The sequence below is a fragment of the Corapipo altera genome, unplaced genomic scaffold (assembly GCF_003945725.1).
Source record: "Corapipo altera isolate COAL_440 unplaced genomic scaffold, ASM394572v1 48b, whole genome shotgun sequence".
NCBI lineage: Eukaryota > Metazoa > Chordata > Aves > Passeriformes > Pipridae > Corapipo > Corapipo altera.
Window position 1 is genome coordinate 9,170,293 of NW_020884884.1, and position 72,089 is coordinate 9,242,381.

Sequence of the window (72,089 nt, forward strand, 5' to 3'; positions counted from 1 at the left end):
TGAACAAAAGACTGAACAATAGAGTCCTGAGAGGTGGCCAGATAACTCTGGAAATTAGTGCAGGGCTGCTGGGTGAGCTCTGGGCTATGGGTTCAACCTGTCTTCATGGAAATCAAATCAGAACTTTCATTATCAACTTCAGCAGAAGCAAGAGACATTCCTGTGTTTGGTAAAACCAAAACTAGGGACTGAGTTGTTAGGGAAAGAATATAGAGACGACAATACAGAAAATATTATTATGTCTTTGTTTGAATTCACCTCAAATATTGCATGCATTTCTTGCATTTCATACCAAAAAAAGGATATAGTTTATAAAAAAAAAAGCTAGAAAGAGGGTAAAAAGTTTGATGAGAAGTATGAAATGGTTTCTGTTTAAGGAGAAATTGAAAAGACCCTTACTTTGTATTGAAGACTGTAAAAGGATAGAGGGCATAAAGAAGGTGAAAAGTGTAGACATAGTCATTATTTCTAACATCATAGGGACATGGAGACACTCAGGGAAAATAATTGCCAAGTAAAGGACCAAGTGAAGGAAGCCCTTTATTTTTCACAAAACACAAAACTAAACTGAGGAACTCACTGATGCAGGATATGGTAGATGGCAAAACTCTAAAAAAAGTCTGAAAAGGATGATATGCCCTCATGGAAATAGGTCCACTGGTATGTTTTAAAAACTATGATTTGGATGCAACACTGAGCTAACAAATTCCCTCATCCAGAGCTAGGTAGATAAACAAGGGAGAAGGGTAATATGTACCTGCTGTAATTCCTACCCTCTGAAGTATTCATTGGAGTTCCTGTCACAGGACTTAACTAGACGCAGTTGGCTGTGGTGGGACTGAGTGCAGCTGAAGTACTACAGTGTTGTGTGATATGTCAGCAGTCTCTCAGCACTGGACAAGTGTCTCCTTATCAAACTGCTGCTCCATCCAGCATGTCTGTTCCTGTCAATTCTACATGAAAAATGAGGACTTCAGAAAGCAGAAAGCGTGACTGACCCCAGGCTTGCATCTATGTACTCTTCCAATGGTCTGGGAGCACTCTGACGTGGCAGAGAGATGCTCCCTATGATGTTTGCTCTGTGTCCAAAAAGAGAGTTTCAAGCAGCAAGTTTACCAGTCCATTACTTCTTCCCAGTCACTATGTTCCTTGCGGACTAGATGTTCAAGTGCACAGTGCCAGCACTTACCTAATGGATTCTGAATTGTCATTTTAGTTTTCAGAAATCATGTAATATTATAAGAACTATTTGCCTTTTGGTTTTGTTTTACCTGTAGGAACAAAACCAGACAGTAAAGCCAGCCATGGCTCCCCTCAGACCACTCCTGAAATGCCTAAAGATAAGCACGTCCGACTAACTCAGCTGTGCTGGAACTCCTGGCCAAAGAGATTTATTTGTTATAGCGTGTGATTGTCAAGTTACTTATTCCAGTGGTTCCACTGCTGCAGTGCAGAAAAACTGGGTGGTCCTTGAGACCGTCACGAGTGCTCTGCACCTGGGGCTGCAGAAAGTATTAAGAAGTAAAGCATACACAGGGCTGGCTTGATGGACTGTGACCAGTTGGTCCAAAGTTGTGGGAACCACTGAATGAGCTGTAATCCTTAAGGGGCCAGAGTCCATTCTCATGTATTCAGAAAGAGACCCATAATTATAACAGCTGAAACCAGATCAGGCACCAGAGCTGGACAAGGGACAAAACATTAAGTTGTTTTATTTCATTCTGACCTCTTTTTATGGCAATAACTGCTAAAAGGAAAACAAATGTTCGTAGGGATCTGCTTTGTTCTGCCTTTACATGTGGAGCACACAAGGGGCCTTTTCATGCAGAAAAATGCATAAATCACTCCCCTAGTTTTACTTATGGGAATGCAGCATTTTCATATTAGAGAATACAGCCAGTAATGAGATGCACAGACATCCGACAAAGAAGAGTAAGGATTTCAGAAAAAATAAAGGAGATATGATTTAGATATTAGCCAAAATGAAGCAGGAAACTCATGAGGAAATGTGATTACAGGAATTATGCAGAGAAAGCATTTCATGTATGTATACAGGGCCAGATTCTCAGCAGCTATAGCCTATTCACTTTCAGAGAAAAAAACTACAAAAAGTCAGTTCTGTGATTATCTTGGCACCATTCAATTCCTCCTTTTTTTGTGTGCAGCTTTACTCATCATAAAAATTTTTTATTGTTTTTTTACGGGGTCAGTTTCAGTTGGATTAGTGAACCATCAGGCACCCTGGGTGATGCAAAAACACTAATGCTGATGCAGAAACGTAGGTGGAGCACCTGGAAACAGTGAGAGAGAAGATGGAAGCAGACCACTGCTAAGTCAATAATATAAGGGTCTTCCAGTATTCAGCAGCTGGATATATAGTGCAGTTCGAGCAAGAAAACAACCACGGGAAAGGATCAAAACAAATGATCTTAAGGTACAATCAAAGTAGTATGACAATGTCACATCATATCTGCATCATTCCAATTAAGAGAACTAGATGTTTGCTTCCAATCAGACATCACCTATGTCAGACATTGTAGGACATTGTAGCAAATGACAGCAGAGCAAATCTTCATGTGTATGATTTTTATTCCAAATACTTTGAAAGCAGTTTTGTTATAACTGGTCAAAACATAAAACTTACATTAATAGAGTAAGCTGTGCTTGTTTCAAAGAGGGATTAGAGTTTTTTCAGAATCAGTAAAAAAATCAGTATGTTAGAAAGAACAATATTTGTAATAAGCTTTCAGTTTGTTAGAACAAATACTATAAAATGTGATTATATAGTAAGAAAGTATATATAATGTGATGTCATGTAAAAAATGGCTTTAAAACTAGCTCATGTTTCACTAAACAATTGTTGGAAATACTAGTCTTGCTGGAAATTGTTCCAGCTTCACTAATCAATGAGAAAACTAAAAAATGCTAATTTCTGGTAGACTGCACCCAGTATGACTCTTTCAGAGCACTCTCTTGTCCATAGTCTGTAACCTTTAGGTACTTCTTGTAAATCTTTTAGGAAGGAATTATAGTTTTATTTAGTATTTATAGCTGACCTGAATGCTTCAGTCTAGATCCATGATAAAGTTGCTTAAAAACTACTGTGCAACAAAACTGACATCACGACATCTTAGCAGAGGATTTGTAAATAAGCATGTTACAAAATAATCTTGCATCTTTTGTTAACAGGATGTTGTTTTCCCTCACTAAGGCTCATGCAGCATATAGAGTATAGAAATAAAAGAGAAGTATTCTCAGAAAAGGATGGCAGATTCATCATGCAGTGAACTGCTTATGAGTGTCAAATTTTCTCATGGACATTTTCATCACAGAAGCGGTTTGGGAAAACTCATCAGGAGCATTTGTGTGTGCCCTTTCTCCAAAGGGCTAAGACTCTACGTCCTGCCTGTTCCACATCTTTTTACCAGTTGATAGCACGTCTGAGTTGCAATATGTTATGTGCTCATATCTACACAGTTAAGACTCATGAAATAACTACATCAGACAGTTTATGGTATGCCTCTGCCAAAGACCTGAAGTGGTACTTTGGTGATTTCCTTTAAGCAGACTGTAACCCTTGTTTCCTCAAGTAGAACAATCTACTTACTGTGTCTACCCTGTAAACATTTTGACTGGTCCTTCAGTGCTCTAGCTCTCCCATATGCAGTGAAACCTCCCAAATGAAAAAGTCTGTGTAAATAGTGTGCGCAGATATTGTTTGGGAAAGACTACAAAGGGAGCTATCCAGATTTCTTTGGAAGGCTCTGATACCAACATGACAAGGGAGCAGAGCAGAGTACACACTTCCTGGTAGTTAATTTTGTTGTTCTGCGAAAGAGGCCAGAGTATGAAAACATAGATGACATCACTGCCCATGCCACTGTACCTCTAAGTGAGCTGCATAGCTACAGGGGCTACGTGTGTGCTTTATGTGTCAGCTGTGCAGCCCCACAAATATCTTGAAGATCATATTGCTCCCAAGACATAAATTCCTATCTGTATAGTTGCTCTATGGACAGAGGTGCTTTTAAATTCTTTCTGCCCCCTAGATACGTACCAGAGGGGTCTCTTTGGGGAATGCTATCTTTGTCTGTCCAGTGTCTATCACTTAACATTTTCCAAAGGCCTTGGAGGTGACCGGACCAATCTCCCTTGAGTCTGCAGGATAAACCGTGCTGCAAACTGGGCCATGTTTAACTATTCCTTAGGGAAGAACAGGCTGGTACTTTCAAGGGAAAGGACTCAAGTTTTACATGAGTTACTCATCAACCTTACCTGTTCCTGAGAATAAACTGTGTAAATGGGATACTTATCTAATTGAAAGTCCCATCTGGACACCACTCAGAAGGCTGTGTAAGGACACTCAGGGTGGTTGTTGTGTTAAACAAGGAAAGTGAGGAAGAAACTCACGGTCTGACCTTAATATTTCTGGAAGAGGGCCATATCTGACTGCAAAGAATTGAATAGAAAATCTTGTGGCCTGAGTGAGCCCTAAAATAAAACAATTCCACATGCACAGAGGAGAAAAGCCTTGCTATATAAAGGATGATTTGCATTCAGATTCAATTACTACTCCAACCAGTATGTGGCATCCCACCTCATAATGGCAGTCCTGAAGATTTAAAATAAGTTTACCATCAAATAATACACTAAAGCTTTCAAGCAAACCTGTATTTGATTCAAATTACTCATGCTGTGGTAGTTTGAACATGTATCCTTCTGTATATGGGCTTGATCAAAACTGGCAGGCAAAACACAAAGAGCAGTGTCAATTAAACTCTATGGGTGAAGAGGAATGTACGAAACATAAACTAGAAGTAGCAGTATTCAGGGATTCTTGCCATCTATTGTTTGATGTGGTGGTTGATGTGTAGTTCAGATGGATGCTTCATTCATGAAGTGATCCTGTAATCAGATTTGCACAGGAAATGCATCATTTTCAGTCCTCATGTGTCTGCTCTCCCTCAGGATAAAGCACTCTGGGAAAGTAAGGTTTAAATAATGATGGGTGTCACTTGCTGAAGCCAAACCTTGCTATTTGTAGCCTTCTCCATCCCTAGGAAAGGAAAATCACTGCAAGTGCCACAGGCAGATACCTCGGTGAGGCAAACACTGTGATTTTAATGCAATCTACAGGAATGTTTACTCACCATACCCATAGCTTGGTTTGGCTAAAAGCTGTAACTCAGGTTTTTTCTTACAGTTACCTGGTGGGATGGGAGAAAGTTGACATCTGGACACTTTCACATGTGTTTTCAAATAATCTTTGAGCATGTAAGCAGGGAGCTTCTGATATGTTGGGTTTGGAACCAAGTGTGTAGTACTACACTTGTAATAGAGGTAAATCACTGTTCTCCAACAGATATTGTGGGACTGTGACTCCCTAGGGACACTCATTTGGGCATTTCATGCAATAAAAAATAACAGTCATGTGTTTTTCTGAATAGCAGAGTAAGCGCAGCAGAATTTTAAACATGGAAAATGTCTGTGCACAAATACACATTTGTATGTTTATATATATATATATATGCATACACATGTCTTCCTACTATGAAAACAACTGACTGCTCTAATAAACTGCTTTCATTCTGAGATCATAATCACTCTTGCATGCATATGTGCACACACACAAAGGGATAGAGACAACTGGATTTCTAAATAGAAATGTACACATTCTGGCTGTTTTTGGCTTTGCTTTTCTCTCCAAGCCTTCCAGGCAAATGGCAGCAAGGTTCTGATTCTTTCCAAGCAATCCTCCTGAGGCTTGTTTGCCTGAGTTCAGGCCTCTCACAGGGAGCATACTAAGCTGAGCTACCTAAAAATCTACCCTGCATCCTTTCTGGCATCCATGCTGGGTATGTGAACAAGATTATGTTACCTTCTTGAGGTAGACTTAAGAGTTATGTCCTGTATTTAAGGCATATCAATAGTGCATGTGAGTTGTGCACACTCCTGCAAGCAAAAGGATTGCATTGTGACATGAAAAGTGATAGGAAGCACCAGCCTCAGGTTTCCTCAGCCCCACTGAGCAGTTTAACAAGGCTTCATGATGCATGTCTCCTCTGCTGCCATGCCCGTAGGACATGCTGTGTGTCTTTATTCCTTGTGCATATTATATCACCTCATCTGTAATTATAAATATATGTTTAGTGTCACTTCAAAGCCTCCCCTTGACAGGTGTGTTCCCTTTTCAGGGATTTTGAATCTCTGACATTCTTTCTTCAGAAACTCTGGAGCAGGGTGTGATAGCCTCCTGCTGACCTGTGTTCAAAGGGACTGTCAGAGAAAGCCCACTGCAATGCAGAGAGAAAATTGACTTTTGTGTCACCCATTGAACATGTATTGGCTTCTAAAACAAGAGGTCGTTTTCTATGCTTGGTTGTTTTCAACCTTGAAGGTATGTAATGATGGGTATGGAGAGTTGATTTGTAAGACATAAAAAGATTAGCAGTAGTTTAGACTTTCCATCTGGTATGTTTGATGAACAAAAAAAACCTTCTCTTGGCTACACTTGCTCATTGCATATATTTTATACAGTCCAACCATGGAAGCTGGAACTTGGCTAACCCATTTATTCTTTTTGTGGCATTTTCCTGCAAACTGGTCACTTTTTTTTAGAAGTATCCATCTGTCAGTTTATTATACTATTATATTACAGTACCATCTAGAGGTCCCAAATGGGACTGGGGCTTTGCATGGTATGTGTATCATGCAGTTGTCATCTGGGAGAAAAAGCATACAACCTGATTAGATAAGAGAAAAAGATAATTACTATCCCTATCTCATAAATTACATAACTGACCCTATTGTATAAATTTTGCATACAGTAAGATGCATGTAGTCAGCCAAGGAATACAGACCTGCCAGGTCTGTCATTTTGAATAGTAGTTGTATTTTTAAAGACAATGCACTGCCCTACATAGATTCCACCAGGAATCTACTGGATTTCTGGCTGTCTGACAGCCATCAAGAACTCCCAGACAAAAAGGCTGTTGTGCAGATCAGCATCTCTCAGACACATCCAGTTACTTCCTTTGGACTGTCCAAGAGGTATAGAAATAAGAGACAGAGCTGGGATGTGAACAAGGTCTGCTGAGTGTTAATCACAAGGCTCTCCTGCTGCCTTACTGTTCATTGGTCATAGTCACCTGAAAATGAGAAAAACATTGACAGGCAAACTTTCATCTTCTTTTTAAGGGGTTCATATTTCTGAAGGACTTTTCATCACATAGGATTTATGAAGATATTTCTGAGAGGGTGAGTTTTCAGACCTTTAGCCTCTGACCTAAAGAAAGTCTTTTTATAGACTTCCTATGAAAATCCCACAGTGTAATGCCACTGATGACGGCAGTATTACAAACCTGAATTCATGGCAAATTTGGTCCATGAGTTAGAATTATTATATAGAGTTGGAATCCGTAAGCAATTTGAAATATCTTTACTCAGACAGGCTGAGCATTATTCTCCCAGAAGGCAGCAGGGCAGTAGTTGATCCCAATGAATGTAAATAAATACAATAAATTTGTACAAATTAACATATCCAAATCACCTAATTTAGGTACAGCAACACTTAACTACAAGCCCCTTTAGTTCCAGGAAGAAGACCGGGTGCATCTAAATGAGTCAGATAGGCCAAATGTACAGTTAATAAACAGAGGTAGGAGTTTCTGAATGGCAATCCAGAAAGCTGGTGTGTTGTGTGGGAACTGTGAAGAGTCAAATTACAAAACATGCTAGATGCATGGCAGTAGAATATCTGAAAATTCTTCTGGCTTCAGATGCTTTCATTCACCTGGGAATTAGAATGCTTTGCTAAGATTATGGGTGAAGAGGGATGTCATCACCAAAAAAAAAAAAAAAAGAAATCGTTAAATCCTTACACTGGGGCATGTGCATAGAAAGCAAAACATCCCTAGGATATTACCAAATTGAAGAGTCGTGACTCTACACCCCAGAATCTACCCCTAGTCTATCAGGCATTCATACCAATGCCACATTCCTCCCTCTGGCTTCTGAGAAGTTAGCTTGCTGCATGGCTGGGAATGCAAAGTCACAAGGCCAGAAGGATGGCAAAATCAGGACAGCTCCGCACTAAAGGCAGAATGCTCAGCTGGGAGGGCAGAATCCCAGCCTGACCTTAAATCCTGCCTGTCCCTTTCTTTCTTGCCCTTTTTTCTGCTCTGTTAGCATATACAGAGCCCGACAGGTGCTTTGATGCACAGCATGCAGGTGCCCTGAGGCTCTGGTGGTGCTTAAAACCAGGCAACCTGGATCTTCTTCTGGGACTTAAGTGCATCCCTGAGCTAGATAGTCAAGGTCAAGTACAAAGAATCTATATTTACATTTTTTTAAGTAGTCAGAGTGACAGAAGTAAGATAAATCCCACTGCAGTGGGATTTATCTGTCCTGCCTTGGTTTTTCTGAATCTCTTTTCAGCACCATGTGACTTCTCATAGTGGTGTCATCTGGTTCCTTCTTTTTGGATTTAAGTTGCCATCGAGTTAAAAAACTCTACCTATTTCCTAGTCAAACACTTCACTAATTAATGCATGATGCAATATAGGGATCATCACTAAAGAGACATCCTCCCAGCTATAATGAAGACACAAAACTGTTGGCCACATGGTTGAGTACTGAAAGGGACATAGCAAATATTTACTTCAGTCTGTAACTCTGTTCAAGCTTTGACAGTATGGAGGACAAAACATGTCTTGGAGACGTTATTTATACGTGAAAATATGGTCTGTGTTTTGCCTTTGTGGCTAGAGAAGTCCAAGACTTTGTGGTCTACCATCCTGACTCTGCATCAGCTGAGACTGCAACAGTTTTTAATTTTCACATTGTGACACTTTGTCTTACCTGGTCTTATCTGAATCTAGCAAGAGTGTGAATGTTCAGCTTTTCTAGTAACAGATGCTTGCATACTCAAATTTCCTGAACCATGTCTTGACCAAGGGAAAGTATTTTCTGGAGTTATTTTTGTAAATGAGGGTGTTTGGTAACCTGGAGTCTACTAAATAGTTTACGTTTAATCTCATTTCTGTGTATCTACCAATAATGTGTACAAGACCTCTTACGCATTTTTGATCAGCTGTCATTCATCTGTTAAGCATGCTAAGACAAACTTTGAGCACGAAAAGGAAATCTGTTTCTTCTGCTATTGCACATCAGGGTGTTTGGGGCCATCTGCTAAGAGAGACTGTATTGGTATATATTTAATGAATCTTATGTGGCTACATGACCACTCTTTCCTCTGGACTGGGGTAAGTTCAGAGTGCACAGGGTGAGGAAGGCAGGGAATACCAGCTTGAGACACAAGAAAGGACAACAAATCCTCCATGTTGGACCCAACTCCGATCTCATAAGATCTGTGCAAAACTTGTGTGACCTTTGTTGTTAAAAGGTTGTTTTTCTAAAGAGGGCTGAGGAGAAGGACCGCTTAGGTGAAATCTCATAGGACTCTGACAATTTGAGCTTTAGAAAAGAAACTATGAAACAAAAAAATCAGATGCTATGATTAAACATTTATAGGAAATGAGACTGATCTCGAGCAAAGTAATCCCTTACAGTTCCTATGGCTCAGCACCACAGATATTGTATTTTGATGTATCTATCTTTAATGAATGAAGGGTGGTGATAGACACTCATGACCTTTGTGACTGTGGACCTAAGGTCCTAAAGACCTCTGGATAGCTGGGCTGCAGGGCAGTCAGCTCTATTCAAATTGCCTGTAAGAACAAATCATGGTAGCTGGCTTTGTGCCATTGTACCTGTCCCAGAGGAGGCTAAATACTGTGTTGTATGACTGACCTACATATCATTATAGAAGAGAAATGTTCCCTGCTGCAGTTTCTGCCAAGTGCTATAGAGCTCTGATTGGACAGATGAATGATGGCAAATGCGCTCCTAATAAAGCCAATGCCATTAAGTTAGAAAATGAGGCTGCTGTCATGTATGAGTGGTGGCAGAAGCATTTCTATCTTAACAAGGTCTGACAAGACCTCCTCAACATGCTCAAATGAAATCAATGTCAACACCTAATCAGTTAAGCAGGTAATGGATTATTTAAAAAAATTTAAACTGTAGCTGCATTAGCTCATTTAGAAAGAAGGAACACATGACTCCTACAGATAATGTAACATATTTTAACAGTTGTCACATTTACCAGGTTCAAGGAGAAGCTGCTTTATCCTGAAGAGCTGTGTACAGCAGTATGGCAGCAAAATGTAGGGCACGTCATGAATCTATGGACAAAGGAATTTGCAGGCTTTATCAGTCACTGCCTGGGTTTGCATAACAGGTCGGTTCCATGAAATATACATGAACAGCATCTGTTTCTGCTTTTAAGATCACAGCATGCAACGTGAACCACCACCCACTGGATAGAAACTGTGTGATAGGAAGAGAATCCAGCACTTTAATGAGCAACAGATAAAGTATTTGTTGTCATTGCCAGGAAGCTAGGGAAAGAGGCTGAAAGAAGTGTGGACAAATGGCCTGAACTTGAGTGTCCTTAGACTCTCATGAGTTAACTAGAGGAGTTAGAATCATAGCTAACAATCTCAGGGACTGGAGAGCACTCCTATATTTGCATACTTACTACAATGGTTTAGAATAAATCCTCTGCCTTGGGGTCTAGTCATTGCTCAGCCCACAGAAATGAGGCAGGTATTTGCAAGGCACTGACACACAAGGATTCTTACACCTCTCTCTGCAGCACCTGCATTACGTCAGTGTCCAGGACAGGCCAATGGACTGGGTGCCTATTCCTGTGTTCCCAAGAAAAAAGTGGTTTAGAAAACAGCTCTGAAAATCACTACCTGGAGCTTCTGATGCGTCTCACCTGAGAAAATTGGCAGCGTTCTGCGCTGAAGTGCATTTGATTCCTGATCCCTGCTTCGCTCCCTGTCCCAAGGCTGCCCTTCTTCCAGTCCCCATTGCCGCAGTGCCGGCAACAGGTCTTTTTCCCCAGTACTCCCACCATCTCTATTACAACCATCTCATGTCTCATCTCCGGACCAGAAAACCCACAGCTTTGCTCTCGCTCTGGTTTAAACGAGGAGCAACTCCGAGCTGATTCAGTAGACAACCACAGAACTGGAGGAGGTGAAATGAGAAGAACTGGGGTAGTTTAATCTTTTTTCTTTATTTTTATCTTTTTTTAGCTTCTCGCTGCTGCTACCGAGACCCACTGGAGGCACGTTGTGCGTGTGCAATGTGCAAGCCTGAGGCTGTCACAGGAGAGCTCCGCTGCAGTTGTTAATCTGATGTGTCTAAGTCGTACAGAGATCAAGTGTTTGGAACATTAGACCTTCGCTACGTTTTAATGGATCTTCAGGTGTCATAAAGTATCGCTGTATCATAAAAGTCGGGGATTTATTAATAGGCCGGGAGAATGGGAACCGCGAAGCTTTTCTTCTCTAAACCTCCACTAATAATCAGTTCCCAGCCGCCTGCCTCTAAAAGCGAGAAACTCTCATTTTACAAAGCCTCTAACAGCGCTCTGTAAATCAGCCCGGAACACGCCTCCTCCTCCCGCGGTGCCCGAGGCAGCGCCCATGTCCCGGGGCGGGCTGTGCCCGGCGGGAGCGGGCGGCTGCTGCCCCGCCGCCGGCCGGCAGGTGGCGCCACGGGCTCAGCCTGGGCCGGCGGCCGCGCCCCCTCCCGCCGGCACCGCCCGGGGAGGGGCGGCCTGAGGGGGAGCGCGGCGGGAGCGGCCGCCGGGAGGGATGGCGGGGGCAGAGCGGGTCGGGGCGCCTCGGGTGTCGCCGTGACGACAGCAGGCTGGAGGAGAGGGACGAAATCTAGCGTTAGGTGGCACAGGCGCCCCTGACAGCGTGGTGCGGAAGTCAGACCGGCCGCACAAGAGGCAATCAGAAGAGGCACGTTAGGGGGGATATTGACCGGTGTGACCTGTAACCGCGGCAAGTGGACTGTTTTATGGAAGCTGAGGAAATTAAATGTTTTTTGGGCAGATGATAGAAAGTGAAGGAAGTGCCACCAATTAGGTGCTAGAGGAGAAGAGATTAATTCTCAGCACAAGTGAAGACATTTTGTTGTAATATGAAGTTCAGAATTGGTGTCTCGACTGTGACATGCAGGTTGAACCAAATGAAAGATTTGGTTTACTTTACTTTTGATGCCTAGATTTCATAGCCCTAGAGGTCCATCCAAATCCTCTGCAGGTACCCTGTTTATCATCAATACTTCTCCCTTCTTTCTAACCTGAGATTCCCTGTTACCTCCAATGGAGTAGGTCTTCAAAGTGTGGTACTCAGAGCTCACCCATTATTTTGTCAGCTGTCCAAACTACCATGCTGACCACCTAGATGATGCTGCCTGTATTTTTGAAGCTAGTGATTGCAGGTAGAAGAGGTGAGCCCTGCTCTGTCTACTGTCTTTGCCTACTTTATGTCATGTGGCTAAATGGGAAACACTCCGCTCATTACCAATCCAGATGCTGTCCTATTCCAGAAATTTTTGAGCTCCCCTTCTTTTCAAGGAGGTTGTCTCCTTCTCTTTTGTGGGATGGTGACTGGGCGCTTCTTGCAGCCTACTCTAAATGGCATGTTAAGAGCCACTTCATTTTGAAATCAGTACATTAAGAGACAAACCACCAATGTTGACAGGAGCAGGGTGAGATACTCACAAAACAAAACAATTTCATACAGATCGCATCAAGAATTAACTTCCCTTCTTTCACCAGGAGGTTGGCCTTTCTTAATTAGATAATTCTGAATTTTCAGATGGAAAAGTGTTTTTATCGTGAACTTCTCTTAGTTTTGGCCAGAACAGGAGTTTTCCACTTCTAGGATGCCTTTCTGATTGTATACAACCTGCCATGGATGTGTATCCAAACCAAACCTTGTCTTAGAAGCTCCAAAAGTCCCTAATATGACATTAGTCGCATGAGTGGAAAATGCTGAAATCCTCTAAGAAGAACAATGACCAGGAGTGGTCTGTGGCAAGACAATTGATCAATTGATCCAGCAGCCAAGGCTGCTCCTTGCTTGAGTTTAACCTGTTCCAGTAAAAAAAAAAAAAAAATAAAAAAAAAAAAAGAGAGAAAGAGAGAGAAAACAATTGGCTGGAGTGCACCAAATGAATTATTCCACATGACAGAATGTTCCCCCAGCACCTTCCATCCTGGACATTCCTCATACCCAGGGCTAGAAATTAGTCTTTATTTTATACCGTATGTGCAATAAACTCATCACTTCAGGGAAGCATTGGACTAATTTTACATGTGCAAACTGATCAGGACTGTCAAGAAAGAATCCTGATGAGGTAAACTAATCATTCATTTTCCTATGTAATCACAAAACTGGATGTTGAAAGAAGTACATTAACTATATATGCATTTTATTAGATTGTTTCATAATGAAGTCTTACCTGGAAATTAATTTTAGATTCCTAAGAGCATGCATGAAGTTGGAAAGGTGCCTGAATAGCTCTGAAAAAAAGCATCAAGGTTAATGGTAGTATATCAAATCAAGAAAGAAATATTTAGTGAGAGCAGTATTTGACACCATCTTTGACATCTTCATTAACAGTCAGAGGAAACACAATACATATCAGTGACACTTTCAAGTCACACTGGGTTAAGAAATGTTGCTGAATTGAGAATGAAGCAAAGAAATCCTGAGACATTAAAATATGGGTAGAAAATATGTTTGAGAATATGAATATTTGTTCAAATATGATTTTTTGAGAAACAAATAGAACATAAAGGTGTCTATAAAAAGTAATTAATAGATAGTGAAAATCAGGCAAGTTATTGAATGTCAGGGTGGATATGCCCCTTCACCACAATGCTGTGTCAGTTCGAGGTAGGATGACTGATCAACATGTTTGTTTATGTCATAGGGTTGCAACAGCTCTCATGTGATCCCACTCCATTGCTATGTTATGTTAAACTCAGGACAATATTGTTTGAACAGTAGGGACAAACTGGTGAAACTTTGGAAGGATCAACAGAAGCAATCTGAGATTTAACAGAAAAGAGTTAGGTGTGTATATATAAAACACTGCATAAAATGTAGGATATATTTAAGGGGATTTATCCTTAGGCTGTGACAAATCAGGATGTGTGTCTTTTCCCTAGTAAAGGCAGAGAACTTTAAAATATCATCCTGTATGCATAGGCAGACACCTAGACAGTTCTCTAGAAGTGCCAACAAGACTCACAATCCGTGCACTGGACACTATTCGTTCTAAGGCTCATTATGGATGCTTCCTGTCTAATTTTGGAGGTGGATTGTTCTTTCACCGATGACACTGAAAGGTAAAGTATAAGCTTACAACTTTAATCCATGAATTCCATGCAATAAAATGAGAGTGGCAAAACAGTATTTCCTCTAAAGCCCATATTTATGTCCAGAAGGAAGAAGTCTTATGAGTAGATAAAAGAAAATTAACACATTTTAGAGACCAGGTACATTACCTGGAAGATTTTGTCAGCACAGAACCAGTAATTGACTTACTGACAATATTTTGCCAGTGAAACTCTGCTACAGTCACCATTTCCTTGGTGATGTGATTGGGAATTCTGGGAGAACAGGCTCTGATGAAATGCTTACTGTACATTACATTATGTCCTATCAGATCAGAAAACCTGCACTATTACTGTACTGTGATAGAGAATGCTGATGGCAGTGAAAGGTAAAATACAGGTTTATGGCTTTGCAGTGTGAGAAAACAAAGCTATGTAATCAATAGCAGCATTCTTCAGAGGTCACAGCAATGCCAGTCTCAATGGAGGAAGCTACACATCACAGGTAAAGGAGGCTAGACTTTGTGCAGGACAAATGTGTCTATGACAGTCCCACCTACGCTTCTCAGATGCTCAGGAAATTTATAAGGCTCTTTTGGTTGAGAGTTTTGGTCTACAAATGAGTCTTAAAAGGTGTTTAACATTGGGCTGTCAGTAGTTTGGGTTTCCAGGCTTGTTAGCCAGTTTCCTGTCCCAGATTGCTCACCTTTAGGATGCTCATGCTGCTTTTGCTTACAGGTGCTTGTAGATGTACCAGTATCCTGAAGCACACGGGTCACGCTGGATGTTTCTCATGCTGATGTTCACTCTGGAATGGACAGTCAAATTAGCCCACTCATCTGTTTTGAGGAGTTTGGTGTGGATTCCAAGTAACACATTGTCCCCTTTTTTTTTTAAGCATTGTCATCTAGATCCCTGGATCTGATTAAAAAAACCCCCGAATGGCAAGTCCAACATTTCAGCACAACCACAGATGAAAAGCAGCATTGCCTTCCACCCCCTATTTAAATTGGATAGATTTTATTTTTTTGTAAATTACAGAAGAAAATCAGTGAAATATCAATGTCACTGATCTGCTTGTATGCAAAGCAGTGATTTTATTTCTGGTTTCATGTAACCAGAGACTAGATACAGTTGCCACAAAGTTAAAAGGCAAGATTAATTACTATTATGCCATAAATAAATGCCAGGTTTTATCAGCTCTATCTGGCTTCTGTCCTCACTGTGTCCCCTCCAGCTTTCCCCAGCCAGTGCTGCTACACCAGCTGGACATGGCAATGCTGGTGGTTTACACCTTAGTGGGAAACACTGGCACCAGCAACCACAGGTTTCCAAATCTGTATTTGGGAAATACACACAAATGTACTAACTTTTCTGACCTACCCAGCTTTATTCACTCCTTGGACAGTAGGGATTTCCAAGAAATGAGAAAACATTAATTATGCCAATACGTCCTCTTGACACACATGACACGAACAGATTTTGCAGATGAAATGTCAGTGAGTGCTGGTGGCAGTGGGTCCATGGGCTGGCTCTGGGTGGATAAAACCCAGCTACCCATTTTTACCTCCATGTTGCCTCACCTCAGCTCCTCACTGGGCTCTTTCTGCACATTCAGTCTGCTCTGCTGATTGCTGGGTCACTAACTGTGCTGCAGCACTGACTCACTGACACCATTTCATTTCTGCATGACATAACAGAACAGGCCTTGGAGATTCCTTTATAATGCCACAGATAGATATAAACAGATGTAATCAAACACAGATGTGATCTGAAGATTCCCAGGAAGGCTCTGGGGTCCAGCCAAACTACACGTAGCGCAGACTGACAGCAAACTGGAAATGCAGCAAGGGGCTCACCTTTCCCTCCTGCTGATGCTGGCTGAGAAGGGAGAGATAGGTGTGGCAGATACAAACGTGCCCCAGCTGCTGGGGGGCACCCAGGGGTGGCCAAGGTGCAGGACAGGCCTTGTCATTCTCCATGCCCCTACCTGGTGCTAGGTGCAAGGCTGCAGACATTGTTGTCCTTGTAGAATCTTGTAGTAGATGATTCAGTCAGAGTCAGCTGTTTTTATTACCAGGATCTACCCAAACAGCCTGTTCTTCCAAAGAGACCGTGTCCAAAGAGACCCTGGCCCTTTCCTTTTAGTGGGTGGTGAGCAGCAAAGGGTGAGTGAGTTTTCTGTAACTAGTGGAGGGCATTAAACCCATTCCTACTCATATAAAAATACTTATCTTGAAGCACATTCATTGAAGAGAGGTCAAGGAGATTGCAGAATGAGGAAGGGGGAGTTAGTGCCAGAAATGAAGAATGGGGAGAGTGGGTCTTTCCTTTCATGTCATGCCTGTGTCTGGTGCTGCTGTTTGGGTTCTATTGATTCCCTGCATTTCCTTCTCCAGAATTGCCTGGTCCTCTTCTCACAAAAAAAAAATACATTTGCTGGAGAATTATAGAGGAGACTGGTCAGAAGGTGAACAGTGACAAAAATAATGGTTTTGCGTAAGATGGTGCCACCTAGAGCAAGTCCCAAACTGGAGGTGAGTACTTGGTAGGGGCAGGGAACAGTTGGACCCATTTCAGGGAAATTTTTATGAAAGAATTTCTTCATTAAGGATCCTAGAATATAGGGTGGAAAAAATCCTTGAGACCCAGTTATCTAAGCAAATGCAATGTGCGTTTCTGTGAGAGAGAATTAATCACTTCTTAAATTGACTCATGCAATGGGCTTGATCCAAAGTCCATGGAAAAACTCTGACTGACTTCACAGCTCCTTGGGGTGTAGGTGGGAACTCTGCCACTGTCTTCAAAAAGAACAGGGCCAGGCTTTAGCTCTTGGCTGAAAAACAAATCAAGGAAAAGACAGAAATCCTTTTCAAAAGCTTTAGAAAGAATTTATTATTTGAATTTCTGTAGCCATACTGTTATTAATAACATTAAACACCCATGAATTTATGTTTTAAAGTGTATTGTACCTAAATAGAAATTGTATATGTATCTACCTACATGTTTGTTGTACATAAATCACTTAATAGGAAATGTAATAATAAAGATTGTATAGATTGAAAGTAGCATATTAAACAGCATCTTCGAGTCTTTCAGAATTAAGATCAGTTGTTTTCTGGTTAGTGCAGATGACCACTTCTCAGAATAGCTGTTTTATTTTGCTTTTCTCTACAGAAATGAGCTGGGTGTCAGTAACTATGATTTTGACAAACCAGGCAGGTGGAGACTTTTTCAGAAGCTTATACTAATAAATTTGAAGACAACATGGAAAGTATTATTAGAAAACATAGAATATCCATTTGTCAAAGTCCTTATTACCCACAGAAAAAAAAATAGAGCTTTAACAACGTTTCTGTGTAAAAACCTCTTAAGACATTGAAATGGTTGAAAAGTTTTGGAGAAGTCTTTTGAAACGGAGTAGTCGATTAAATTTTGATTTAGATTAATATACAGTGTATACATACAGCAGTATTTTTAGAAAGAGGCTGAGATTGTGTTCACAACTATGTGAACAAAGAAAAAAATAAATTGAGATTCGCAACACTTTCTGACACTCTTTGCTACATCCCGTTTCTCTAACTTCTTTTAGATTTTCCGTCTCTATAAATAGGTGACACCAAACTAAACTGGTTTTGACCTGAGCTACCCTTGCCACCAAAACTGTCCTCGGGAAGTACTGACTCTCACCGACTCCACATTCATTTAGGGTTGACTTGAACATGTGTTTTGCGTTCAAGAATGCCCTGTAAATATAAACAACTATTACGACTCGAGTACATTTAATGACAAAAATGTGCTAATGCCGTGCTGACGACATTCGCCCTTAAATTACATTCCTTATAAGGGCGATGCTGCTCGACCCGGCCGGGTGGGCTGCGGGGCGGCCGAGTCGAGAGGCGTCCCATCTTACACCATCCCAGGCACCCTCTCATCCTTGTCCCCAGTAAAATAACCTAAAGCAAAAGTGCGTACCCCCACCCCACGAGATGTACCTGTCACAACAGCCTGCTGCAGGGAAGCTCACCCACCGGCCTCACGGTCGGTAACACAGAACACCGGGAAACGTGAAAGCAAACCCACATCTCCCTCTAAAACTCTTGCTCCTCCGAGCTACGAAAAGGATGGGGTTTTTTAGACAATAAGTAATTAATTAATTAAATAAATAAATACAATAATAATAATAATAATAATAATAAAGAAACGCCCAGCCCCACACCGCCGCGGGACCAACAAGGACAGCTCCGCCGGGACCCCAGCACTCGCCAGGCAGCGATGGGAGACGGGAACACGCGGGAGTAGCTCCCACGGGTGTGCGAGGAGCGCACACGCGTGTGCTGAAGACTCGTCTCTTTTTTCCCCTCGCCCAGCTCGCAGGGCAGATCGAGGTGCGGGGTTGTGCTCCCTGGAGGTTTTTTGTGTCAGCGGCCGTGGCCCCTCTTGGCCGCTCGCCCCCGCCCCGAGGCCCCAGTGGGGGCTCTGAAGGGCTGGTGGGGGCCCTCCCACCCAGCTCCCGGGGCCGCTGTAAGGGAGGCACCTGCCCCTCCGAGGAACTGCTTTTAATTAGGCGCCGCAATGACCTTCTTCTCGGCCGAGGGAGGCGAGTCAAGTGCTTTTGCACTCCCGGCCGTGATCCTGCCTTCGTTGGTGGCTTTGCCGGAGATGCTGGACCCCTGTTAAAGCTGCGGCAACAGGAGGGTTAAAAAAGCCCCAGCAACCCTGGCCGCCGGAGGGGCCCCCGCCGCGTCAGCGGTCCCCGTGGGTCCCACCGGCAGCGGGCTGCGGCAGCGAGGGGCGAAGGGCGGCCCCAGCGCCCCACGACTTCCCCCATCACCCCGGGACGGCTTCTGTCTCTCACACGTTCCAAAATCACAGAGAGAGGCAACGGTTTTGTTCTCCTGTTTTCGCATTTCGAGGGAAAATGCCAGTTTCCCCGGCGTTAACAGTTCCTTCCCCCGCCTCTGCGCCTTCCCTGCTGGAAAAAGAAAAATCCCAGAGAGGCCCCTGGCAGATGGGTGGGTTACGGCACGGCCGTCACCGTGGCTCTGGGCTGACGATGTCCCCGCGGGTGGAGCCCCCCGGTGCCTCCGCCGATGCCCCCCGATCTCAGACCCGCCTCTGGCCCAGGCACGTCGGCGTTCGCCCGGCCACAGAGTGCGGAGATAGAGCTTTGTCTCTGCTGCTTGCATAGCAGACAAGCCGTTTCAGAAGGTGCCCAGGGCTTCAGGAGTGAGGGAGGAACCTGCACTAAGGCGGGTTAAGCGGGGGCACAGCAGCTGCCGTGACCTGCTCCCGTCAACATCAAAATGGCACGAGGGGCTTTGTTGGCTCGGTTGGCCCCTCTGAGCCGGCATCTTTCGAGAACTGCAAAGAAAATACTGTCTTGCAGTCACTGTAATCCACGGTTTTCATTTACTATTATTCAATCAGGATTTATCTCTGTTTTTTTAGGAGGCTGCTTTTCCAGGACTGTTACTCGATACTGATCCATTAAATCATTCCAGCTGAGAGATTAAATGTATGATTTGCAACCAGCTGGATTTCTTAAATGGTGTCTTCGCCTCCCTTCAGAATATGAGCAGACCCGACGAGGAAACACTTTGCTTTGGCATGGAAACTCGCACATTTGCCCGAAAATTACCGCACGGAGTACATTCAATGCCAACAGTATTCTCTTCCTTTCTCTTCACCGGATTAGATTTCCCTCAGCCATAAAATGCCTCCAAGAAGGAGATACCATCGAAATGGCAACTCATGCCAAGCGAGAGGTTAGGCAGCAGGCTTAAGCCTTCCCTCGTACTAACACTGCAGCCGCTCTCTGTGTCTCTCAAGGCTGCCCCTGCTCCAGTGAGCCCATACAAGCAGTCCCGACCCCGGGGAGGGGGAGCCGAGGCACTCCTGGGCACTTACCAGGGGCTGGAATCCCCCCGGAACACAACCCTCGGGGCCGATCGCGGGGGCATTCCGTGGCCTCGAAGTGTGACAGGGGTGAAAGGCAGGCTGGGGAGCTTGCGCCCCCGGGCACAACTCCCCTTTGTACCCCAGAGGGGCAATGCAGAGAAGGGGACTGGTCTCCGCGGCCCCTTCACAGCCGGCACTATATACGATTTAGAGTAATTATGGGAGAACGACTGGCCGCTCTCCATCTCCGGAGGTCCCCGGCGGGGACGGCATCTCAGGGACCGGCAGTAATAGCCATCAGATCTAAAAGTAATACCGTATAGGTGGGAAGCACCGTCGCTTTGGCTGTGGCGGCCTCACCAAAGGAAAAAAAAAAAAAAAAGACTTCGTTAAGCTAAAAGGGATCTGAGACTTTTCTCCGACCAAAACCTCCGAAAAACCACCGCATCAAGGGGATTTGCCGCACCTATGAGGCAGAAAGCCTGTTCTGGGCACACTCGGGGAGATAGAGCCCAGATCCGCACACACCCGCAGCAGCAGAGCCTGGTGTCAGTCAGCGTCGCCTCTTCCCTCTGACCGCCTTGTTTTCTGCTAAAAGCGCCAGTGAGGTGGGATAGCACACCTCCGGCCCTCCTAATCTGGGAAAACAGCGAGGTGAGCTGCTCAAGGAAGAAGCCCAATCCTACACCACTCTCTCCACAACCACCCGTAGGGCGCCCGGCTCCGCGCCCCACGCAGCACTGCCAACGCCTGGTTTCGTTTGGTTCCGGGAGGTTTCCAAACCATCCTGATTTACCAGTTGTTGATGTTTTTGTTGGGTATGCGGATATTCTCTTAAAGAACGATTCCTAAGCTGCCTCCTGATTTTTCTATGTCCATTTTCTCTCCCAACTCCAGCCGTGGCCTCTTCTCGCTGCGCGGTGCATTGAGCTGCGGATCCTCGCCCCGAGCAGCTCCCGAGCTCGTGGGTAACCGAATATCTCAGGGTACCGAAAGAAACCCACCCGTCCCTGGCCCCACAGCAGCCTGGGAGCCCCGACCCCCAGCTCCAGCAGCCCCTGTGACCAGGGGAGGCCGTGCGCTTGCTCCACTCCCCTGGCTTTGGTGGTGGGCGGCGGATCGGAGCGGGCCGGGAGGAGAGTGCTGCAGGGCACAAATCCCCCACCTGCCGTGAGTGCCCCGACGGTGGGAAACAGCCGATTCCCTACGACGGGGCAGCTCTGGCTGCCGCGGCACAGACAGTCCCCGACGGCCGCTTGGTTCCACGGCGCCGGGGTAAATGGACAAGGGGTACCGGATCGGCCCTGCTCGGGACGGGCCTTCCCGGGGGATGCCACTAGCTCAGTCTTTGGTAATGCTTTCCCCCATCACGCAGCTCTCCGGCGACAACAGGGGGACAACACTTTCTTCCAGTTAAGCGCATCCCACCGAACCAGCGGTGTTCAGTCTCCTGCCACTCTCACGGCAGCACCGCCAGGTGTGCCGGGAGAGACGTCTCACCGACGGGGGACGGACTGGCCGTTCACCCTCGCAGCCTCCTTGCGAAGGACTGCGTGTGTCCGCACAGCGTGGATCCACCCGCTGCCGAGATGACCGCTTCCCCTCGGGCACCTGCCGCAGGGGTTTCCGAAGCACCGGACAAAAGCCGGCCCCGCAGCGGGGACAGTAGAAGCCCACCTTTCGGAGGAGGTGGAAGGAAAGGGAAAGAAAACGGGGAGCGTGACCACATGTCCCCTCGGAGCCTGCCCGTGCTGTGTTTGGCTCTGTGGACAGGGTGATTGCGGTGTGGGGGGGACTACCGACGAAACCTTTGCTTCTAAGTGCTGTCTGATCAAGTTCTCTCTTCTCTCCCCAGACCTCCAGTACAACTGCATCTAAACCTGTGCTTTGGAACTGTGCGGTTGGAAGTACCTCTGCCCAGACCCAAACTCCGGCACGTCTAGAAATCGCTCTTCCAATACGATTCACTGGACTTTGTCCAACATTTATTAGCAAACTGTAGGCTTTATAAAGTCCCACTTTCTACCTCTTCACATATCCCGTTTTTTTTCTTCCTTCCTGTTGCCAGCCAGTCTTGCCTGGGTTGACATACAGACGAGCTCCTGGCAGTCAGTTCTCAGACTCAGAAGTCCGTCTCTTAACTAACATGGGTTAGTTCTAACTGCTGCCTTGGTTTTCACGCTGCAGCTTATTTTTGGAGAGCAGGGTAGCGCAAATGAATATTCCTGATGAAGGTAGCTTTCACCGGATTCTTTACAAAATCTATTCCCCCTTCCTCCCTCTCACCCCCTGGGTACACAGGCACCATATCGAGGTTTGCATTTTTCATGGCGGGACAGACAAGTCTGTAAAAGGCATGTTTGTTTTTCCTGGCTGTTTCAAATATGTATTTCCTGGAGGACTTCGCATCTGATGGGGTCATCAGAAGCACATGTGCGATTTTCATCTTTCCAAGTGATTTCTCCTCTTCTACCCTCCTTTCCTTACCAACAGCGTTTGCTGATATAACATTTTATCTCTTCGTCCACCTTAGCTCCCCCTAAAAAAAACCTGTCCGTCCCAAACTCTCGGTGAAGTCCCAGTTTGTTTCTGTATGTCTGATTGGGATTTTTGGTTTTGTTTGGTGTTGGGGGGGGCTATTTTTTTAAGAAGTACTTTTTTTCTTTTTCTTCCTCTTGTTGTTGTCGTTGTTGTTGTTTGGTTTTTTGTTTTATTTGTTTCCTACAGTACGCAGCTTGGGCTGGAGGTGCTCTGCCGGCCAGCAAACCCGACCGCCCACTCGGCAGCCGCTGCTTTTTGGTACCCCGGGGTGCGAAGCTGGACGGGCTCTGCAGCGCACTGGGACTCCGGATAAAAACGGATTTGATATTTGAAGCTGGAGATTGAACGTTTTGCTCAAACCCGGCAAAAACTCCCCAGTCGCTAATAAACAACCCCCGCCTCCCGTTTATTTTAATGGTAAGGAGATGAACCTTCTTCCCAAGCAAGAAGCCACCTCCCCGACACATAGAGTGGAAGCTTTGAGCGCTGCTACTCGCAGCAAAATGGTAAGAAGCTGATCCCGCATCCCAGCTCCGAGGTTTATGTATTTTTTCCAAATCCCAGAGCTACTCTCCTTCAGACAAAACCCTCACCTTTTCCTTGTGTACTGAAGCACTGAAAGTTCCCTTCAGTATATTTTCCTTGGCTGCCTGAGCCGCAGCATTTTGATTCACTAAGCAGAGGAAGTTAAAGAACTCTGCAGTAAGGGCCAGTGCCCAGTGTTTTCATCACCACTCCCCTACATTATTTGTCATGCTCAAGTGAGGGTTTGTTCAAGCCAAAAGCCTGCGCATACCGGGCTGCATTTGTTTCTTCTAAAGAAGGCAAGAGATTTTGTTTCCGGGTCTGGTAACAGGAGCCCCTGTGCCTTACACAAACATAGCTGGGCAGGCAGGGGCACTCCCAAGGCTTTTTGTTCCGGGGCTGCAGCAGCCCCCCTCAAACACACATTCAGGCTTTGGTTAGGCCTAAATGGCTGCACTAGGTCCCAGGAGAAGAGGCAAAGTAGCTTTGTCCGGAGTAGCCCACAAAAAATATACCAAGCGGGTGACTTCTCTCATGTCGAGTGTTCGCAAAATGGCTTATACTATCCAAAGGAAAAAGCAGCCACACAACCTTGTAAATGAGATACGACTGTGTTTCTCAGAGGAAGTCCTGTTTACCCCCGAGAGCCTGCAAGGGCTAGTGGATGTAAGGTATTTAACCAGCAAGCTCTGGCATACGCTCCCCTACTCATAGGAAAGGCTCTTACTCCAGTAGAAGTTCTTCCTGTCCCCAGAAAAGCGTAGGAAAAGGCCACATCTCCAAGAGCCTGTTGGGATGCTCTCCCATCGTGTCCATCAGTATTTCCCCACCAGGGTGATGAGCTGAGCCTTGTTAGGAGAGACAGAAATGTTATGTTTTCTGTCTCAAGTGAACTATTTCTCTTATGACTCTCTTCAGCGAAGCACCAGGTCTGTGAACACTCATATAGTAAAATACAGCAGAAAAAAATTTGCCCTAGTACATGAATGTTCAGCTCTCTGCTACCTAAAGGAATTACTCCAGTTACAGGTCTGGAGGTCGTAAATGCTAAATACATTACGTAATTTGGTAAGATTTTAGTTTGAGGTCAAATACTGCTTATATATTTACACACACACATATGTATACGTGCATGTCTATGTATATACAGGGTGCGTGTGCGTACACGAGAGAGCGCGGTTCTTCCCCGGTTAGTCCTGCCGTGCGGTTTGCCCGCTGCATCCTGGCCTCAGTCCGAGAATAGTCAACGGGGTTTTCATGGATAAAGCCTGCCAGGACCGAACCACCTTTTATTCATGCCCCAAAAACCTTGCGGCTACCCCAGAAACAGCCAACCCTGAGATGAGATATGCCCCGTGTAACCTAATGCTAGCGAATCATAACTAATCTGTTTAAAACCAAGGATTAGTCACGTCAGTTTCGGCGTATTCCTCTATCGGGAACTTTTTTTGTGCGTGGAAAATCGGAGGGATTTGGGGTAATTTACCAAACATCAGTACTAAGGCAAGTACGGTCCGATACAATGAGTTTGAACATGTACGGGTTTTCAGGTAGCATTACACACGTCCCATCATTGAGGCTTTGAGTTGTATGCCCCCTTTATGCCAGATTGACCTGCAGATTTTTTTCTTACTATATGATTTCTGCTTCTAGCCGTCTTTAGTTGGCTTCAACTACTTGCCCTCTTCTGATTTCTCCATATATAAGAAATCCGCACTGAGATTTACATGAGTTTTCACAGATCCCACTCTTTCCAAGGGTCTTTCTCACCATGTCAGCCCTTCATTTACTTTCCCCGATCGAATTATGCCTCCTCTGTGCAATATGACCGTTTATTAACCACGTAAACCCCCTGTTTTCATACTGCCTCTTTAAATATTCCCCATCTTGGCTTTACTCTTTCTCATTTTTTCTTTCTCTAGAGGGCAAAGCCTTAAGGCTTTATTTAGGTTTTGGGGTCATGTTTTATTAACCTAGACGTTCTGTTACCCTTCCGAAACTCATTTCTACCTATAAAAATACAGAATAATTAACTAGCCAATTAATTAATTCTTTGCAATATTGCACATCTGCATGTGTTATTTTACAGAGAGCAGGAATCTTCTGTACTCTAGGAAGCAGTGGTTCCTCTATTTGCAAAATGTTTATTTGCAAAGAATTAAAATTCATAGCTAAAATTATTAGATGCTTCTCAACGGAAATAACAGGATCTGCTATTTAGACCCTAATGCACGCAGGGCCCCAATGGTACGCTCCTACAGCACAGACAACAGCCACATCATCTTCGCCGCTGAAAAAATGACCCCAAAGAGCAGAAACAGAGGACACATAAACCTGAATATACCGCATTGCCTCTGATATAAGACTGTACCCCGCTGCACCCCAGCATAACGAGAACACCGGATTTATAGCCGCGAGTGAGGGCAAACTTTTTTCCAGAGGCCGAACCTCCCCCTTACTGACATCCATACGTTCCCTTCTGTAGACTTTTAACGGGACCTCAGAGAAACGTACTTTTAGCGGACACCCACAAACGCACAGAGGCGCTAATCCAGCCTCAGATTATATCAAATTAGGACATTGCCCGCACAATACTCCCACTGACTGAAATTTCAGCCAGTGTCTGAAACCTGGACACAATCTTTGCTGAACTACACATATTTCTATCCCGCTTGAAGCCATATCGTTTTCTCTGTTTATTTTTTACAAGAAAATCATTTTAAAGGAAAAAAAAAAAGGAAAGTATAAAACTCTTTGCAAGCTCTGAGGAACATTTTAAGCAGATGACATAAGACATTCGGCTTCTAGCAAAGAGGTGGCAGCGAGGGTGCAAGATGCACTGAAATCACTCTGAATTCTTATCTTTTAATGGGGCAAACTGGCAAGCAACTTGCCTGTCTCTTTTGCCAGCCGGTGCTTACAGAAAAGAAAATTAAAAATAAAGAAAAAGGAGAGGAATAGAGCAATCCCTTTCCCAGCATCACTCCCGCAGACGCTGGAAAGGCGTTTGCAGCCCAGCCGTGCTGAACTGCGGAGCAGGGTCTGGCCACACATGGTTTGCCCACCTGCTCTTGAAGCGAGGTGGGGAGAGGGTGGCGGGGGGGGGGGTCGGCTTTTTGCCGGAGCCAGCGGACACCGAGCGGAAAAGCCCGTAGCCTGCACGGCCGTGCCCTCGGTGGAGCAGGTGGCTGACCTCTACTTTTCCCTCAGGGCCCGCTCCGCTCGTCCTTCTCCGACTCCTCAGCTCCCCGCCCCCGCAGGGTGACTTCAACTCCCCCCGGCGCACTCCGCTTCCCCGGAGCAACGCACCCGGGCGTTGCTCCGCGGGTCACCCCAAACGGGGCACGTTGCGGGGTCTGAACACCCGACGCCGCCTTCCCCGGCGTCCCCCACCAGAAGGCCCGCTCTGTTCCGCTCAGGACTGAGCCCGAAAACACCCCGCGGGCGAGTGAAACAACCGTAGGCCGAGTTAGATTTCTAATTTTTATTATAAAATAAAAGCAGAAATATTTTCCAAAGAATGTATTCACATAATATAAACAAGAAACAAAACTAAGGTGAGTGGCTTGTGGTTGATACTGTCTTTTAGGTCTAAACTTGAGCAGCAATTCCTCTTTTCTTTTTAAAGCCAGCTCCTGCCCACGTTGCACACAGAGGGGGGATTTCTGTCTCTGCCTTCCTCCGGGCCAGAGCCGGGCCACCGCTTCCTTTTCCGCACAGCAAATGGCTAAAGCACCACATGGACAAGGCCAAAGAAGCTGTCTCTCTGCATAGCATCAGCTACAAGAAGGTTACAGAGTCTGCCTAGAGCGCGTGTTGCTGCTATAACTTGTCTACAGCTTTTGTATTCTTAGTTGAAATTGTACATCATACACCTGCCACGGATACATAGCTATAATAGAATAACGGGAGAGATGTGTAACTTCCAAACAGGCATGGCAACAGCAGCCTTGCGTTCCACTTTCCTCCCCACACCCCGAAAAAAAAATATTACAATGTGCCTCTTCCCACACAGACCGGCCCGATCGAGTGACACCACTGAGAGATTCGTGAAATTAAGGCTGGAAAGAGCTGTTAAACCGATCCCCCTTACAGCCTGCCGTGAAAATCACTGCTCCTGCCCAATAGTCATTACACGCCTGAGCCCCCCTGTAAACAACTCTTAAGGCTTTTCACAACATCACTGCCCACAGTTGAATCCGCTACCTTGCAAACCTGCAGCCAGCCTTCTGCCAAAGGGCACAACACATCCACTAAGGTGTTTGTCATCTCTTTCAAAGTCTCTGGTAAGATTAAGGGGGGAGAAAAAAAAGGAAAGAAAAAAACAGAGTAAAGGAGGGCTGGTGCCAAGGAGGGAGCGTGTACACTGTTTTAAGAGCCCAGATCTACCAGGTTAGATGACATGGGGTTGAGGATGGAGTCCTGCAAGCTGTGGTGGTGCATGGGGTCGGCGCTGGGCACGGGGATGGCGCTGGGGCCCTGGGGGTGGCCCAGGCCGTGCAGGGGCTGCAGCCCGGGATTGGAGCTAAGCAGCAACGCGGGGCTGGAGGAGGTGTGATCCGGGGTCCCTGACGGCGTCTTCTCGTCCTCTGAGCTCCCCAAAACTGTCTTATTCCCGTTCATTGACGCCGAAAGCGGGTTGTGGCTGTTGGAGTTGGAATTCTCGTTGTTTTCCCTATAGGAAACACAAAAGAGGGAGGGAAATCACCGTGTGGCCGTCGCTCCGGGGCGCACACCGCTGGAGCGGGGGCGGCGGGGAGCTGGCTCCGGGGAGCAGCGAGCGGAGGGGAGTGCAAAAACAGTAGGTCTGAAAACTGCAAACCTCCAAGGTCTCTTCATCTGGCACTAAGGTCTAAGGTCCGCTGAGCTTGTAAACAGTGTCTCCCACTAGCCCAGTGGAAAGTGTCACTTTGCCAAAACGTAATTTTCTGCGTCCAAAGGGTTTGCACAGCATGAGGAGGGAGGCGGAAGGGAGGAAGACATTAAAAAAAAAAAAAAAAAGAAAGTACTTTATAACTTTAAAACTGCTCTAGGACCTGAAGAGAAATTTGGCCATGATTTCTCCTGGAAAGGTCAAAGTCCGACGAACTCCAGTCAGAATGGCTCCGTGTAGCAGAACAGCCTCCCGGGCTCACATCAGGAGGAAAAGTCTTTTGCTTAAGACGTGTTTTTTTCCCGCCTCGCCCTGAGCCTAACGCTCAAAATATAGCCCAATATGGAAGATAAGGCAAGCGAACAGAGTTAACTCGGCCCTCTTGGGAAATGCTCCGGGCGGCCTCCGCTACCCCTCCATCCCCACTGGGACGGCCGTGGGCGCAGCCAGGGTGGCCCCTCGCACGGCTCCGCGGCGGGGATAGTCGGCACCGCCGGTGTGCCTACCGACAAAGGCTCGGAAAGGCAGGACGTAGTTTCGAAATTCATCACCGGGTAAATACCGAGAAATCGCTGGAGGCTGGCCAACCCCTTGCAGATACATCTATATACTTATATATCTATATTTTTTCCGAAATGAGAGCAGCAAGTTGGGGTCCCTTCAAGGCTTACGCGGCCTTTAGACATAGCCCTCGTAGAAATACTTTAGTCACAGTCCTGCCTGAAATACTGAAGGCAATGCAAGTCTACTTAAAAGCTTCTGAGGAAGTTTTGAAACACACTGTCTGGCAGAGGGGCCCTATCCTGCAGGATTTGGAGAAGTTAAGCCATTGCACTGACGGTTTTTCCTCACTAAGGGCTGCAGGATGTGGCTGGAGACACTTAGTGCCAAAAAAATAAAAATAGACAAGAAAGCTCTGTTTGAACAAGTTTCCTTGAGTGAATGGCAATCCCATGAACGGTCTGTTTTCCAACGCCTGGAGTGTAATATTAGGTTGAGTGTATTTTTCAATGTCAAAAATCTTATTTGTCTCTGGAGACCTTTAAAATTTGATTCCGCGGGAAGAAAAAAAAAAAAAAGGAATGGAATAAGTGTAACCTTCATTTCCTTTGGATATTTGAAGGTGAGTCCCTGCTATCAGCAATAAAAAGGATCTCTAACATCTCGTAAAACCAACACTTGTGAGGATCTGAAGTAAAATTAAAGCGCTAGCACCGTTTCGTGAAATGAATAGAGCAAATCTGTGCCCGAACCTGCCGGGTTGCACAACTGTGCGGCCTCGGCGCTGCCCGTTTCCAAAATACGATAGACAGAGAGTCTCAAAAGATAGAAGTTACCTCAGAGGCAAGGATCTACAGAAGATTTCTGATCTATTAATTGACCGTGCAGGTCATACGATCAGGTTCGTACGGACTGGGCAATTCAGCGAATTAGTGAATGCAGTTGGAGGACCCTTTTTGCTTCTTCGAACCTTTGCGTCTTCCTAAGGCACAGGGACTGCTGATGACTTTTCAGTCATCCCGAATACTCAAGGATATAGGCATTAACCTCTGCCCGGCAATTAATAGTCCCTTTACTCCATTTAACGTGAAAAGCACAATCGCAGAATCATGTTCGTCCTAAGAACATACACCTATTGACACGCGTTCATGAACACCTTACTGAGTAGGGAATAAGAACTTCAATGTCACGAGCGAGGCAAGAAGTTGCTCTGCTCAGTCCTTGTCCAGGTCTACCGCCTCACGCCAGGAGCCGACGACACTGGACATATTTGCTAAACGCGTTCAGACCTACGTGTTTCCCTCTACCCCCCGGCTTTCTCCTTCTGCACCGGAGTAACCCTCCAGGACACGCTCTGAGCTGTACGGGGCGCGGAGCCCTTGCCCTTGGGCCCCGCCGCCGCCCGCCTGTCCCGACGGGCCGCAGACTGCCACACGCACCTCCGGCCACCGAGCCCGGCTGGGCTTCACTCCGGGTTGCCCCGGAGAGGCGGCGGCCGCGTTGCTTTACCGGGAGTCGCCGCCGGCCGTGGGGAGCGACCCCAGCTACAGAGGCTGCCCTAGGGCCGCCGCGTCGGCTGTGCGGGGAATGGGATGCCGGCGGGGAAGGGGTCTCGGCTGCCTCTCCCGGGGCTACTTTCGGCGGACAGAAGCCCTCACCGAGAGCCCAGCTCGTTCGCCACTGGCTCTTTGGGCGCCCCCGCAGCGGACAGCCCATCCCCTCCCGGCGGGCCTCCCGCAGCCGGGGTCGGGGCAGAGCGGGAGGCGCGGGGCGAGCGGCGGGGTCGGGCAGCCGCGAGAGCAGGGGAAGCCGTGGGGAGCCGTACCTTTCCTTGGCCTCGGCGGCGCGGTCCCGCTGCCGGCGGTTCTTGAACCAGTTGCTGACCTGGGTGGTAGTGAGGCCGGTGGCCTCGGCCAGCTCCCGCTTCTCGCGTGGGGACGGGTAGGGGTTGTGGGCGTACCACTCGCGGAGGACGCTGCGGCTCTTCTCCTTGAAGCAGTAGCTTGTCTCCTCGCCATCCCAGATGGAGCGGGGCAACGGGAACTTGCGGCGCACCCGGTACTTGCCCACCGCCCCTAGGGGTCGCCCCCGGAGCTTCTCCGCCTCGATGTAGTGCGCCTTCAGCCAGAGCTGCTGCAGCTTGGGGTGGTTGTGCGCCGAGAACTGGTGGCTCTCCAGGATCTTGTAGAGCTCGCGGAAGTTGCCCCGGTGGAAAGCCACCACCGCCTTGGCCTTCAGGACGCTCTCGTTCTTGTGGAGGTGCTCGCAGGCAGGGAGGGACCAGAGGAACCGTCCCAGCCGCTCGATGTTGCCGCCTTGCTGGAGCACCTCGCAGACGCAGGCCACTTGCTCTTGGGTGAAGCCAAAAGTCGGGAGCATCGACATGGTGAGCCCTGCCCCGCCGCGCGCCCTATGGCCTCATAGAGGGGAGCGGCGCGGGGCAGCGGGCAGCGCCCGGCATGCGGGGCCGGCCCCGGGGCGGCGGCGCCCGGCGGGGCCCGCTCGGGCGTCACGGCCGGGCACGGGGGGCCGCGGCCATCGGCTGCGCCCTGCCCCGGGGCGGTTGCTGGAGCCGGGGAAAAAAGGCGAAGAGCGACGAAAAAAAGCCTCGAGAGCCCGAGTGCGGGCGGCTTTTCCCCCGGCCGCCCCCTCCTTTTTGTAAGTCCAAGTTGCGAGAGTAACTTCGTGCCTCTTTTGTCTCCTATCTGCAGCGCTCGCAGCGGCCGCGGCTCTCACACCCCCACCCCCCTCGGCCGACGGTTTGGGATCTCCCTGTTTCCCCCCCAGCCCCCACCGCCAGATCCCACATAATATAGTGGTAAAGCCCTGCTCCCTCGCTCCTCTCCCTCTCGGAGTTTTCCCCCCTTTCTTTCTCTCTCTCTCTCTTTTTTTTTTTTTTTTTTTAATATTTTTCTAAGCTGGCATGAAAAGTGATTATCCGCACTGTGATTGGTCCGGTTATCTGACCCGGGGACTGCCAGCAGAAGACAATAGTTTTAGTCAAATTATTTGCCATGGTGACGCTGTCAATCAGGGGTAACCCGATCTGTTTTGAGGTGGCTCCCCGGCTGGGTTGACAGATTGCTCAGATCCACTCAGAGGCGGCCCTGCGAGCTGAGATATTAGCTAGCGAGAGAGAAATTTCCGCCGTGATTGACGCTGCAGGCGCCCGTCGGGGGAGAGGGGGAGCGCCGGAGCGCGGAGCCCGAGCCCCTGCTTCTCGCCGCAGGGCGCTGCGGCGCGGCGGGACGGAGCCGCCTCCCCGGCCGGGCCCCGCCGCCCCGTCTGGATCCCGCAGTCCCGTCCCGACCTCGCCGCTCAGGACCTCGGGCTCTGCCGTCCTCGGCACCCGCGGCTGCGGTGGGGAGGAAAGCCCGTCTCAAGCCCTTGCAGAAAAATTTCTTCCTAAATGCTTTCGCTTAGCCCCCCTCCCCAGAGCCCAGTAACCGCTGTCGGAGAGTTTTATAGGGAAGGGGCCTCTCATGTACAATGGAGACCCTGTTCGTGACCTGGGATCCCATTACACGCTGGTCGTACCTGCCCGGGAGTGAGGAGAAGGCATGATGATACGGGATTGCCCCTCCATGAATCGCCGACCGTGCCCCCACCACGCTCTGCCGTGCAGGGCGCTGGCATTTGTGATCACTGGACGCCGGACATTTATTTATACTCGATTTCCAGGAGCGTGTCGGGATGTTTCATCCAGGAGAGGAACACGTGTAAAAGTGTAAAAGTCAGAGGCACTTCGCTTGATTAGACGGACACTTTGTCACCCACGCGTGCCCATTACACACCGAGTTTTAAGTTTACTGACTCTGCGGGGTAGGGATCCGTATCCTTTCACATCCCTTTCGGTCTACACAAAGTGAAAGGCGAGGGAGAAAGTTGTGCAAGCTGTAAGGTCGAGGGAGCGGGTGCGATGTGCGGGTGAAGGGAGCCGCGGTGCTTCTTCGGGAGCGGCGCTCGAGCTGCGCGGCGGGACGGGGCAGAGGCTGGCGTCGGGGGTCGCCCAGGTGAGGGCACTCGGGAGGAGCCTCCCGACCACAAACTCAGGGCAGTTTCCATGGCCTGTAATGTACCCCTTTTGAGGAGAAATAATAATTAATCCCACAAGCTCTTTCTACGCTATTTGCAGCCCTGACAGGAGAGGTCTCTGCAATTGTGGGTTCCTGCCACGGTACCTTTTTAGCCGCCCCGGCGCGTCAGGGATTTAGCGAAGTCACAAGAGACCGGGTTGCGGCTTCCCGCCTCTCAGCCTGACCCTCCGCGGCTGATGGACGGAGCCTCCGTGCCGGCCCGGGCGGGCGCAGCGGCCGTCCCGTGGGAAGGCGAGGCTGGGGTGGCCGGCGCGCAGCCCAGCGGCTCCCGGCGGCGGCGACTCCCGGAGAGAAGCCGAGCCAGGGCTGCGGCCAGGGGAAATGCGGCGGGGGAGGGAGGCTGGAGGAGGAGGAGGAAGAGGGCGGGGTAGGGGGGCAACGGATCAGCCCGCGTCCAGCTCTCACCATGTCCGGACGCCTGTGCATATCAGCGGCGTATGTCTGTACTTTCTCGAGTGCATTCCACTGAGGAAGCTACGTGTCCTCCTACCTGTCCGTCTGGGCTTTTCCCGAGTGCTGCCATAACGAAACAGTGTCAAGCGGGCGGTTCCCGCCCTGGATCCCCCCAGGGGCGCAAAATAGAGGCTCCTTTTTCAGGGCGAGAAAGAAACAACCCAAATTCGTTTCAAACAAAATCGGGGATGTTGGTGATGGCTCCGTAAAGCCCCCTTGCATGATTTTCCCTTCGTCCCTTTTTAAAATGAGCTCTCGACTGCTTAGTGCCTCTATTCCGGCCGATCTCTGCAGGATTCAAGCTGTGCTTGTTTGTAAACGAAAGCATCCCGATCTCAGTGCTTCCTAGACAATCTAAGCAGCTGGATAGTTCGCAGCCGTAGCGCATAGTGACGGGACGGGCAACTGATCCTCTTCAAATGGTATTCTGAGCAGAAATGGGAGAGAAACACAAATCCCTTCTCCCATCCCCGACCTCTGCGCACACACCCCGTGTGCATTCTGCTCCCTCCCGTAATGGGGACCGTGGAAATACAAAAAAGTGCTAGAGAGGTCTGATTTGCGTCTCCCGCCTCCCCGCTACCATGCTTGGTCCCCCCACACTTCTTAGGGATATACCTGCCTGCTCTTCCTCTCCTTCCATCTCACAACCACAGTGGTTGAATCTGAACGGGAGCAGCTGTTCGCCCTAGCCGGAAAGGAGATGTCAAAACCTGTTGCGTGGATTTAGATCTGAGAGTCTTCTTAGCACCCTAAAATGTGAGTACGGAATCTACACGCCAGCTTCTCCGTAGGTGCTTTCACTTTACGCTGCAGCTTGCTTGTAGTGTAAGTTCACTCCTCAGCGAGCTGGGCAGAGGCAGGGCTACCCCCTTCCCGGGCACCCTGTATCAGTTTGCGTCCTAGAGCAATTGCAAATTAGTGACATCTGGATCCAAATTCTGTATAACTGCTTTTAACTTTCTGAAACAAAAAAAAATTTCCCGTACATGCAAGTAGACAGAGCAGATATTGGCAGCAAAGCCGCAGCACGGGGCGAATAACATTGTAGTGCCTTGCGAGGGAAATAGGCGATCGGGCGAGGAGCTTTTTTTGGTTTTTGCTAAGGAGCTCGTTCGCTGCCATTATATTTCAGAACAGGAGGCGCGAATCGCCTGTTCACGTTTGTTCCCGGTCCGACGGGATCGTTTCACTTGGTTGCTGCCGGCTGTCTCCAGTTTAGCTGCTGTGGAAGGTTTTATTTGAGGTGACCCAAAAGGCGGGTTTCATCCCGGCCCCGGCCCCGACTGCCACTTTGCCCAGGGCCCACGGGGCAAGCGCCTTACCCCTCCGAGCAGTCATTGCCGCACACGCAGCAGCCTGCGAGACCATCATTGTGAAACATGAGTGAAATAAAAAGGCCGTTTTTATCGCAGTGCTCCTTTCATTAACTGGGATACAGACTATCTGAGGAACAGGGTGAAGGCGGCCGTATCTCTTCAGAGGAGCCTTTCCTTGCACGTAACTGCTTAGTGCCCACGACTGAGTGCAAAGGTAGCTCTGCAGTTATCTGGAAATCGCCTTTCCGGCTATGCCTTCACCGTTTCCTCGTAGACAGCAGCCTGTGCGGAAGGCTGCAGGCCCGCACGGTTCCCGTTAAAGACACCACTAAAGACAGGAGCTGATTCACCCCAAACTCCTGCCTTGCACCTTTCCGCCAGCCCCCATGACCACTGCCTTTGAGGAGCCCCTTACCCTTCTTACCGAGCCGCTCAGCCCCTCGCAGGGCTCGGGACAAGCCTGTCACCCACTCTCCCAGAGCTGTGGACACGCGCGCTCCTGTCGGCCGGCCTCGGCTCCCGGCGTGGGCAGGGCAGGGACACGGGGCCCCTCCGAGGGCACTTGTATCGGCAGGGGTAACTAACAAATGATAAACCCCGCAACCTTCACATGCCAGAAAGAATCACACCTTCCTCGCAGATGGCGAGGACTGTAGCGAGAGCTACAAAATGACAGACAACAACTCCAAGTTTTCGTTTCTTTCTTTCTTCTTCTTCTTTTTTTTTTTTTTTTTTTTTCAAATGCTTTTCTTTCCTTTTGGCGGGGCTGCAATATGCTTTCCCCTTAAAACCGGTGGGGTTTACCGAGACCGAAGGCCTGCCGCAATTGTATTGCTACTCCAGCTAGATTGCTTTTTTTTTTTTTTTTTTAAATAAATCATAGCGACCTTTGCCAGGATATCAGGCCTACCTGCCCCACACCCCCCAACCCGGGGGCTCACCGGGACCACACATTTCTCCGTGGTGAGACTAGGGATTCTTCAGGCAGCCAAAGCCCGCCCAGGATTCTCGGAGGCAGTTTTGCAACACGGATCCCAGGGTTGTTCCCCCCGCCCTCCCGTTATTTATTTTTGCTTTTTGTTTAAAACCCGAGTCTATCCCATCAGAGATGGCACTAAGATCCTGTCCCGAATGAAAAAAAAAAAAGCACGGCGGAGGATCACTGCACATAACTAAATTAAGACAAACAACAATTGCTTGTTGTTCCTTGATTTAGGGCGAAAGGAATAATTCAAAGCTTTTGCTGCGCGCAATGCGCCGTTCCTCAAGGGGACCGGTCAAGGATTTCAGATATGTAGCGGGTAACTCGATTATGCTAACAAAATCCGCTTGAAAGAGAACGTTGTTGGGCTGCTGGGCGGGGAGCGGGGTGCTGTGGACAGGGGAGACCCGGCTGGGCGCCGGCGGGAGCGGAGCCTCTGCCCCAGAGAGCGTCCCCGCTTCCCGAGCCCTCAGGTCTGCCGCTCCTCTATATCACGAAGAGGTTTCCCCGCCGGCTGGACCTGAGATGCTCGAATAACATCTTCGAAAGAAATGTATTAATTAGGAGATAGGGGACTGATGCAACGTGACTGAGTTGGCCTCGGTGGACCTTCCCTCCCCCGCGTCCCTGCCGCCCCTCGGTGAAATGGGACTCCGGGGGCGGCACTGTCCCCAGCTCAAGGCGCTGTAACCTCCCGCGCTCCCCAGGAAACACGATAGCCCCCCAACCGACTAATGCGGCCGGTCCTGATTACTTTTATATTACCCCTTCTCAATCTCGGGCTAGGGGCTTAGAGTTTTCGCTCTCTTCTGCTATCAGCACTTTCTCGGTCGTTACTCTCAACATTGGTATTTATTTGGGGTATCCCCCCTCCATGGCCCACAGCCAAACTCAGATCCTGCAGAGGGCACAGTCCGCTGGGGGGCTGGCTGGGGAGAGTGAAGAGGGGGGCCCTGGCCGGTGCCCACCCAACCCCCGCCCCGCTCCCGGCTGTGGGGATCGCCTCAGATGCTCTGCGGCAGAAAGGGACTCTCTCAGCAGACAGTGTACAGCTTACAGACAAGACAACAACAACAACAAAAGGCACATATGGTTAAAATAAGAAAAGAGAGAGAGAGAGCTTTCTGCCTTAGGGGATTTGCAATAACTAGCCAGAAATGCAGGGTATTGAATCTAAACTTCTGGTGGTCTTCTGCGGGATTGACAACTTAAATCACACTACAAGCATCAATTTGACAATATTTGTAAACTTCTTGTTTCCAGGGATCTTCTTGATCAGAGATAGACCAGGTTGGTATGAGCTTCAGCCACGAAGGTCTTTTTTTTTTCCCTCCTCCTTTCCCCTCTTCCGAGTTGATGAATAGCGATCAGGTTTCTTTTAATGGCTGCCCCCTATTCTCACAGCCTCCCACAACTAACCCAAGAGCCTGTTTCCTCGACCTCAGTTAATTCCGCTGATTATTCCAAGATGATGAGGAAAGCACGAAGATTGTTCACTGTTCCTACCGATTCAGGGCACTTCTGTTACCATCTCCATCCCTGGCTCACGGGGATTTGACCGAGGAGTATTTTTAGGAACAGGCTACCCTCCCTTCCCTCCTGCCTTCCCTCTCCAGGCAGCTGACAGCTTCGGGGGCTCGGCCGTAGTGCTGCCGCTCCGTGGGTGCGGGATGCTCGCCGGGGGCTGGGCGCCGAGCGCAGATCCCCTTCGCTCAGCGGCAGTGGCAGCGGCTGGGGGGTCTCGGAGCAGGGACATCACTCAGGAGGCGGCGGCGCAGGTGAGCCCGCGCTCCCGTCGGGCGCTTTTCCTAAAGGGGAGCAAACCGCCGGCCGCCCCCTGCAGCGCGAGAGGGAATTTCGGTTCCCCCCTAGGAAGGAAAGCCACTCCTTCGGCCCCACGGGCTGCAGGCGGGGATCCACTCCGAGAAACCTCACTAGAGGGCTCTAATACTCAGCTCCCATCGTTGCTGAGAGAAAACAAGGCTTGTCCTTAAGGTCCTTTAGTCTTCCGGATAGATCCAGCCTGATTAGGTCTCTCCTGGTCTGTCGAAGGTGATTCACATAAGTTATCACCATGTCTTAGTAACAGCCACCAACTAGCCTGCCTCCCTGCAAGTGAGCGGAACTGATGTCCCCTTCCTGGTGCATAATGGTACACGAGGACTTTGGGGCTCCCTTCCTCTTCTGTATACATGGCAAGAGAAGAAAGCACAGTCCCTAAAACAACCAAGGGCCCCAGGTACAGGTATCCTTGTCAACATTTAGAGAGCAAGTACTATATATGGACATGTAGATTTTTTTTTCCATCCCTTTACTACAGAAAGAATTTGTGTAAGTTCTTCCATGGTGTATGGAAGTGTAGTATGCTCATAAACACATCAGTTGTTTAAATTCTGCAAGACAGAGGCAAGCTGAAATGTAGTGTAGTATTAGCAAGTAACACTGTTAATATCAAACAGTGATGAACTTAACTGGAATTTGTTCTGGTTTGGGGAATTTTTTTCCTTTTAAATATTTGCTATGGTTTGCCATTGGAAATAAATAAAAGCAAACAAGACAGTATCAATTAAAATTAAAGCAATTATTTGTTGTAAGGGAAATTTCATAACATTTCTGAATGCATTCAGTTTGTTTTAACCCCCAATAGTTTTAGTAAAATAAATAAATTGCCTTATTTGCAAAAACTAGGAAGTGCAATTTAGTTGCTTGTCATGTCTTACAATTCTCTGAGAAGCTTTGTGTACAGATCAAAACTACAGGAAAAGCTTTGTGGAAAGCTAGATAGTTTAGATAATTTAACATCAGTTCAAAGCTGATCAACTTTCCTGTGGAAAATTCACTACTTCTGAACTTGTGACAACATTCTGTACTTTCCTCTGTGGTTTGTTTCAACCTCCTTTTTCCTGGCTTAATTCTGTCTCTGTCCTTTGATGTCCTCTTTATTTCACAGGTTCTCGAATCAGCTCAAATATGCTGGGGGTCGTTTACCTCCCAGAGAAAAACCTGGTCTCCCTTTTCATTACTTTTTTTTTCCCCCTCACCAGTTTTATTCTCCTTATAAACAAGAACTTTATTACTGGACTAAAGTTGACTTCATTACTTATTTAAAATGTAGAAAAGGCAAATCCAGCAACCACTGAATTGGTTTCAGTCAGTTAAGTCACTTCAGCAGGCAAGACTCTGTACTGTACTGGTTAAGAAACAATCTGCTGCTGGGGTACCATACCCACATCTCATTTCCTCCAACAGCCCAGTCATGTATGCATGGTAAGGTGCATATGGGAACATCATCTACACTGGAAGTAGATGCTAGTGATAGCAAACACTGCTACTGCGTAGTGAAAGGAAGTGGCATGAGCTCAAGCACCCCATTTGGCTGCTATCATGCACCCAGGCACAATTTTGGCTGTACTAGATGACACCTGGTTTGACTCCCTCTGTCCTGTACTGTTCTCATCCTCCAACACTCTTCCAGAAGTTTTTGCAGGCCCAGGAACCCTTCCATGCTCTCAGTCCGCTCCCTCCTTCGGCTTCATGTTATGAAAATATCCCGTGAACAATGATACATTCCTTATATTATCTCTGATACTCAGAACAAGAAATTGTTATTTTTTGAACTAGAGAGACACCAAAAGACCCAAAGATCTAGTGACAAATGCCACTTAGCCCCAGGGGCAGAGAAGGGTTCCCAGCTGTCATTTATTTAGCAATAGGTTCATAGTTCAAACATCTTTGCAAGATGGGACTTAGCTTCCCACCTTCTTGAGATTCAGTAACTCTTCCTTCTTCTAACAGAGTTTGATCAGTGCTGAAGTAATTTTTAGTTGTTTCATTCTCACCGTAAGTTGCAGAGGAAGTCAATACTAGGCATAGGGCTGAAGATTTCATTGAGTGACTGGGAGCTGCAAAATGGGATTCTACCTCTCAATTTTTCTATATGTGCTACCTGATAGAGTCAGAAAACACTCAGGATATTAATTGTTAAAGAGTGTGAATACACACACACATATGCAAGAATTTATGTGTGTTTATATATGTCTAGCTGGTTTAATTAACATTTATTTAATTTTAATTAATTGAAAAACAGATTGCAATTTCTTTAATTCCAAATCTTTTCTTAAACAGTAAGACAACCACATCAAAGTGATATAACCTGGTAAACACTACTTTAATTATGAGGTCTTTTTCATTTCAATTACATAAGAGAGTTGGTGGAAGAAAGGAACACAACATGAGGTAAGCTGAACAAAGTCCTGGAAGAATTTTACAGAATAAAAGAAATTTTTTTCTCTCTCTTTTTTTCCTTTTTTTTTTTTCCTGATCAACATTCTGAAACAAATCCAGTTATGTGTGAGGGTGTTCATGTTTTTTTTTAAGTGAAAAGATGTTAGCAGCAGTATTTGGTATGTGCTGAAGAAGTCTGAGAACTGGACCTTATAGTCATCATAAAGTGAACTTCAGCTTCCCAGAAGAGAATAAAGTAAAGAAGTATAATTGGGTAAGTAATGTGACTTATGGTGTGGAAGCTGCAACATAGTGAGCATGTTTAGCGCACATAAGGGAAGAAAATCTATTTAGTGCCAAACTAGATGCCAGATCTGAGGCTGGCAGTGGTGAATGAGTGGTATGAGTACATCAAGGAGAAGGATGTGCCTGAAGATGGTTCTCTTAATCGATCAAACTGTTGAGACATTTGAATACAGAGGACAGAGGTGGGGCCATTAGTTTAAAGAATCAGGGCAAAAAGAATCAAGACTGCAAAACAAAAGGACCAAGAATTGTCCCAGCAACATCCCAGAGGAGGTTGTAGATATAACAAATGATCCAGGGATTGCTGGAGGCTAGATCAGAGTGACTGCAAGGATATCTGGTCTTAAAAAAGATGAAGCCTTCAACTATGTGAGAGACTACTGGAGAATTGGGACAGTATGAATTTTGCTGACGAGACATCTCTCTTCCCCACAGCTGCAGAATGAACAAGGATGCTATGACATGGGGGAAGGTTTCAGCTAGGAAGAGTTCAAGGAGATAGTGTGCTTGTGGTCACCACAAAATCCTCTCTGGCCTAGGACCACAGACAGTGGAGTAAGGAGGTTGGAACTCTTTATTTTCACATGCTCCTTTTCAAAGGCAATAGCTGTATTCTTTTTCTCCAGCTTTAGAAGGTTTTAAAAATCCCTATTGGACGAATAAACTGTGACCAACTCCAACGTAGAAGAGTGCAATATAAATCTAAAGCACATCGACTATGTTCAGTAATTAGACGGTTTATAGTTTGCCTGACATTAGTGACTGATTTTGTTTAGTTTTTCAACCTCACATGACAAAAATCTTTATGTAGATGAGTGAGCGATACACCTCTGACAGAATTTTGAGAACATCTATGGACATTGTTCCCATTCTGTTCAAGATACTTTGTATTTACCGTCATTAATTCTACAATATATTTAACCTTGTAACATGTGTCCAGAGACTAGGAAAGACTTTTTCTAGTCTCCTACCTTAGCTGTATAGTGGGGGAAATGCCCTGAACACACAGACGTTAATGGAGTGAATCCCAATAGGTCTGTGAGCTCTGGGTCAGGGTTCTGAGAGTAATGGGGAAAGGATTTGCCATGAAATAAGAGGTAGAAGGAGGTTTATGAAAGTAAAAGTTTGAAATGACCTTGATGAACTTTCCTCAGGCCTCTTCCAATTAGGCATCTGGCACACAGAGTGGCAGACCATCTAGGATGGCACAGATCTTGGCAGTATTATGGGACTAGTATTTTCACAAGGAGGAACTGTTCCTGAGCAATGCATAAACCTTTTTTCTTCAGTATCAGGTAGGCATTTAAGGAAGACAAGTCACATTATTATTAATTATGATTCACTTAAATTGATGCTATTCCTTGGGGACAATAAGATGAACATTTATGTCTCTGGTTACATCTATTAGAGTACAGTAAAAGCAGCAAAGAGGTGTAAGATATTGTTCCTGGTGTGTGTTTCCTTTGGGATAGTCTTTCAAGACTCCAAAGGTGTTGAGATATTGTTGATACTATGTAACCTTCAACACTTAAGCATATGCACGTCTTCTTCTGAGAAGTCTTATTTGATCTCTGGAGACCCATAATGTGATCTTCACTCAATCATAAAGGGAACTTTTCTAGGTACTGTAGAAGCAGCAAAGTTTAAATGATCATTATTTGTAGAATTTGATGAAGCAGATGTTTCCTGCCATGTGTAAAATAAACAGCTACTTACTGTGTACTATGTGGTGATGCAGGTTGATAATCTGCTGCTGAATAATATGATGTCATGTGAAGACTTGAACTGTTTCCTTATAAAGTCCTCAAGAAATAATATTTTCTGTGCCCCCATCTGAAAATAAATTCACAGGCAAATATGAAACCAATCAAATCTTGCACAAATGTTAACACCCAGATGTATGTGTTTCTGCATGTAATAATGTAGCTAGCAGAACTCTTGGATAGAGAAATCCTGTAAAAATACAGATTAGGCACATATAAGTTAAATACATCTAACTAGTTTGCCAAGAATGTATAGTTTTATGAAATCTGTATTAGGTACAAAACTCTCAGTATTTTCTTCTAAAACCTTTCCATTAGTATACAAAGGGAGAATGTAGATTTCTGTAAAAATCAGCAGAACTTTCCTATTTCATGTACAATGAACCAGAAGAAGCACATGACCTTACTTCCAAGGGTCAACCGTTGCCTTCCAAACTCCCACTAGAAGCTAGAACTTGAATAATCCTATCTTTTAATAATAAATTCTACAATAAACCCATGGGATTTAGCAATAATAATTATTAGTAAGTTTGCATGTTGGATAGAACTTTTTCAGTTAGACTGTCCATTATTTGGTATGCTAAATTCCAACATGACTTGATTTGACTATTTAGATTGTCAACTTATATTCATAACAGAGATGGGAAAGAGAACAAATAGAGAGAAAATACCTATATCTGAGGAGACCTGTGTCTTGTTCAGCTTCCTACATCGTATATCTTCAGTAGATTAGGAGGGTCTGGATTTCTTTCCCCATCCACGGCGTGGGGCTGGCCCAGTTCTAGTTCCGTCTCCATCTGAAGAACCATTGCGACGCCTTGAGGGATGGGGAAAGGGAAACTCCAGGGGTATCCCAGGGCTTTTTCAGGCCCTGAGCCTGGAGGGGAGAGGTGCTCCCCCCTCCCCCCCGCACGTGGCCCCATGGCCGGCAGGGAGACAGGTCACAGGACACCGGGCGTGGAGAGGAGGCAAGAGAGAGTTTATTGTGGGGGATGTTACATTTATAGGGTTTAGGAGGATTCACAGAGTAACCAATTAGAAGTCTCAAGGGGTTTACAGGAACACCCAATCACAGGAAGAGGTTAACAAAGGCCAATGGGACACACCTCAGGACACCTTCCCAGGACATTCCTGCATGGATAACAAAGGGGGTGCTGGGAAGAAGAAGCATGTGTTTGCAAAGACACCACCAAAAGCCATTTTAAAACCTGTTTAAACTACAGTTTTCCCATATAATGCAGGTTTAATGCTACAGGAGGGCCTATTTTAAAGTTAGGGAACCACAGGAGGTCAAAATCAGATAAGCCTCTGAACAGAAACCCAGGGTATGATTACATGAACCGATGTCTTTTTTGAGAAAGGCTGATTAACCTTGCCCATGGAATCCCTTTTCCTGACCTCACTCCAACACTGTGTACTTTTCATGGGCAGATGGTTATTGACCTATCACAGTACTTTCTGGGTATCTTCTGATGGCTGTTCAACCCCAGAAACAAAAAGAGGAAGTTGCCAAGTCCATTTGCTATATGTGACTCCTCACTTCAGTCACATAAGAAAAGGCCTTCCCTCTTTAACCTGGGCAGTTGATGTCTGGGTTTTCTCTTCCTATGTATCCTCTAAAACTGAACTGTGGACTTGAGAGGAAACAAGCTTAATATACCATGTGCTTCCTATTTGTTGAACGTATCAGTGCTGAAGCTCTGTTGGCATACTAAAATGTGAACATTTTTACAGTATAACAGGTTATGGAAGCTGCTCTTGATAAATTCCAGTAACAGCATTTTGCACTCCACGTGCTTATTTCTGTGAATGACAGATTGCACTGCTACATCTCTAAAGAAGCTCCTGACAAGGGTGATTCAGCACACAAACAAAGTGGAACATGTGTTTAATTCTGTTTCTATATTCCCTAGCACATTTACACAGGACTGTGATCTTGTTCTCTCTGATACACCAGAACAAGAAAAAGAAATGTATGGACATATTTACCTCTCCTTCACTCTCGACTGATTTTAAAGGTATGTGAAGAAGTTCACCAGAAATTTTTCCTCTTAGCTGGACAGTAGGAAAAGCGACTATGGCAGACAGACTAGAGGCAGATGATGTGGCTTGTTGGATAGTAGGGATTAGAGATGAACCAGCCTGCCTCAGTAACTACCAGATATCTTTGTGTTGAAAATAGTTACCAGGTAATAACAATTGACACACACACTGTATTCTGAAAGTATTTCTTGCAAGAAGATGGTTTGAAACTTTTCCTGGTAGTACTCTTCCAGGCACAGAAATCACTACTGGTTTTATGCATTTGATGGAACCAATGGAAACCAATTTCAGAGATATGTAATTTTTTATGATTGACCAAATACCTAAAACATGTATCATTAACCACTAAGTGCTCTCTAAAAACAGCACATAGATCCAGTTATAAATACTAGAAACACTGTGCCTGATTTAGAAACCTTCAGAATAATCCAAACATTTCTCAAATGCACAGTTCTAACTTTGCTCTGGTCTGTTTTGTGGTTTGTTCTTCAGCCTTCAAGGTATCCACGATGCATGAGTTTCCATTTCAAGTTTTAGTTTAATGACTTCACTTAAGAAGCAGAAGAAAAGGAAAGCTATATGAACTAAATATTACATAGGATTTGGCAAAGAACTTTCAGGAATTCCATAAGGAAGAGAGAAAAAACCCCAAACCCTACACAGTTGCACAGAGTTAGTAGTAGCAACAATGAATAGCGCTGTTACCATCTAAAAGTACACACTTTGCAGTCAGTCTTGGCTGGTGAAATGCAGAAGCTTAATGTGGATTACACTTTTTAAAATCTTTCAACTTCAAAAAATAGAAGACCTGTAGTGTGTTTTTATTTCAGAGTACTTTGCATGCAATCTCAAGATAAATGGGAGATACTGATTGTGTTTGTACCTGTGCCAGCCGTTGTGGTTAGATTTTGCTGTTTTGTTTCATCAGCCAGATGAACTTACCCAGGGACATCGATCAAATACCTACATTTAAAAGAACACACTGTCAAATTAGTGGATAGAAAGAATACATTATGAGAAAGAAATTATCTGGTGAAAGATTTAAAGACTGACTCACTTGTGTTTTGTTTCATTAAAGGCGGGGTAGTCCCCTTTCATTTTCCATTTAGCATGAACATTCTTGTACTCCATTACAATACCAGTCTTATAAGAAACTAACTGGCTTGGGATACACATGAACCTCCTTGGAAAAAATAGAGCTTCCTGTCTTAGAGATTCCAGATTACCTTAAATTGTGGGGCCTGGGATAGGTGACCCCACTGGCATTCCTGGAGATAGTCTCGTGCTCCATTAGGTCTCAAGGCTGCAAGATTGTCTGGTGCACCACAGGAGCCTTCCCAGGTGGCCAGGCTGGTGGCTGTTTCTCCAAAGAGAAGGGCTTGGGTCAGTGAGGTAGTGCATCCATCCCTCTAAAGGACACAGAATATAGTCTGAAGGAGAAAACACAAAAATCCCTAGGAAAGCATTGTCTTTGCTCTCCTCCCTTTTAGATACTCTTGGAAGATAATCTTGCTTGACTTACTGTCAAGGGAGAAGCTCGTGGTAGTAAGGGGTGAGGGTGGAGCTGGAGAGTGAGCACACATGAGTTAGGATGATGAGCAGAAAAAAAAGAAGAAAACTGATTGTAAAAAGCTTCAGAAGTCACAACTGAGAGTACTTTATCTTTGTTTTAGTAACATTGAGTAATATTATCCAGGTCGGCTAAAAGATCTTGCTCTTCAAAAGAGCTTGTAAAAGATTTATTTTATAAAAATATAAACAAAGCACACTCTAAAGACCTTGCGTTTTGTGTCTTTTAGGTCTTTGTCTAAGTGGTAATTTCTTGTTGTCTTATTTACTATGCACTAAGCATTTTTAGACAAGAAATTCTTCTGTTTTCTGATTGATATCGATATGATACCTGCCTATTTCTCTCTGTGTTTTTATCTGTATATATGTATAGAACCCAATGGACTCTGGAGGCCACTCTCATCCTGCACAACGAAAGTGGGCTATTGCTGGCCCAGGCAAGAACTCAGACACCTCTATTCATTTTTATCTCTGTGGCAGAGGCTGAAAGGCACTCACCTGATGTTGCAAGGAAGTCCCAAGGTGTGTTCCTTGGGAGATGCGTATGACTGTAACTAAGGTCTTTGCCTGCATATGTTTGCCTGCTTGCTGCCCTCTAAATGACAAAACAGTACTACTTTGGTGAAATATCATGGTCATTAAGTGCTTCATTTGCATGTTGAGGGTGTTCTGACTTTCAACTCCCACACCTTAGGTATCTTGGAGCTAAGCAAGCAGGCATGGAAAGGATTCACAGCAGTCTTTCACATGGTAGAAACCCAGACTAGTCTTAGCTTTATTAGCCCTCATCATCATTTGTATATAGGAGCACTAGTGTGTGCTCCTTGTTGTGAGGAATCCTGGCAAATGGGTCACTCATTGTAGTGAGGAGGAGCATATCTTGGTAGTACCCAGACAGCTGCCATTCCAAAGCCAGACTTCATGGCTCAAACTCACACTTCATAGAGAAAGTTCCCTGAATAAATTGTCAGCTTTGAAACCAAACACTTCCACACCTAGTCTGCACTGTAAATCAAGCTTTGGTGCTACTTTGCATCCAGCTCCATTACACAAGTAGTCTGATTTAGTTTTATGGTAGAGATGTATTTTGGCTAAAATGGTATTTTTTACAGACTGGGGGGTAAACATGACTATTCTATTTGTAAAGCAAAAGGTGATAAGATGGTAACAGACAGGCATAGGGAGTGCAGGTGCAGTTCCGAATCCCTGCCTGACTGTGTCAGTACCTGGGCTTGGTGCCTGAATTCTCCCGTGCTCAGATCTACAGCAGGACCACAACATATCAGAACCTCAAATGAAAGTACTTACATCTCATATTCAAAAATTCATTTCCATAATTGCATGTGAAATTTTACCTTTCTTTTGGAAGTGAAAAGAGACAGCCCACAAAACTATTGTACCATCCCCAGAAATATTAATTCATCATTAAAGTTATTAAACAGTAAATGACTGAGATGTGTTATTAGAAGCCTGAAGTATTTCCTTTAATTGTTTAAAAATCTCTGTTTTAATTCAAGTCATCTATTTTCTTGCCTCTTACAGTTTTGAGTGCTCTATCTTACCACATGGGAAACATTTCTCAAAGGTGTCAAAGTGACTTGTCATGGGTTTGGAACGAGAACTAAATTAAATGTCCATACTATAGCATACTTATATAAATAATGAGATATTCCAGTATAAACCATTCATTTGGCAGTCATTTCAACATCAGCAAGTACTAAGTGTTATAGAATTCCTGCCTAACTTTGACACATGCAGAGAAAATCAGGAAGGAAAATACATGTGTGTGTGTTTAGAGTTCTATAGAAAAAGACAGCCCCTTGTAGTCTGTTGCCATAAAGGTATTTCTAACTTTTTTGGAAATAGCGCAAGATGTTTAAAAAAATATTCTGGATTCACAGCAGAATGCTGCAACATTCATCTGTCTCCCACTGAATTCCAAAACTTGTTCCCATAATTTAGAAACAGAAATGGATAAAAAAGACATTAGTGAGAATCAAGAATGATTTATTATGGATGATAGAGTGTCACTACTTCTAAGAAAACATTAAATAAAAATTCTTCATAATAAAAAATTTGTTACCTGTTGAATGTTGCTCAGAATTTGCTTATTAGTGTATTATACCACTATGTTGCCAGGTCTGGCATTTCTCATCCAAATAATGTTTTCAAGTGCTGGCAAGGCTTGTGGGCTGCAGTGCAAACCATGTTAGGAATAATGCATGTACAGAAACCCAGTAGTAGCAAAGCCTCTTTTGCTGGGATTCTAGAAATAGTTGGCACTGGAGGGCCCTTTTATCTTGCATCAATTTCACAAGCTTGCATGGAACCAGGCTAGCAAAAATCAAAAATTGATAAGAGATACTTAGTTCCAAACTGTCTTTCCAACTGCTTAGCTACTTTAAGCCAGTTTTTAGGGAAGAAACCTTTCTCACTCAAAGATCCATGCAGACATTCTTTGACAGCATGAGTGGCAAACAAACCTTGTACTCTAGGTGGATTTTATCTTCAGACAAAAGGCATCCATTATCTGTTGAAACGGCATCCTGGTTTGTTGGTAGCAGATCCTGCACCTACTGGAGAGCATGCCCCAAACCCTCAGGCTGACAGAGACAGGCAGTCTGGTGCATGTCTTTACTTTCTCATCAGTAAAAGACACTCTTCAAGTTAAAGTCTGGGACTTGCTGGTTGGGTCATAGAGGGATTTTTTTCTGGCACCAGGCATGGCATAACTGTCTATCTGTCTTTATGTTTGCGTGTGATTCATCTCCAAAAACTGTAACTAATACCTCAAATGATCTCTGAAATCTCTCTGGATTAAGAAATAAAAAAAGCACCCATTCCTCTATTTGTCTATACCTCAATGACTTAAAAGATTGACATAATTTTTCACTTGGAATCAAAGGTCATAAATATTACTATTAACTTGTAGCTTTTCAGAGACTGCTTCATGTAAATGTAGAAGTGTTACTAAGTAGTTTACAAGTGCATTGCATCTTACTTCAAAGCCGTGGTTAGTTACGTGAAATCACAAGCTTCCAGTAAATAATTTGATCTACATTCAATCTTTATTTAATGATGCAAAAAAAGATAATTTTATGTCTTTATTGCAACTGATAGCTGGCCAGGAAGCACAAACCTTCTACTGCACTCTTCACAACTGTGTCCTCAGCCTGTCATGAAGAGAAAAAAATCTTTCTGTGATGGAATTTGGGGAGCAGCAGACTCCTAGCAAGGGTGGTAGTGTGTCTAAGCCACTCATCCATGGTCTTAGTTGCACCTATAGCATATAGTGCATGATGGCACCAGGCATCCCAGGTGACTCAAGGGCAAACAAAAAAGAATTTCACTAGTTGTTAGGTTGTACTCATGAGGTGTATTGGGATAGAAAATATTAGCTTCTTTCATTCCCCTTGACATCCTTAACACACCCTTGCAACAACATTTCAGGACTTTTTTTTTCCTTCTGTCTGCTGGGAGTAATTTACTGACAGTTCATTGCTCACTTGGTCATGGGTTTTCTAGATTTCATTAATTAAATTCCTAATTTTGTGAAGATTATAGACCTATATAAAACAACAAAGTTGCTGTGAGCTTTCTGCTTAAAATCCTCTCTGAGAGGCAATCTAAGTATTTGCTGATCTCAACTCCGTTTCTATGGCTTAAGAATATGTATCAATAACTCAAGGGTACAAATGTGTCAAGGGCTTGCAATTATCCTCAAAACAAACATTTGAAAAAAAAGAAAGCACAAACTGAGTGCTAGAAAAACACAGTTAAGGCACTCCAATTTATTTTGTCCAGTAGTGACTCCGTTGCATAATGATGTCTTTATGACGAGTTCATAGTAGAGTGAGTTTCTTTCTTTCCTTCCTTTTTCTTTCTTTCTTTCTTTCTTTCTTTCCTTTTCTTTCTTTCTTTCTTTCTTTCTTTCTTTTTCTTTCTTTCTTTCCTTCCTTTTTCTTTCTTTCCTTTCTTTTTCTTTTCTTTTTCTTTTTCTTTTTCTTTTTCTTTTTCTTTTTCTTTTTCTTTTTCTCTCTTTCTTTCTTTCTTTTCTTTCTTTCTTTTCTTTCTTTCTTTTCTTTCTTTCTTTCTCTCTTTCTTTCTTTTCTTTCTTTCTTTCTCTCTTTCTCTCTTTCTTTCTTTCTTTCTTTCTTTCTTTCTTTTTTTCTTTCCTTCCTTCTTTCCTTCTTTCTTTCCTTCTTTCTTTCCTTCTTTTCTTCTTTCTTTCCAGCACTGCAGAGAGGTAAAGGTCAAATAAAATTCATTATTTCATTACACTGTCATAGTCTATTTAATATATTACACTCTGGAGATTTTGAAAATCCCAGACCAATATTTTTATATGTTAATTTGAAAAAAAAAAGCATTGTAAGAGAGTTCATGTAGAGCTAATATTTTCTTGTGTGTTTCTATTTTTACACTGCCTTGCTTTCCCCCAACATTTTATTTCTCCGTTAATTTGATTAGGTTCTCACTGGATTTCAAATACAGTAAAAGTACAGAAATGGGAAAGGTTTCTTGCCAAGACTGACCAAGATGTCATAGAGATACATAGTCCCACATCCTCCCACTCTTCGTGTGTAAGGGTTTATATTTTCAGTCTAACACACATCCCTCCCCCACCCACACCAGATTCAAATACCGATGGAATCTGTAGTATGTTCACAAGTTCTTGTATTAATAAGATAGCTATTTATCAAACAGCAAAACAGAGACCCAAATTTCCCCTTGTCTCTTAATATATTGCACCATGTCATTTAAGAAATATTGGTGGTGTCAAATTCTCAGCACCAGGAGAACGACAGAAAGCACTAATTCAGCATCATCAGAACCTGGAAAAGGCTAGTGGAGGGAGCAGTGCTCCAGTAAGTGCAGCCTTGTAAGCCAAAGTGGCTTCCTGGGACCATGGGCAAACCTGTCAGTTGGGGAAGCTCTGAGGTGGCTCTTCTAGCATTGTGGTCAGATTGACTTCCAGCTGGTCACAGCATTTGGGAAGAGTGAAGGTGGTATCCTATTACTTGTGCTCCAAGGACTTGGCTTTGAACTAAGCAGGGTCATGCTGGTCAATGTGCCTGAGCTGTTTCTGCATTTGGTGTTCTCATCATAGCTAGGAAAAACCATTGGCCACGTCCAAATGGAAAATGCATGAGATATTTGTAAGACAGACACAGTTTCTATCAGAGATGTGGGATAAGAGTGGATCTTTAACATTACATATTTGTTCTTATTAGTAACAATGCCTTCTTCTGCATGGAGTGTTGTAAGGAGATATTGTTTGCTGCAGCTCAAATAAAGGCCATGTTTGATGGTCATTTTAAAGGGGCAAGACATGAACCTGATTGAAGCTATGGGGAACTGGAGCAATGGCACTTTCACAGGGCTGAACAGTCTTTGGGCTGTTCAGGGTAGCACTTTAAATGGTTTTTCAGTGCAACCACGAAGGGTATGTACATGGAGAGGGTTACAGGGCGGGGACTCTTCCTGGCTATGTACCTGTCCCTAACCTGCCTCTTGTGGGATAGGTGCCTTCCCATCCCCTCAGATATTCAACAACATGCCTTCTGCAATGGAAATCCCACCACCTGGTTGAGAAAGAAGGGAAAGCAGTTGCAGCTTGGCTCCTTGACGACATCCCTTCCCAACCAAGTCTAGAGCAAAAGCTTGGAGGAACTCAAAATGCAGTTGGGGCTGCAGAGCTGACATGGGCAGTGGGACAAAACTTCTTGTGGGTACAGATTGCTATATGCAAATGACAGCTCCTTTGGGTGAAGTTGTTTTGGTTTTAATGCTATAGAAGTACTGTATGGTCTTGCCTTGGATGCTGAGAAATTTCCAAATTCTCTCAGGATCACCCCCTAATTCTTAGGCAGACCTTAGAGAGGAAGTTTACCATATAGGAATACAAACTCACAAAATTTCCCACTATTCAGAAGTCCTTGAACAGGATCCAGATTATGTGGGCTCATGAGAAAGAGAGACCGAGCCATGGTTACAGTCAGGGTGTACTCCAAGATCACTTCTACTCATACAAATATTTACTTCCAAGACACACAGAGATATACATACTGTAAGACATTGCATTACCTTCCAGTATTTGTAATCACCTGATCAGTGTTTGGTTGATCTGATAGCTGCCTGAAGTATAGATCACAATGAGTTATCACACTTTTCTGACAGCTCAGAGTGGAAGGAAAAAGCTGCAAGAGAAATGATCTATAGTCCTCAGTTTCATGAACTTGGAATGGCAGATAAGAAAGAGATCCATTATTTCCATCTGCAGAAGGCAACCATCTTATATCTCTATGATCTATAGTGTAGATAAAGATGAAGTAAACCTCTTGCCTTACAGAAAGCCTTCTGTCCCTAGTTCTGAGCATAAGCTCTCCTGGCAGTGTAACAGGCATAACAGTGAAAAAGTAGACTTTTATTACTGCCTCACAAAGAGAATATGCATTTAATCATATACTTTCAGCTTGTACTTGAGCTTCTATCACTTTTTAATTTTGAATGTTAATAAAAATGCTTTGTGAGATCAAGCCAATAATTCATAACCGCATTTATAGCTATTATTTCCCAATTCACTCAATTTCTAACCAATTCTTGTTGGCAAAGAGAGGCACAGGGTTTTTTGTCATGGCTAGGTTTCCACAACAACGAAAGTCTCCTTTCAGTCTCTTTCCAACAAGATTGGATTGATTAACTATGCTACTGTTTATTTTGCTGTACCTGCCAAGTATATGGCAATACAGATATAGGAAAAATTAATGTAATGTGAATATGTGGACAACAAAGAATGCCAGAACAAATATCATCCCTGAACACGAAAAAATTTCCATTTAATTTCATTTTAGGACACCAGTGTTTAAGATGTACCTCTCAGAGGAAGGAAACGTCGGTTTCTAATTCAACTTGGTAATTTTGTAACAAAATAAGTTGAGAATGTTTATGAGAAAATAGTTTTATTGAAAAGTAAATTACACTCTTTTTTTTCCTTTTGATTTTTCCCCCCATTCCCCCATCAGGGCCAGATTTATCCAACCAGAACCCCGATGGGAAATGGAAAAGCGTAGATTCAGAAAGGTAAGTAAGAAAAGCTGGAGACACAGTATACTTTGGGAACCTTAGGATCTTGGTTTAGGATCAGGATCCCAAAATAATGTTCAACTCATGTTCACAGATGGCTAGGCTTTGCGAACGAAGATTTGGGAAGGGCTCTATCCACATTTGCTACAAGCACGCTGGTGGCTGAAGAGGCCAATGTGAGATAGACAAATGTGATTGCAAAGGGCACAGCAGAAAGACTCCTCGGATGGTATCGGCAAGGCACGATTCTTTCTGCGTTGTCTTTTCTCCTCGAGAGTGATCCTGCGGGCGTTCTCAAAAGAAGCAGCAACCATATAGATGGTGTGTATCCAGACCTCCCGACTGGAGGCCAGAGTAGACCAGTGATGAAGATCAATGTGGCCAAGGTTGAGATGCTGTTTCAGGGAGTCCTTGTATCTCCTCTTTGGGGCTCCTCTCTTGCAGCAACCGGTGGCAAGTTCATCATAGAGCATGATCTTAGGTAGGTGGTGGTCCTTTATCCTTGAGACGTGCCCTACCCAACGCAGCTGTGTTCTCAGTAACATGGCCTCAATACTTGAAGCTGCTGCTTGTTCTAAAACAGATGTATTGGTCACAAAATCTGACCAGTGGATGTTTAGGATTGTACGGAGACAGTGTTGATGGAAGCGTTCTAGGAGACGCAGGTGGTGGCGGTAAATGACCCGTGATTTGGACCCATATAAAAGAGTAGACAGCACTATGGCTCTGTAAACACTGATATTTGTGCTTTTCTTCAGGTGTTTATTTCGCCAGACTCAGCCAACTGCAAGACAAGACAAAGAAATGTTTCTTTCTGCTCCTTCTTTTCAGATTGATGTTGCATATGGAGAAACACTGAAGAGTGCCAATGACAGGGGGGAAGAAGGTGATCTTCCAAGCTGGGAAGCCAACCCTCTTCTCACTTTTCCCTTTCTCCCTTCCCTCACTGTAATAACCCATCAGCAATGCTCTAGATATTTGTCTGGACACTTTGGCTGTGAGCCTTTCTGTCATCATATACGGATGCCCTTCAATTTCAATGAAGCTTTCCTATGGATACACACAAGGAATTGAGGCAAGAGGTAGCAGGACACAGAAATTTCTGCAGCCATTTCCTTTCAGATGGGACAGTGATCATTTAGATAACAATTAAATCTGGTTTTCTGCTGATTGTATCAGTAGCATCCCCAGAAAGTGGGACTGAGATCAGAGCTGAGATAGGGAATATGATTACCTATTTGCTATATATCCCAACCTCACACACATAAAAAAATCTGAACACAGCTATTACTGACAAAATCGTAGTAAGAGTTCAAATCAAATTCTAAGAGCAATCCCTGGACTTGGAATGGTTTGGAGCTGGGAGCAGTATTTCATACTTAGTTCTTATAGCCATGGTGGGTCAAATCAAAAGCCTGTTTCATATTTTCTTTGAATTATGAGTTCAAATTCCAGATCTTAGCTTTGCTGTTCACTGGATATATATTCATTGGCATTAGTATTTCTGAATGGATTAACTCAGCCACTGTGGAATACAGATCCTGTAGTTTACTTCAAGATAGGTATGAGCAGCATTAGAGCAAACATTTTGGATATTTTCCAAGAGAAAAGGCTTGCTCATGGAAACTAAGTGTTCTGTAGAGAAGTTGTGAATTTGATGAATCTGTTGAAACTAGTCCAGCAGGCATCTGACCAACACCTGACTATTTTTTGGTCAGTTCATCTACCTTCTTTTTCCCGCCCAGGCTCTACCAACCACCCTGGGCTCACACAGCCACACAGAAGGACTGGGAAAAAGTAAAGGCAGCTTTGCATTTCTGGGAACCATATTTTGGACTATAGCTCCAGAAACCTTTACACTGATGATACTTGACTGTCGCTAAGGTGAAATACTGTAGGATTTTTGGAGATACTTTCAAAAGGAAATGTAAAAATTTCCTCTCAAAATGTCTCTGTTCTCCTATGAGAGGAAAATAATTCTTAAGGTGTAATTTTGTGTCATCATGCCAATCCATCACAGGTCTGCCTCAGAAATCACTCAGGGATGTAGAAGCTGTTTCCAGGTCACTGATGTCTCTGACTGTGCCACCAGGATTAAACTCATTGGAGAAAGTGAGCTCAGCTTGTGCTCAAGTTTCCCACAATACACTGGTAGGAACGGAGCTGTTCAGATGCTTGGGCTGGGACCAACTCCTCTTCTGATTTATCCTAGAATCAAAGAGGCCTCAAATGCAGTGTCGTGGGGTGTTTTGTGTATCAGAGAGAACCGCTCAGCAGAGGCTACTGACTGTCACAGACCCCCAAACAGCCAGTAAATGGAAATAAACACTGGTAGTTACTGAGACATACTATATATGACCTCATTACCTAGAAATGGAAGGCTTTCTATATAAACCATTTACTCAAGTAAAATTATGCCACAAGAAAGAATACGCTTGCTTTTCACCATCCCTATTTATTAAAAATATTGCTAACGTGTTCCTTGATAACTTGATTTATGAAGTTTGTGACAAATTGCTTGCTTAATTGAAATATGTCAGGTTTCTAAACAGTGAAGTTAATTATCCCTCCTTTTCTAGTGGAAGGCTGACCTTTAATTGTACAATATTAATCCACATATTGTATGAATTATGTGAAATATCCATTTTGTATGTAGAGGGAGTCATGCATGTGTTATTTTAGTGGAATACAGTTACATAATTATTTTTAATTTAGGATATCAGTTTAATTAAATACTTGCAGAAAGCAGGCTTTTTCAGGAAATTTGCAATTACAATCAGTTTGAATGTACAGCTACATTAATATGGTGACAAGCCCAATAATAAAAATGAACTAAGTAATTATGAGCAGGTGCTGAACAGATGTGTAAATAGAAGGTCTCTGCATGGAACATTGTTATATATCATTTTGAAAAGGGAAAGAAACCTGTTATCCATAGCCATTCATATATGCAGTTATAATCAGTCACAAAAAAGTTAGTTCTTTCAATTTGGATAAATCATTTAAGAATGTGTATGGCACTTAGGCTTTCATTTTCTGTTTCTGGAAAGAAAGTCTGGTTGATTGAAGACTGCTGCTTTACTGTACTCAAAGAGTCTGTCACACTATTGAAATATATTCTTCTTTCAACACATTTATGATGAGTGGGTTTTGAGTTTGGAATGGTTTAACAGTCAAAACAATTCACATTCCATATTACAAGTTGAGCTTTATTTAAAGAAGGGGGGAGGCTAAAACTAGTTTAAAGTTGTTTGCTCAAGTTATCAGATTGCCAAAAGCCCAATTTAACCTCCAAATAGTTGGAAAACAATGACATTGTGTTACTACTGTGAATTGTTTTTAGATAGATTTACAGTGGGTTTTTTCTTGTGTGTGGGTTTTTTTGCTGTTGGTTTGTGTGTGTGTTGCTTTCTTTTTTTCCAAACCAATATATTAAAATATACTTTTTCAAGTCTTCTATTTTTGCATGATGTGTTAGAAACAATCATATCTGTGATGTAAGCAATTAAGCTAAACTGGAATAGTTTATACAGCAATCATAGAAAACCCAAGGAAAAACTGGCATCTAAGGAATGATGAATGTGAGCCATCCCCTTGTATGAAATGGGATCTCCTAAGCTGTCTATGAAAGACCACAATATCTAAAGTAACCATGTCTAAACAAGGGGCATGTCTAAACTAGACTCTTTCAGAAACTTAGATGCCTTATTCTAGAGTGCAGAGATCTGCCTTCCTCTCCCCAAAGTTTACAGCTCTGAAATGGATCCCAGTGGCTAAGAAGACATTTCTCAAGCAATACTGGAAGGGCAGTAAAGTACTCTTTCTCATTCTCAGAAACAGTCACTCCAGGTGTTGTTGGCACTATAGAAAGCTGTGAAAGGTAGCTGGAGTTGTGCACCATTCTCTTCCTTATCCCACCACGTGGAGGACCATCATCTTGTCTGGAAAAGGAACAACAATTGTCATGTCTGGAGAGATATTAATAATGGCGCAGTACTAGTGCTGTTGCAATAAAAACTGTCTGGACAGGTTTCACTCATCTATTTCATTTGTAAAAGATCAAACTTCAAAAGCACAAACTTGTATTCCAAATGTACTGTGAAATATTTCAGGTGGGGATGGTGAAGTGGGCACTGTACGCAGTCCTGCATCCTGTAGGTCTCTGCAGCTCAACAGCCCCCATGGATCACATAAATGGCAGCGACTTCTATACTGTGTACTGGTATAGAACTCTTCCATACTATCACAAGGCAATACTTAGCCTGTAAACAGTATTAGAGCACAAAGATGACTCCATCATGTATAACAACCTTTCCCTCAACTCCAAACTCAAAGACACGCCAAGCACTTTCTGTAGAAAGTGAAAAATGAAGCAGTAATTATTTCCTAGGAAGAAAGAATAAATCCAAAGCACTGGAGAGGACAAAAGAGTCTCAGTTTTACAGTAGAAATCTTCAGGATGCTTACTGACACCATGCTACAGGAGCATGACTGAAATGATGGACAGGTTCTTTATACTCATCATGCCTCAGCTACTGGAAAGGGGAGGTAGATTTTAATGATTTTAATTGTGTTTCCAATCAGAAAGTTTGGAATAGAGATTTTGTCTTGGTCAAGGGAGCATCTAATAGTTAGTCAGACTTTGAATAGGAGTTACAAGAAAGTGATAGACGCAGTATTCAGCCCAGTATGATGTCTGGGTTTTCTTCCTTTATTCATGGAACCTAGTAAGGCAGGATATAAAACAGACCTCATACAATTTGGTATGAAAAGATTTTTCTTGCTATTTCAAAACCAAGATGGTTTGGATTCCCTGCATTGCCATACTTAGCCATGCCTCCTCCTAGCTCTCCTTGCATTCCCTTTCCAAGTGCTCCCATAATCTCTCAGTTCATCCATGTTTGGTGTCTGAAGAGGCAAAGAGGGAGATTTCAGAAGAATTTAGTGAAGATCCACGCCATGGGTGTCACATAAGGCAGTCGCACCGAAAGGCAGTTCGTACAACCCACGTGAGTTAGCACCAGCAGCAGAAGCGAGATTCCTGGTTCAGTGCCATGCTGAGCCTACCTGGCAATATTCCTCTCCAACAGCACCAGCAACTGTGCATGACTCCACAGCATACTCCAATAGTGTTGTGGCAGGAATCTTCACAACACAGCTCTTACTACAGAGAGAGGTATACCTGTGTCAATAGGTGTTTATGTTGCTTTTGTCCCTCTGAGAATCTTCAAGTGATCAGGGTCCTTGTGGCCTCAGTCCCCTCCTCAGAGAATCCAGTGCCTTCAGCTGTGTTTTAGTCATGTGGGAACTGCTCAAACTCACTATTGTTGCTGCAGCTGCTAAAGGAAAATATTTAGTTAAAGGTGAGGGCAAGCACACACTATAGATGTAAGCATATGGCTGTCAAGCTGCTGCCCAACAGCTTCCATAGATATGTGGCACCTTATGTTATCCGAAGCACTTGGAATTTTTCAGATAACAAAAGCTAACGGAGGCGGCTATTACAGCTTTATGCTGCACTTGCTTCCTGATAGAGTTGCCAACCCAGTGCTTTGAATTCTGTGCCAACAGCTTTGACAGAAGTGAAAGAGCAAACTGTGCTTCTAACAGATGCAAATGCTTTGGTTGCAGTGATGGCTGCTTTTTCAAAATCATTATCACATACAGAGGATTGCAGATGCATACTTCTTCGGATGTGACAACTCTCAGACAATTGGAATAGCTTTTCATAACACTGGTAAGCTTTTAAGGGGCAAAATCAACTGGTATCATCTAGCAACTATTTTACTGTATTGCAAATGCTTGTATTGAACACACGCACAACATGTGGTTGGCACTGTTGAAAATGTCCTGCATTGCAGCCAAGGTATTATACCAGCAACAAGCCATGATGCTGAATTTCAGAGGATTTGCAGTCCTTTCACTGATGACTGCAGAATGAAGACAAACACAACAGCATCATACATTAAATTACCAATTAAATATTCTCAATTTGAGAAGAGTTCATCATCTAGTTTTAGCTTTTCTCACTATATTTTTCCATGTCTTAGCCAAGGGCACAGCTACTGAAATAATGTGAAATTCCTTGCTTCACTTGAGCAAGGTTGTCACAATATCCTAAGAATTGGATATCATCTATTTGCTTCTTTTAATTGTAATTTTACCATGGAAAATTCCTTATGTCTGTGATGAATATAACCTAGAGATACTGAAATACGTAAGACTATCTTCCACCAGAAGATCTCATCAGTTTTTTTTTTTGTCATGAAATAAATACATTGTTAATTCTAAAGCTTTGCTTCACATGGACAAGATCTGGCAAATCTTGGTACTATATGCTATTTGCCAAAGAAAGAAATAATCCAGAGTTTATAAAGCCTTGACCCTACAAGTGTGTCCATTGGGCTTTAAAGGGCACATTGTGTGTAGTCCAATGCAAGTGAAGGTTGATCTGAGGAACCAGTGAGGTTCTGCTTTGAGTCATCTGCTGAACAGAAGCATAATTCTTTACTTAAACAAATTCATCATTAAAGAAAAGCATGATCTGATTTAGAAAATCTAAGTCGAAAATTCTAGTTTTTTGGTTGGATGGGAAAAATAATTTTTCGTCACCTTTTGAAAGTTTCTTACAAATGAAAAAACCTCCATATTTTGCAAAATGAAACCTTATTTTAAGGTAAAACACTCCAAGTTGTTACATTTTCAATTTCTTTATTTTCCTTTTTTCCCATGAGCTTTTCCATCTTTTGTGCAGTAAAAACAATGTAATGAAGTTAGCACAGATTCTCCAGAACATACTTTTTAGTAGGAAAAGAAAAACAGGATCAAGAAAATTTTACTCTACGGACATGAAAAGCCACATCATAGAGTAAAATGACTGAATCTTCAAGTAGAGACATTCAGTCTGTTTGCCCTTTGCAGAGTAACTAACTAAGGAACTGTGCTCTCATCAGCTCCTGTTCCCCTAATCTTTCTCTCTCTCTTCTTTCCTTCTTCTTTTCCGCTTTCCATTAATGGATTTCTTCACATTTGAACTGTCATTTCCGAATTTGTGACTGGCAGATTAATGCATAAATAAATGTTCCCCATGATCAAATTTCCTGTGATCAGGACACTACCAGTTTCTTAGTGGTTGTTTTGGTCCAAGTCACAAGCAAAGTGCAGAAAGAGTTCCCTCTCCTTTTTTGTTAAAACAAATTTACAACAGTCGGTGTGCATATACAAGGTGCAAACAGAGATGCTGACAGCGATGGAGGATTTGTCCCAAGAAAAAAAGACATCCTTTCTGGGCACAGGTTCTCTTTGAGCCTTGTGCTTTTATGTTGTCCATTTAATAGAAGCAGAACCTTTACAAGGTTCTCCTATTCAATCAGACCTCCAGGTAATTTAATGAATTTTGCAAAGTAGTAAAGTAATTTTCTTACTTCTGTCATTTTTCTTACTGAGAAGACCAGTGACTAATCTGCTATCATAATCTAAAGCAGTATCATATGGGCAGCCGCTATAATGCACTCTCTCACTGTGAATCAGAGCATCATTCCTCCCTAGCTTTACCTTTTGTCACTTCTGTGTCAGGCGGGACATCTCTGAAGAGGTGACAGCATGTTGAATGAAGGTGGCAGGCAGGAGCTTGGCTCAGGAGCCACCATGCTCATCTTCTGTCGTCAGAGATTACCTGTAAGTTCACACTAGCCAGGACAGCCTCACATTTTAAGCCATGCAGAACCTAATGTGAGCTTGTAATCAGGGAATTCACATTTAACTTAAAAGTGTCCTATTGCATCTCAGTTGATGAAAAAGAAAAAGACTTTTTCTTACAATTCTATTTTCAGTGCACATGATGTCTTTTCTCTGACAAATGTGAGGATACGTAGGAAATTCTGATTACGGAATTACTTACTTTAGGTTTCCACATATACATCCATCTGTCCTGATTGCAGAGATACTTCTCACTTTTTGTGTCCATAAATGACATCACCCACTCAAATAGGTCACTTTAGACTTTAATATAAGGTAAGATTCATAGTGTTTAAGATGTGGGTAAAATATTCAGAATATCCCTCCTAAGATATCCCATATTAAGTCTCTCACTGCCAGGGCTCCAGAAGTCCTTGTTGCCTAACTTTCTCCTAGGGCATTTAGCTATAAGCCAAGACAAGCCACTAAACCAATGTGTGAACCTCTAAAATGTTCAATATGTATCATAACACAGAAATATCTGGCTGACAAAAGACATTAGACAAGGCTTTCAAGCTCTAGAGGATACACAAAGTCCATTATTAGATTGGTTCCATCATTAGCCCAACATCTGGCTCTCAGCTTCTTTCATGATGGTGCTGTGGTTGGGATGCTACCTCAACTTGCATTTTCATAAGCTACACTCTTCAGTGATTTATACCAGTCTGCTTTTAATCACGTTGTGCCAAAATTAACCAACTGTGATTGCCACCCAGGGCAGGCCGTCTTCTGGAAAGGCCATAAATGAAATTAGCTATGAGGGCAGGATGCAGCTGCATGGTTATGAAGTGGAAAAGAGATCTATGCACTAGTTCAGCCTCTTCTGCATTATGTAAGTGAAAGAGCATGGCACTAATGGGGAGAAAGGTAGACTGCAGTATCTGTGACTTCATCCTTTCCCCTCCTTCTCCCCTCAGTTTTAATTGTGTATATTTTTCAGCTGCAGAGAAATGAAAGCATCTTTATTTTTGTTTAATTTCTCAAGCACTTTATTTACAAGATCAATTAAAAATTTTAACTTCAAATTGCAAAGTACTTCCCCTCTCTTCCTCCCATAATTTCAGTTTGTCAGCAAAAATGCACCCATAAACCCATCATGTTCACATATGTGCATACAGAATTCAAACCACACCGCACTCTGGAACGTGGTGAGAGCTTTCATATAGCTGGAGGGAGCAGAGGAACGGGATCTGAAAGGTGGGAAACCTCCAGAGCATACCATTTCCCTTTTTGTGCTTAAGATCCAGCACTGACTGAAGTCAGAAAGTGATTTCCTAGCAGCTTTAGTAGGCTTGGGACCAGCCTCTAACAATGGAGCTAGCAGAAGATACTTGGTTATGATGTCAGCTTCGCAGTAGTTGCCAATATTTTTTAAACCAGGAAATATTAGCAAATGCGATAACACAGTGAAATGTGGTGACAATAGGAATACTGTTCATATCTTGTTCATTCAAGTTATTACACAAAGCAGAAAACACAATTAAAACCATGTGGTGATTTTCAAAGTGTCTGGCTTTGTTTAAAACTACCCTTTTTTTGCAAGATCAAATGTAAAACAAAGTCTTTACAAACAACTTTGTTTATCAGACAATGGTGGTACAAAGACCGCTGTAAGCACAGAGAGGAGAGGGAGCCTGGCTTTCATTCTGCTCCTGAAGAGGTGGAGGACAAAGGGTTTGGGATGGGCAAAAGGACAGAAGGAGAGCCCTCTTCTCCCTCTTCATCACTCTCTCTGCATAAACCACTCATAGGAGTGGACCCTTGGAGGTCTTCCCTGGAGGAAAAGAAAAGCGTTATCACACAGTTAGTTGACTTCAGAGCTAAAAAGAAAACTGCCACATGAGCCCAGCCTTGAAATACAACCAACGTAGCCAGTAATCAGTAACAGCTTTTCCCTTCAGTGGAAGATGCAAGAAACTCACAGTATGTTCTCAGTAAGAGTTTTGATGCATGCCTTCCTATAAAGCTGTTCAAAGAGAAACTTAGGGCCCAAAACTGTTATAGCTATACCGTATACCCTACAGAGTTAGATCCTATAATCCTATTGATGTATCTTCTTTTTTTTTCTTGTGGTCAAAGGTTTGCCAGATAAAGACTGATTTATTATTTATACTTCTATAATTACCTCGTGGAATATAAGCCCTTAGATCTAGCAAACACCTCCTCTTGTAACATCACACCTATTCTTTCCTCTTTCTCTTTTCCTGTCTGCTCACATCTTTGCTTCTAGTATCTCCACCCTTTGATGTTCAAGCCACTGTCATAATTAACGTGTGCCAACTGGTCCCCATCCCCATCTTGCTCCCCCACAAGCAGGAAGGCAAGAAAGCATCGCCCACTCACTGTGCTTACCCTTTTGAGCTTGTTTTCCTTGATGTGCAGAAGAAGAGTGAGTGGAAACCAGCTGGAGGTTCTGCTTGTGCATGTTGATAGATGAATGAGAGTAATCAGTAAAGGTCAGATGGAATAAAGAGCCCCAAACAAACCAAATGTATACTGAGAGAGTGTCTATTAAAACAGGCCAGACAACAAAAAACACCAGCAGAAAAGTTGTGTCTACAATCGTTCCTAATGGCTTTTCAGTATACAACAACAGAAAAAGAGATTGCTGAAGCTGATGCTATTAATATGCCTGTTATCTCAGACATGTCCTTTAGGGTCACTGTTTAAGGCAGCTTTAGATGTTCCTTTATGAAGACAAACAAATGAAACTTTGAAGGAGTTTCCTCTTCCAGGTAGGTGGATTGCCTCAGTGCGGTGACTTTTGGCAGATAAATGTGTAAGCTGAAGCTCTGCTGAAGTGGAATTGAAAACTAATCTCCAGAACAAAGAGAAAATTTCATTTAGGCCTAAACCAGCTATGAAGAAACTGCAGATAGTATGACTTAATACTTGCCAAAAATGTGATTAATAATTCTGAATGTATGACATTGGACCTGGTTTAGAAAAGTATTCTATAAGCAAAGACTTCACACCCATACATGGGAAAAAGTTCCATCACTGAAACTCTCAGGACAGTCATGCACTATTGCTAATGGGCATAAAGGGTGAATTTTCCAGAACACTCAGAACCAGGTTATCTCCAGTTCTTTGGTGCAATTCCTTCTGACTGACTTCAGCTGGAGTAGAAATAGGCCAATTGCACAGCAATTCTTAGAAGACTTCACACACACTCAAAGAGTCATTCTGGCTTTACCCAGTGGGAACCGTCAAAGAGACAAATGCTGCATGGGAGCCAAACACAGCAAATCCAGGCAAGAATGAGCTGTCATATACAAATTAAGAGGTGGACTTCTAGGCCTGAAGCAATTAAGGTGTCCTTATTACTAGGCAGCTTACGTAGTGGTGGCTCAGGAGATACCCAATCCCAGGGCTCAAGCATGTGGCTGAATTTTTTCAGATTAACAAATTGCAGAAACTTAATATATGAGTCTGTATTTCAAGCCGCAGGAAAACTTAGACTTAATTTAGTCAATAAAGATGGCATACACAGAGACAATCACTGAAGCTTTTCTGAAGTGTTGTGTCTTAATCTGGTCCATAGTGAAATACGGTGCACACAAAATCACTGAAACTTCCCTGGCCCAGAAAGCAGTGTATATTTGACACACATTTGACAAATACCCTGTATGATCCCATCAATTACCTTTTGAAATAGACCTTAATTCCAAGGACATGGGATGGAGTCCTTACACCACACGAAAAGCACATTTCACCACATGGCAGTCACGATTTTGCTCAGTCAGTATTGCATTTTGACAAAATTTCATGCATATATCACAGAATCAAAGAAAGGTTTAGGTTGGAAGGGACCACTGGAGGTCATCTAGTCCAACATCCCTGCTCAAGCAGGGTCCCCCAGAGCATGTTACTCAGGATTGTGTCCAGACTGCTTCTGAATATCTCCAGTGAGGGAGACTCCACAACTTCCCTGGGAAGCCTGTTCCAGCGCCTAGTCACTCAGTAAAGAAGTTCTTCCTCATGTTCAGGTGGAACTTCCTGTGCATCAGTTTCTGCCTGTTGCCTCTTGTCCTATTGCTCGGCACCACTCAGAAGAGCCTGGATCCATCCTCCTGGCACTACCCCCTTTCAGATACTTATAGACATTGATGAGATTCCTTCTCCAGGCTAAACAGGCCCAGCTGCTTCATCCTTTCCTCATAAGTAAGAGGAAATATGTGCAGGGGAAAGCACATCACAATTTAGTCCATTTCTTCCAAGACTATCTTTCATGGATAACCCATTTATATTGGGAAGTCCTTGTTTCCTGACACTATTCCAATATTTTTCAGTTAGAGTGTTTAAAATATTTACACGAAGTCCTCATCTTTATTATTATAGACTCTGTCAATTGAGCTATCAATTGAGAATCCTCCTTTTGCATAGGAAAGTTCTGAGTTCTGCTAATTATGACACAGTGGACATCTACCATAGAATTTGTCTGAGAGGTTCAAGAATTGGTAGAAGTCAATACAGAGTAACTGGATGTAAATCAACCACAAGTCCTCCAACTTCTGGCACAGCTCTTCGTTTAGACTAATTTTCTCAGCTGAGAATTGCTCACAGATCAAAAATAGAGACTTTGGAGCAAGCACAGCAAAAATATTACTAGCAGAGAGATAATATCTAAATCAATGATGAGTGCCCAGCATATATGTTAAAATATGAAAGAAGGGTTTTTATTAGTTTTACAGTTCTGAGTAATATTTTCAAGTAATGCCAAATGTGTTACAGATGTTGATAGGAACAACTGCTGACTACAGCGTACTCCAACACAGAGCTGAACCAAACACTTTGGAGAAATCCAGATCAGAACTTTGCAGCCAGCCTCCCTGTAAACTTAATCACAAACAGCAAAACACTCTAAATAATACTGAGCCAGTCCAAAATCCTACATCCAATTCAAGGTTTTGGGGAATTTGCTAACTTTGCTGACAACTTCTTGTGAAGGGCTGAAGCAATGTTCTGCATCTTAAAGCAGCACAGCTTGGTGAAAGTCCTGTCTTGAAGCTGCATACAGAACAGGGAATCTTGTTAAAGTGCTGGCAGGGTAGTCAATATGATGTAACAGATTTTATGTCCTGCATTAAAGGAAAGTCCCACTTATCAAACCTGATTTCCTTTTATAACAAGGTAACCCACCTAGCTGATCAAGGGAAACCAGTTGATGTAATTTTTTTGGATTTCGGTAAAGCTTTTGATAGTGTCTCTCACAGTATTCTTCTGGACAAAATGTCCAGCACACAGCTGGATAAACACATCATGCAGTGGGTGAGCAATTGGCTCATGGGTCGAACACAAAGGGTAACAGTGAATGGGGTGACATCAGACTGGCGACCTGTCACTAGTGGGGTTCCGCAGGGCTCCATCTTAAGCCCTGTGCTCTTCAACATCTTCATAAATGACTTGGACACAGGACTGGAAGGGATACTGAGCAAGTTTGCAGATGACACAAAACTGGGAGGAGTTGTTGACTCCCTCGAAGGCAGAGAGGCCCTGCAGAGAGACATCAATAAATTAGTTCAAGAAGGGAAAGTGCCAGATTCTGCACTTGGGATGGGGCAGCCCTGGGATATTTGTACAGACTGGGGAATGAGATGTTGGAAAGCAGTGCCATGGAAAGGGACCTGGGGTCCTGGTTGAGGGCAAGCTGAACATGAGTCAGCAGTACCCTGGCAGCCAGGAGGGCCAACCATGTCCTGGGGGGCATCAGGCAAAGGATCACCAGGTGGTTGAGGGAGGGGATTGTCCCGCTCTGCTCTGCACTGGGGCGTCCTCACCTTGAATATTGTGTCCAATAGAAAGAAAGATATTAAATGCAAACAAATATATCAAGCTATTAGAGAGTGTCCAAAGGAGGACAATGAAGATGGTGAAGGGGAAGTTGTATGAGAAGTGGCTGAAGTCACTTGGTCTGTTCAGCCTGGAGAAGAGGAGACTGAGGGGAGACCTCATTGCAATCTACAACTTCCTCATGAGGGACAGAGGAGGGGCAGACACTGAGCTCTTCTCTGCAGTGACCAGTGACAGAACATGAGGGAATGTCCTGAAGCTGTGTCAGAGGGCATTTAGGTTGGATATTAGGAAAAGGTTCTTCACCATAGTGGTGGTTGTGCATTGGAACAGGGCATTCCCCCAAAGGGAAGTGGTCACAGCACCAGGCCTGATGAAGTTCAAGACTCATTTGGGTGATACTCTCAGGCACATGGTGTGACTCTTGGGGATGGTTCTGTGCAGGGCTAAGGTTTGGACTCAATGATCCTTGTGGGTCCCTTCCAACTCATCATATTCTGTGATTCTGCTATTTTGTATGTCAAGCAACAACCCTATGGAAAAGACACATTACATTCCAGCACCTGATGAAGACAATGCCTCAAATGCAAGGAAACAAAGGGTGAACACCAGCATAAAATTCACCATGTCTTGTTCAGCTAAACTGAGAGACCAACTGGTACTGCTTCAAGAAAGAACATTTTGCCAACCAGGCACAATAAATGGGACCACTGTGATGGTCCCTCAGTCTCTATAAAAAGACATACACAGGAGATATTTTCAAGTGTTTTGAGAAGTTTTACTCTGACCATCCAGTCTCAGATGTGTCTCACCTGTTCGCTTGGGGCAAGACTCCAGAGACCAACAGAGCTTATCACAAGGAAATGATTTTAAAAACGAAGTCCAAACTTTCCATCTTTCTGTCTTCAAAACTGACCTCTTAAGGTTTGTTGTAACATTGTGTCACATGCATAAATTTTCAAGCAACCAGTTGAGATAATACATTTCTGATTATTGAAGTAACTCGTGAACAGTGTAAAAGAAACATGAAAGAGCTGAAAAGTGTCCCACCTTCCATGTGGCACTCTATAAATGCTATTTAGATGTCTGCTTTCACACCTCTGTAGTTCTACACTGATTTTAATCTTATATAAAAGCCTGGAAATATTTTGCTTCAGAATGGAAAAATTGTAATGCACAGTGGAATTTCTTGCTTAAAATGGCATATACACACCTCTGATCCAGATTTTGGGATGTGGAAGGTTTTTCATAATCACTTATTTAAACTTTCAGCAATATATTCTGCATTATGATTTCTAGGCCTTTTGACTTTGCCACTAATAACATTTATGACAGGTTTCATGTGAGCCAGCTCTCATATCAGGCATGTTCATGTTTTCCATTACACAAGGGAAATATCTGCTGATAATCGGAAAAGCCTAGATAAATGTCTTGCTAGTAAGTCAAACTGTGACAATTACCAATTTTCCAGGCGAGTTCAGGAATGATCAAGAGCATAGCAGGATTCAAAAAGGATTAGAAATGTATAAGGATAATAACACAATTATGGTAGATCAGAATTAAAAACAGATAGAAGAGCAGTCTTGTATAAACCCGTGAACAGTTTTGGCCTGCAGTCCTTCTTAGGTTCAATGGCTTATTGGTGCTCCAGGCATAACTGGTGGTTCAGGCCATGCAGGGCACACTATAGGGCTGAGACTTTGGTCTAGGAAGAAACTCCTGTCTGGAATATTTTTCTGACTGCCACCTACTGTGTGTGTTTCTTAGGCTTATGGCATCTTGTCACTCCCAAAAACAAGGTAATAGAGACAGCATCACACCAGGTCATGAAAAAAATTAGCCATGCTGAAGACATCAGCCTGTAACAAGAAGCAACAAACCACCTAATACTAGTGGGGAGGAGGAGGTTAGCTGTTAGCTTGTCCAGCTAACTCTGCACTTCTGGGGAGAAGACAAAATTTCAAGGACAAGAGAAGCTAGACAGGGCTGGGCAAGCCAGCCTCTTCAGGTTTGCGCTCAGCAAAGTGATCTTACTTTACAAAACCCACTGTGTTCTAAGCAGAACTTCTCTACAGGAGTGGCAGAATTCTGCTTTACTAACTGGGCTGAGCAACTGTAAGCTGGGTCTGCTGGGACAAAATAAAATTATAGATTTGACCCTAAATTTCTGTGCTGCATTTATCTGAAGATGGCACCTGCACTTCTTAACCTGTAGGATGGCTTTCTCTCTCAGAGAAACTGTGGGGTTCATTTATGTGATGTATAAATACATTTACAATATAAAAGAAACACTATAGTCATCATCAATGAAGAGGGAGTCCCCTTTTCCCCTTTTCCCAGTTCTCTTGCAGTTCTAGGATGAGAAATCCAAGACTCCTTTCAAAAAAAGGAATGTTTTTGTTGTTGTTGTTGCTTTTTATGGGAACTCTGAGCGACTCAGTGAAATTCTGCTGCTGGATAAAAGCAGTTTAAAAGTCTGAAACATGAACTCCTAAGTTGCACCAGTTCCGAATTTAATTTTTATGTTATTTTTTTCTCTAAACTCCTATTTATGACTATGAAAAACAGCTGGGTAAAAGGGTATTTTATCCCATATTCACATCATTAGTATTTATGTACGCTAAACAGAATAAGGAAAGCTAATGACATAGAAGGGAATATGGAACTACATAACAGTTTGGAAAGGTATGACACTCTATCTTACTATGCTCTAAAGAATACTTGGAGTTTATTGATGACAGGCCTTATTTATCTTAGAAAAAGTACAGTACATCCTGGTAGCATCTACTAGGTCATTTTTGTGTTACTCCATTAACATGGTCTCATCCTATCTGGAGAGACACAGGAAGAGGCATTTAAGACTCTGTGCCCTTATTCTGATTTTTGAAGGTTTCTAGCTGTGATAGCAGCACCTGTCTTCTAGAAAAAGGAATGAGAATAGCTCTTCAAGTGCATACACTTGAGTGCACACCCACACATTTAATTTATCAAAAGCACATCCTACTGCCATGTTCTCAGCTAAATATTACAGGCAAACTCAAATCATTCTGCTGAATAGCTGAACCACTTTGCTGCCAGTGATCTGTTCAGTGTGGGTATGTGTGTGTATATATACATGTATATGTGTTTTATATATATATATATCATATATATATATATATGTGTGTGTCTCTCTATATATATGTATCAGAGAGAAGAGAACCCTGAAAGTAGGACTCTGCCATACAAAAGGAGCTGTAAGGAGGTTGCTCTGTGAACTCTCTAATAGCAGAATACTTGGCAGACACATAGACATCTTGGATTTTCTTGAAAAGAGAACAGTAAGAAGTCTGCTCTTCAGTTTGTTGTGGGCCCCTCTCGGTGAACCTGTCACATCTGTTAATTTCAGTGATATTTTAGTGACTGTCGATACTGAAAACACAAGGACATAGGTGGGGTTCTGGTAGAAAAAGTGGCAGAGATGCATTTACATAATTTGAGTTCCTTTAGGAAATATTTATTTCTAAGAAAAATGCAAAAAGCCTCACTGGGATAATCATGCAGCCATTTCCAACAGTATTATATACCACACATACACTGTCCTTCCAAACAAACAAGAAGGTGCAATATTGCAGTTTTAAAATTATCCTTCACATTTTATTGCTTAGTTAAAATTTTAAATGTCTTTTTTTCCCCCTTTCAATCTCACTGTTGCTTTACACAGCTACAAATATCTCTTAATACCATTGAATAAGTACACAAAAGAAATAGGCCTGAAAGCCTCAGGAAGATTCACTTACTGTAAAGTCTTGAATTACTATATCGTCACAAAGAATTCAGCAGACAGTAGTCGACATGAAGTTATCCTGTTTTGAACTCAGAAAGCATAGTCCAATCCCTCTCTCCCTTGGGCTTCTTGGTATTTTCTTCAGGACATATTCATCTGTGCTGCTCTTCCCCCACACTTTTGTTCAGTGTTCTGTCCCCACCCACGTTTATACTTCTCTTAATCTCCTTCAGGCAAGTACCAGCAAAGGGAGCATGATGGATACTGTTACTGTGGTCATTGCCATTGGGCATGACTGGTTGCCCATAACTTAGTTTGCAGCCTTGTGGTTTATTTATTCTTTCTTTTGCAGATGCCTTTGGTCTCTTTCACCTCAGACCCTAAGTAGAAATAACTGCAATTTTAATTTAACAGTCCTGTGCTGGCTAGGAAATTTTAAAAACTGATAACTGACTGCATCTACTCCCTAAATACCACTGCCTCTGATGTGAAAGGCTTTGAGAGGACCAGAAGAGAGCCTGCTGCATGCAGCAAGTCCTTGCAGCAAGCAGAGAAAGTATGGCAGAGCTTTAGGTAAGTGGGATATAATTAGCCATGTTGGAATTTGACCAGGATATCAGGGTTAACACCCCTGCTCCTCTGAGAAGTGCCTTGGGAGTTCCTCAGCAGCAGGCAGCCAGGACCTCTTGTTTTCATCACATTCCAGGCACTACATGTCAGCTACCCAGATACACTTTGCCTTAATGAAACAGAAATGCATATATGATACCCACAATTTGGAACCAAGGCATGGACTTTGTCCCAGAATGGATTAATTCAGATTTGTGAATTATCCAGAGTGAAAAAAGACTTCTGTATTTTGGTTGTGGACCTTATCTATTGGGAAATAGTAAAAACAAAATCAGTCACTGTTAAAACTGTGGAGCCCACAGGTTTTCTGAACATCTCGATCTGCATGTGGTTGACTGATAAGTCTAGAACTGGGCATTTCTTGCACTGTGCTCTTGTGCATCACCTGCATAACTCTCTTTGAAAAGAGCTCTGGTCGTGGGCATTACACAGAGCTCCGGACTGCGTACGGAGATTTCTGTGCAGGCAGGAGTCCCAGTACTTACAGCATCCAAGAAGACTCACCCAGCTGCTCCCTCTGCATGTGCCTTTTGACTGCTTATGTTTTTATGAGCTGCTCCAGATCTTGCACTATCAGCTAGTCGCCTTCCTGAGGTCTTTTCTAGCCCCAGGTTTTTATTACTTTCCTATGACTCATGCAAACCATGGGTTGATGCATCTCTGCCCTGCCCAGGAAGACTGCAGGGCCAAACAGCTGCTGGTGGTGGGAGGAATGAATCTTCTCTAATTTCTTCAGTAAATCACTGTTTGCTACCAGCAACTACCAGAGGGTATGGAAAAGTGGCCAAGAATTTTGCACTGATTAGTTTATGGACAGAGAGACTTGCTGTATAACCTGCATTTCCATAACCCAAAAGTATTAAATTGAGTGAACTGTGTTCACCTAAATTCAAATTAGTACTTTTGTCACCAGAAATTTCCAAGCAATTCCATTATTCCTCCACTGACAAAAGATTACGAGCACTGGTAGAGTTTAGACTTTCCTGTTTTATACATTTCCATATGTTGGGCATTGAAGACAAACGTATCATTTCTCTCCCAAACATACTCCCTCCTGTGTAATGTGAATGTATTATGTGTAATCATGTTCCAAAGCAATAAGGTTAGACAAATTACTGTACTCTAAAAAGTGACATTAAGAATTGCCTCTCCATCTTTATTAGCTCACTTTTTCTCAGTCAAATATATTTGGCTTACAAGAAAAACTATGTTTTTCATTCTGACCTCAGGCTTCCCAAATTCAAACAGAGCTATGGGTCAATAGCTGAATGAGAAGAAGATTGTCAGAATGATTCAGATCCTTTTTGACACCTCAGCATCTTCAAATTATTGCTTATGTCAGGCATTGGTTATGTCTGACATTGAAAGGCTGGGAACAAGCACACAGTTCAGATGGTGATCTATGTGCAGGAATTCAGATAATCTTGCGGTAGCTCCGCTCTGCTCCAATGCAGTGAAAAAAGAACATAACTTTTTTTCATCACTATAGTTAAAGAAGGAAAATAAAACAAAAGTCAGCCAAAGTAACGAGTTAGAAATGTTTTATATTATCTTTACACAGAAGAGTGATTGCATATCTTTTTTTCGTGTTTTGTGCCAAAAAGTGTTTTGGAGACTAACCCATAAGCAATACATGCCAGGGCAATTGATTTTGCTAAATGGTTATTAAAAAACAATGCTGCCACAACTACTTGGCTAGAAAGGGCCA

At 44.0% G+C, this 72,089-nt stretch overlaps 1 protein-coding gene and 1 long non-coding RNA gene across 2 annotated transcripts; one reads left to right on the top strand and one right to left on the bottom strand.

Annotated features, from left to right (window-relative positions):
• Positions 1-26,711: 26,711 nt before the first annotated feature.
• On the bottom strand, positions 26,712-31,069 carry SIX2 (SIX homeobox 2). The gene is made up of 2 exons (XM_027641683.1): positions 30,439-31,069; positions 26,712-27,914 (listed from the first exon to the last, which is right to left on the bottom strand). Exons 1-2 carry the CDS (start codon positions 30,996-30,998, stop codon positions 27,611-27,613), a joined length of 864 nt encoding a protein of 287 aa, XP_027497484.1. The 5' UTR covers positions 30,999-31,069; the 3' UTR covers positions 26,712-27,610.
• LOC113946447 lies at positions 30,917-34,466 on the top strand. Its single transcript, XR_003527434.1, has 3 exons — positions 30,917-30,999; positions 33,820-33,922; positions 34,299-34,466. It is a non-coding gene; the product is annotated as an uncharacterized LOC113946447 (long non-coding RNA).
• Positions 34,467-72,089: the final 37,623 nt, after the last annotated feature.

Bases quoted from the DNA above. Each gene is read 5' to 3' on its own strand.
- SIX2 (XM_027641683.1), bottom strand. From the start codon at position 30,998: ATGTCGATGCTCCCGACTTTTGGCTTCACCCAAGAGCAAGTGGCCTGC. The intron at 27,915-30,438 runs GTACGGCTCCCC...TGTTTCCTATAG, and splicing joins GCCGCCGAGGCCAAGGAAAG to GGAAAACAACGAGAATTCCA.